The sequence below is a fragment of the Aethalodelphis obliquidens genome, unplaced genomic scaffold (genome assembly GCF_003676395.1).
Source record: "Aethalodelphis obliquidens isolate GAN/ISIS:26980383/991018 unplaced genomic scaffold, ASM367639v1 scaffold3, whole genome shotgun sequence".
In the NCBI taxonomy this organism is placed as follows: Eukaryota; Metazoa; Chordata; class Mammalia; order Artiodactyla; family Delphinidae; genus Aethalodelphis; species Aethalodelphis obliquidens.
Genome location: NW_020837947.1, coordinates 64919343 through 64991431, shown reverse-complemented (window position 1 = coordinate 64991431; position 72089 = coordinate 64919343).

The window sequence follows — 72089 nt, the reverse complement described above, 5'->3', positions numbered from 1 at the left end:
TATTTATTTACCTGAAGATTTTCGAAGAGCTTCATTTCTTACAGGAATCAACTTGCTCTTTAGGAAAATGGCTCTCAGCTCTATCTTGAGCCCTAGTAGCAGCCTGGGGAAGTGGATCCATGGGGGCAATTTTTTGTTTTTAACGATTATAGTAAGATTTTGTCCGAAGTAAGGGTTCTGAGACTATATAAAGTATTAACAAATTAGTGAACTAGAGGATTTACATTCAAATGGAGAGGGGCTGAGAGTAAACTCATTTGCGACCATGAAAAAGATGAGATAGGATTCTTTAATGTAATTTCATTCATAAACATTTTGTTCCTCTCTTTAAAAAAATCTAAAATGCATATTATACATTGGATGCTTAAGGAAATAGACCTGAAGCAGGTTTTGGTATGAGGTATAAATCAGCAACAAATTGAGATTTTAAGATTTTCAAATAGCAAAAATATATTTTAAAATGTGATTGTTTTAGTTTTTAAAAGTGTATTAGTTAGAATCTCAATTACATGAAAATGTCTAACTTGTCCAGTAAATCCTTTTATTTTTTTCAGTATATTTTCTCTCATATTCAACATCTACCTCACAATGCTGATAAGTGACTTAAGTCAGTTTCTTTCTCTCTTGCTTCCACTTTCTTCCTCATACTTAGCACATAGTAAGTGATCAATAAGTACAGTCACTCACATTGTCCTGACTCCCCCATGCATGTGAAAAACCAGAGTCACTGAGGCAAACTTGCCCCCTAAGAGTCTTCTAACAATGAAAGGGAGATATTTATGATATTTTAGTCTTTGGGCAGACCAAATTGGAAGGAACTCAAGTCTATCACAAATAAGAACTTGGCTACATTTGTTATATCAGCTAAACTTCTAACTCTCTTAGGATTCCCTTTCAAAGATAAAATATCTTAATAATAAATATTTACTGACCATTGTTGATATGCTAAGAATTGTGGTAGATGTCAGGGCTACGAAACAGAACATATTGCATGCTTTGAAGGGTCTGGTAGGAAGAGAGTCATAAAGGTAAACCTCCATACTCCACTGTGATAAGTACTATCTGTAATAGAGAAATGTACGCTGGCTCCTGGGAGCTCAGAGAGCAAGTATTCCACCTAGAGATGGGGTGGAGGGCAATTTAAGCAGGACAGTGAGAATGACATAGAAATACTCCTTAAACTCTGCTTTTAATTATTCCTTAGAAAACTGTTTTTGTATTCCATTACTATGTACAGAACAGTATGCCTTTCTGCTTCACTAGTTGTTTTTTTGTTTTTTGTTTTGTTTTGTTTTTTGTGGTACGCGGGCCTCTCACTGTTGCGGGCTCTCGCGTTGCGGATAACAGGCTCTGGACGCGCAGGCTCAGCGGCCATGGCTCACGGGCCCAACCGCTCCGCGGCACGTGGAATCTTCCTGGACCGGGGCACGAACCCGTGTTCCTTGCATCGGCAGGCGGACTCTCAACCACTGCGCCACCAGGGAAGCCCTTCGCTAATTGTTTATTGAACATGTAAGAGATCAGTGGAGATCAGGATCTAGCGAAGTATTAGACTCTTGAGGTCATGCAGGATAGGGTTCTGAACCATTATTTGGGAATATGGAATACATTTAGAGAAAATGTAATCTTTGAAGACTAGAGAACATGGGGACACATAGGCTAGGGAAAAATAAAAAACAAAACCAAAAAACCCAGGGCCCTGTAAAGGAGGTTTTAAGCTGCTGTTAATTATCCTCTTATTTAAAAAAAGCAATTGTTATTTTTGTTACTACTGTCCCAGGTCCTGAAAAATGAGAGCTCCTCTTCCTGAGAGAAAAGGCCAGATAGATTTCATTTTCTCCCTCTAAGTTGGTACTCTACAGTCATGATATCAGATCATTTATTTGGAATCCAATTAGTGAATATTTAGGGCTCTGATCTTCCCCTAGTAATCCTAAAAACATGACTGTTCTGTATAGCAAGGATTTAACGTGGATTTCGTAGCTGGCAAGGGTGACAGAAATATCAGCTTATCCATGACAACAACAGAATCTTCCTTCTTTCCCAGCTGGGATCTGCCACAACTAAAACTACCTGCTGTCCATATCTAACTTTCTAGAAGCTCTGTATTAGGGCCTTTGGCTAGATGATTCCAAACCATGAGCTAATACCCTAGTCTTGTTTCCTGAGACTTTCCGGTTGATTTATGTCAAAGATACAACTGGAAACGTCCCACCTACAACAGTTTTTTTACTTTGGATGCTTAAGTGTTTTCAGTGTTACAGGAGTGCCTGAGATATAACTAATTGTCCTCCATTTCACTTGGTAAGAAAGAAATAATCAAGGAAGTCATATCGTTGAAACATTACTTGCTTTATTTTAATTTTGCTAGCAAGTCTCAAGTTTCTATACAGTATTTACTCCCCACATGTGTATAGGAAATACAAGTAATTTAGAAACCCCTTTAAGCCCAAATTAGAGAGGATATTTTCAGCAGTTAAAAGGAACTTATCCTGTTAGTAATTCAAGTCATCAGGATGACTGGCAGGAAAAACAAGAAAAGTTCCTATCAATAACAGAGGTATTTTCTTTACCCAAGTTATGTGCTTTAAAAATTGTCAATTAGGGGGCTTCCCTGGTGGCGCAGTGGTTGAGAGCCCACCTGCCGATTCAGGGGACACGGGTTCGTGCCCCGGTCCGGGAAGATCCCACATGCCGCGGAGCGGCTGGGCCCGTGAGCCGTGGCCTCTGAGCCTGCGCGTCCGAAGCCTGTGCTCCGCAACGGGAGAGGCCACAACAGTGAGAGGCCCGCATACAGCAAAAAAAAAAAAAATTGTCAGTTAAATTTTCTGAAGTTACACAATGTTCTGATTTTAAAATGTTCTGGAGGTGTTAGTGGGTACTTCCTCTGATGTATATATAGAGGGACTCTGTAGGTAAGAAGGATATTGCCAAGTGAAATGTGGAGAAGCCAGCTTCCTGCATTTCTTTAGAGATTCATAACACAGAACGGCAGTGTCCAGAGCAACTGTGAAAAGAACAAGCATACTCCGCATTTTGACTGAACTGACACGCCACTGAACTGACACGCCAACAAAATTCATCAGGATGCTTCCATTTTTACCTTCTCTAAAAAATAGAATTCCCAAAGAGGATTTGGTGATATATGTCCTGAGGAACAAGGTCGAACCCATCACATTTTATTTCTAGTTGTGCTCTAGCAAACCACTATTTCCAAACAATTAACACTGGAATGATTTGATTCAGACATGCAAGCTGAGTAAAAAATTGAATAAGGCAAAGTCTCCATAGAGTTATATTTTTACTGTCTTATAAAGTCTTAAGGGACAGAAAACTCATAACTCTGCTTTTAAGATAGGAAAAAAAAATGCTGATAACAAGAGAAGGCTGAAAATAAATGAGAAAGTGCTAATGTAATAAAAGGGGGAAAGATACTAAGACACTCCTTTAACAAAGAAATTGGAAAATATTCCAAGGAGATAAACGAAGAAAATGAATAGGAGAAGATTTTTGTCTCTCTCATGAGTGGTCTCTTTTGTTTCTGAATCATATTGCTTAAGAGAGACGGGGAATGAAACTTCTACCTTACCTTTGGGTTTAACAAACATTTTTAATATCGTGAACACATTTTGGACTATGTAGGGCCTGGAAAGGTAGTAAAAGGAGAAAAGCTGATGTCAATAAAAGGAGATGCAGAAAGAAGAAAGAGATTTTTTGTATAAATTACATACAATTTATAAATTACAGAAAAATAATTAGTGTATAAATTTGACAAAATTTTCTAATCATAATTTACGTGGTGCCTACCCATCTTTGAAGAGGAGGGGGGAGAGACAGAGGGGACTGCGTAGGGATGGGAACACAGAGCACCAATGTGCATGAATCTGGGCGTCTGACATACGAGATTTCACATCTCCAAACTGCCACTTACCAGTTGTGGGAACTCAGCTGGGTTGTTTAACCTCCTAAGCCACATTGCCTGCACCTTTTAGAGGGAGAAGTAATCGTTCTTACCTCAAAAAGTGTTGAAGGTTCATTAATATAATTCTTGAAATGCCCTTAGCATAATGCCTCCTAAGTTCTCAACAAGAGGAAGATGTTGTTATCACCACTGTATGTACTACGATTCTGACCACAGAAAAGGGACCTGCCAAAATGAAACCTGATTCTTGTTATTCCCTTAGCTGCAAGTCTGTGGTGAAATGTTTGTAACTATTTGCTCACTGAAATACCTTTGGGATCACAGGTTGAGGTTTGAGATCTGTGGTGGCTGTGGATACATGAGAGGGAAGACAAGAAGAATTCGTGAAAAATGGAAACTCTGCTTTGCTACACTAAAGCTCTTATAACTCCTTTGCTTATGCCAGCTCTCTACTTTCGGCCATCTGCTGAAATAATTACCTGTCTTTGACACGGGCCTTTCTTTCTTCCTGGCACAGTGTATCTTCTTCCTAGCTGTCCTTAACTTTCTATGCTGGCGAAGTTGTGTCCTTGAGCTGCTTTATTGGAAGGACAGGAGGCAACAGATCCAATCCCTGCCTGAGTCAGGTTCTGCCACTTTCTAGATGGATCGTCTATTGGAGCATCAATTTCTCCAATGTACAGTGAGAATATGAACTTCTAGTGGCTCAGGTTGTTTGAGGATAAAATGTTATAATGTTTTAGAAAGTGTATGGTACAGAGTAAGTGCTCAACAAATACCAGCTCCCTGCCTGCTCTGCTCCCTCAAGAGACAAAACAACAGTAAAACCCACACAAACTCAGGTCAAGCAAATTCCCAGAGATTCATGTCATTTTCTGGTCTGTCCATACAAGTGGCTTAGAAGGGATGACATCTCCGCTGCAGGTCATTGCTGTTTTCCCTCAAAAGCTCATAATACTTAGCTAGTGGGAAGCAGCCACATAGCACAGGGAGATCAGCTCGGTGCTTTGTGACCACCCAGAGGGGTGGGATAGGGAGGGTGGGAGGGAGACGCAAGAGGGAGGGGATATGGGGATATATGTATACATATGGCTGATTCACTTTGTTACACAGCAGAAACTAACACACCATTGTAAAGCAATTATACTCCAATAAAGATGTTTTAAAAAAATAAAAATAAAAACAATTCATTATATTTATTGGGCTTATGGGTACATACCTTTGCTGATAACAAGACTTGGTTCTAAGGTTGAAAGGTGCTTAAAACTCATAATAATAGCATATTGGTTTCAGGATTCTCTCTTCTATAATGATTGAATTGGAGTAAGAACCAGATTATTTTATTAAATGCTACTTTTAGAAGGATGGGAAAATATAAATCCTGAAAGCAATTTATAGTTTTCATGGCACTGACCATTTTCTTGGTTCTTCTTAGTTCACTTCAGAGTGACAGTGAAAAACTTTTGCGGGATCAACACTGTTACTCGATTTGCAGTTGACAGGTTGGATGTTTTTAAGTGTATCTACTGCTTTGAAGGAATTCCTGACCTACTTCAAAATTAGTTTTTCCAGTAAAGTCAACCGTTAGTGATTATCTTTGCCACAAATCTTTCTTTAGACAATTCCTGAAAGATAACATGTATATTAACTGAGCTTGAGTTATCTATTTTTTCTTTTTAGAATTATATCAACTAAAGCAAAAAAAAGTAATGATTTAAAAAATTAGGTGGACTTTTTTGTGTTTGTATTTTTAAGTAAGTAGGTTATGTTATATTATTTCTCCAAAGCTCTGTTGTTTTTATCTTTTTCAGTTTGGATTTTTTTTTTTTTTTTTTTTTAATTGACGCCGAACCTTGGCAAGCTGTAATTCATAATCAAATAAATGCTTTATTTTATGCGTGTATATATATGTAAGAGCAAAACTATGTCCGTGATTAACAGAGACATTTTCCAATGTTTAACATTCGTTTTAAGGGCTTTGTTTATTATTGGGGTCCTTTTGAGGATTTTAACTTTAATACATTTGCACTTAAAAATTTAACAAAGAGAGATTTGGGCTAAACATGTAGAACTCAAGTATCTAGTTCCTGCTTTTATATTCTGTGAGCACCAAACAGCCCCATCCAAGGATAACAGAGTAGCATAGATTCTTCTGAAGATAATCTCGGAGAGTAATTGGCCAAGTTGTATACAGGAATACAGAATTTAATTGAAAATGGAGAAGTGATTATTAATGAGGGATCATTATGTGTCAGGTAATATATTCTGTATTTTCTCATATGTTAACTCAGTTAAATTCTCTTGCAAGTTTAGATTATATGATATTTGACATCTCCGGGGTCAATGAGACCAGAACAACCCTCCAAGTTCACAAAGTTAGTAAGTGGTGAACCTGTGACTTCAATCCAGATCTGTGTGACTTAACAGCTTTTTTTTTTTTTTTTTTTTTTCGGTATGTGGGCCTCTCACGGTTGTGGCCTCTCCCGTTGTGGAGTACAGGCTCCGGACGCGCAGGCTCAGCGGCCATGGCTCACGGGCCCAGCCGCTCTGTGGCATGTGGGATCCTCCCGGACCGGAGCATGAACCCGTGTCCCCTGCACTGGCAGGCGGACTCTCAACCACTGCGCCACCAGGGAAGCCCACACAGCTCATTTTTTTCCATTCAAATCATTTGTGGAAGATGAAGAAGCTACTTTTAAGTGTTTTTTGTTTTGTTTTGTTTTGTTTTGTTTTGTTAGCGGTATGCGGGCCTCTCACGGTTGTGGCCTCTCCCGTTGCGGAGTACAGGCTCCGGACGCGCAGGCTCAGCGGCCATGGCTCACGGGCCCAGCCGCTCCGCGGCATGTGGGATCTTCCCGGACCAGGGCACGAACCCGTGTCCCCTGCATCGGCAGGCGAACTCTCAACCACTGCACCACCAGGGAAGCCGTGTTTTGTTTTTTTATAATGCTGTTGCAGTCTATAAAGGAGTTTTGGTGAACCTGCACTACCATTAACACATTTTTCCTGTTTTACTACATATATATGCATTCACTGATTCTTTCTTTCAACAAATATTTATTGAACGCTTACTGTATTTCAAGAACTGTTTCACAATCTGGGTTTAAGTGAGCAACACAGACAAAAATGCCTGCTCTCATGACACACATATTTTACTGTGGGTGTTTGTATCAATGTTATATCAAAGACTTAGTTTCTTACTCCAATATGCCTACTTTCCCTCTACAAGACTTTTAGGTGACGCATAACTGCCTGGAGAAAAAACTACAAGTCCCAGCATGCCTTGCACTTGAGTATGGCCCACAGAGTAAGTGGGAGTCTAGTCTAGTGTGGTTGTTTCCAGGAAATTTCTGTCAAAGGAAGGTTTTGAGTCCCATTGCCACCTTTCTTCCTTCCTCCTTCCTACTGCTTGGGATATAGGAATATTGCCTGGGGCTCCATCCTGGAAAATAGGGACAAAGGCCACACCATAAGGATGGCAGAGCAGAAAGTTGGAGGTAGCCTGGCTCCCACATGATGGAGGAACTTCCAAGACAGTTCTGGGTTGCCTACATCTGGATTGTTTAGAAAAAGAGAAATCAGTTTCTATCTTATTTGGATCTCTGTTACTAGCACTTGAAACTAATTTGTATGAACCCATTCATGTTTGAATGGAAGTGGGTCTTGCTGTTTTTACTTGTGCAGTATCTCCTTCTGTCCCTCCCTTTCACCCAGCAGTAACCCCACCCTATACCCATGCAGAGCGTCTTCTTAGGAAAACATCCTTTGAGCTCCTAGATCCAACTGTGCCTGAATTTAGTCGCTACATTTTTCAGTTATGAGAACTAATACATGTCCTGGCTATTGTAAATAGAGCTGCAATGAATATTGTGGTACATGACTCTTTTTGAATTATGGTTTTCTCAGGGTATATGGGACCTAGAGTCTGTCATACAGAGTGAAGTAAGTCAGAAAGAGAAAAACAAATACCGTATGCTAACACGTATATATGGAATCTAAAAAAAAAAAAAAAAAAGGTTCTGAGGAACCTAGGGGCAGGACAGGAATAAAGACGCAGACGCAGATGTAGAGAATGGACTTGAGGACATGGGGAGGGGGAAGGGTAAGCTGGGACGAAGTGAGAGAGTGGCATGGACATATATACACTACCAAATGTAAAATGAATAGCTAGTGGCAAGCAGCCGCATAGCACAGGGAGGTCAGTTCCGTGCTTTGTGACCACCTAGAGGGGTGGGATAGGGGGGGTGCGTGGGAGGGAGACACAAGAGGGAGGAGATATGGGGATATATGTATAGTTGATTCACTTTGTTATAAAGCAGAATCTAACACACCATTGTAAAGCAATTGTACTCCAATAAAGATGTTAAAAAAATAAATAAATGAAAGCTTAAAAAAAAAAAAAAGAACTAATACATTCTCTCTTCCCCTTAAAATCAATTCCAGTTTGCTAGGGAAAGGGTTTCGATGGAACAGTATGCATATATTTATTATTAATGCATACATTTATTACTTATTTATGTTATAAACGTGATATGTTTATAAATATGTTATAAACATAGATCAAAGATTGATTAATATGTAAACATGCTGTATAGAGATTTACCCCTAGTCCTCCCATATTTACAGTTGAAAAGTCTGAGCTGCAAAAAAGCTAAATTATTTTCCTTGTCTCACTAAAAACTCATGATTTCTTAAGATCCAGTCAACTGAAAATTGCATCTATTTCTTTGATGTCATCTTACCCACTGTACATCTAAAACTGCAGTGTATAATACAAGTTATACTTTCACTTTTATTAGTTGTACTAGTACAGTTATATTTGAAAAAACTAAAATCATGTATATGTGAGGATAAAAAGAATTCTGAATAATTCCCCCTCCCCTATTCTTTAAAATTTTATTGAACAGTAGAAAAGTATAAGGATGAAACATATCATGGAATTCAGTTTCTTCCCGGTGCAGAACTGATTCCTTGAAAATCTTTCCTAATGTGTTACCCAGTCTGAGTCTAAAAGTCCCCAATGCTGAGGCTTTTATCAATTCCCTTTGAAGATTGTATCTCACATAGTAGATTAGAGCATGCCAAACAGTTCTGAAACCCAAAGTAAGCTCACTTATTGCTGTCACTAGTGAGATCTGGCTGCCCAAACACAGTCCCTCCTTTCTTCATTAATGTCCTCAATGGCTCTTGGTTCCTAGCCTTGTCTTTGAACATTATATTAGTTGCACATCTGTACAGATTACGTCCCTTCTCCCTTGGTAAATCCATTCAGCTTATACTGAATTCCAAATTCTTTCCAAAGAATAATGAAATAGATCATAGTGAGAATTATTTCACATTTTGGAAGTAAAAGCAGCACTTGGGTTTCTTTGCATAAGTAGAAATTTGACATAGAAGGTATAACTCAACTAATTATCATAGCCATTTACCTAATATAGTTGCTCATATATTTTTTAAAAGTGTAATTTTAAAAATCTGTGTTCAGGACTTCCCTGGTGGCGCAGTGGTTGAGAGTCCGCCTGCTGATGCAGGGGACACGGGTTCGTGCCCCGGTCCGGGAAGATCCCACATGCCGCGGAGCGGCTGGGCTCGTGAGCCATGGCCGCTGAGCCTGCGCGTCCGGAGCCTGTGCTCCTCAACAGGAGAGACCACAACTTACCGGGAGGAAAGAGGGGGAGGGATAAATTGAGAGATTGGGATTGACATATACACACTACTATATACGAAATAGATAACTAATAAGGACCTACTGTATAGCACAAGGAACTGTACTCAATACTTTGTAATGGCCTATATGGGAAAATAATCTAAAAAAGAGTCGATATATGTATAAGTATAGCTGATTCGCTTCGCTGTACATCCGAAACTAACACAACGATACTCCAATAAAAACATTTTTTTTTAAAGTTGTGTTCAAACTTGGTTAACGGAAATACTTTCTACTACTAATGCTCTGGTGGAATAAAACTATTTTTATATTCTTTTTGGAAAGGTCAACAGTGAATGTTCTAGTTAACAATTACTTATTAAAAGCCTCCAATAGTCCCTTATTCTACTTCAAATAAGACTCAAACTCCTTACTATGAACTGTGAGGTCCAGCTTGATCTAGCCTGCCAAGCTCACCTCTTCTACCAGCGAGGCTGGCTACCTTGGACTTGAATACACAACCAGTTTCTTCTAGTCTTAGCTTATCAACTACGTCCTGCTCCAAGTCTATTTTATTCTTCTTTTTTACCCTCTTCACTTCCTACTTATCTCCATTTGTCATCATTAATATCATTTTTTGTTTCCCCCAGTAGATTGTAAGCTACTTGGTATAGGAGCAAGGATCACATACTGCCTTCCATATACCTTTTTTTAAAAAAAAATAAACACTGCTGTTTACCTGGTTTACCTGCTTACCTGGCTTAGTATGTGTTCTTATAGAATGTCATCTATTATTTGATAAATGCATAAACATGTAAGTACAGATGTGAGCTTGGAATAAAAGAAAATAACTATTTTGAAAAAAATCCATGTCAGATATAATTAAATTCTGACGATTATTCAAACAGTTGATTATGGATTCAAATAATCATAAAATGTTGCTGTTGAGAAGAAATGAGAACATTATCTAGTTCACTACCTTATTTTCTAGACGAGGAAGCTAAGATCCAGAGAGAATAAATAATTGGTTAAAGGTCATGTAACTAATTACTAGCAGATGTAAGACTGAAGCTCATATCATCCTGGATCTCTGATGCCTATTATGTCCCATTATAATTGTCTTTGAATCCTTAATATTTTTTATTGTGTTCTACTTGCACTAAAAGAACTATTATGAAATTAACAAGAATCAGTGGTCCCTGTCCCTCCCCCATTCCCCAGTTTTTCCTTGCTCTGCCTTGTACATGTGTGAAAATATGACAATATTGGTATCATTTCCCCCCATTTTTATTAAATACTATTTGTTGACAATATATACTTTTCCATAATAGGGATCTGGCTGTATTTTTGAAATTGACTTTGGTGCTGAAAGAGCTCTGAATATTTACATGCTACCCCTAGACTTCTCTCTCTGTGCCTTACACTCCCCTCTCTCAGCCCTGCTGTAGCTCCATTCATCAAACTGAAGAAGGAAATGAACCAGAAAGAGGGCCAGCAAAGCTTTGTGCATCTCTAAATGAAATGAAGCATTGCAGTGAATTGTACAGCAAGTAAAAGAGGTGGCAGTGCTGTGGGCTGTATAATGTCTGGAAAATGCTTGTAAGGGATATGTAACATTTAGTGTTGTAGGCAACTTATGACACCATTTAGAGTTTAAAACCACTTTAAATGGGGATGGTAACTTGTAAAAATAAATAAAGTGATTAGATTTATTCTGTGAGATGAAGAGAGGAGAGGGCTAAGAGGGATTTAGAGGATGAGTTGGGGGTTGTAATCTTAAGGATACAGTACCCTATCCTATTTGTTGATTTAAAAGTCATGTATAAAGTGTATAAAATATTAAAAAGTCTGGAGATATTTAATGGCTGTTAAGGTAACATTTTTTTTTCCAAGGTAACTTTTAATAAGGTCCATTCTAATTTTATTTGATCACCAGTTAGGGAAATAACCCTTGCTGAACCATTAGGATATATGGACTAATAAAATAAAACACAAAGCTTCTTGGTGGAGGTAGCAATATTGTAAGGCTTGATGAGAATGAAGAGTCTAAATTAAGCAATAACAATTGGGAAGGAGGACATTTCCTGGGGATTAATGACAGGCTGGGTGGAGTTGATGGACCACGGCTATTCTATGGGTCATTAACTTCAGTCGAACATTAATTCCCAAGAAATACCTGATGGTGAGGTCATTATATAATTATCACCTTAAAGAGGGAGAAGGATGGTAGAACCCAGGGTAGTGAAGTTAAAAGAATGGTGAATATTTCATATAAATCACAGTGCCTTATAGACTAAAGGACTGTAAGATTCTTTGAGTCACTTCTCAGTTGTCACTTCAGTTCGTAGATGGAAATGAAGCAGAAAGTGTTGCTCTTTTTAGAGAGGATTGCATGGAGGAGGGGGACAGGTATGCATGTTAGAAATACACATGGTAAAAGATGTGATTTTTTTCCACACTAGCCTCTTGGAAAATGACTGGTAGAACATTGAGATGCAAGATTCTGGCCATGCAAGATTTCCAGTAATGGCAGAGTTAGGCAGTATTTGGGTTTTAATATTCATCCTGCCTCATTTGAATGGGTTTTATTTGACTCTAATATGATGGGGATGATAAAGGGAACTAGGTGAGAGGTGAAAGACCTGGCTTCACAGGAAGTGTGACCTTAGGTACTTACATTCTCTAGATTTCAGTTTCTTCATCTATAAAAATGAAGAGGCTGTTCTAGGTATCTCTAAAGACCAGTCCACCTCTGAAGATTCTCTGATATGTATTTAAGGAGCCAAAGATCTTCCTGGAATAAAGCCTACAGAACTTTGAAACAGGAATAAGGATCTTTATGTGGGTGGAAGTGAAGCTTCCTAATTCAAATTATTGATGGTATTTATTTATTGTTTGAGATTGACTCATTCCAGGTTGCAGGCTTCTAACAAAGCAAAAATTATTTAAATAGAAATTCTCTACTGTTTTAATTGAAAATAGAATTTGAAAAAATATCCTACAGGCAGCTGGCTCCCTGCTCTCCTGTTGTGCAATCCAGTAGTGCCAGAGGGCAGCTTTACCGGTGGTAATATTTCAAGGCCAAAGACTTCTATACATAATGGAATCTGAATTGGGAGATTAAAGCTCGGACACAGGGGGTGAAATAAGCCTGTATAGGTTGCCATGTGGACTCACTGCCTTGACCTTAAAATTGTGCTCATGTCCATTCTCTCATTCACTAGAACTTTCTGACGTGTTCATTAATCCAATCATCTTCTCTTTCAACATGTATTAAGCACTTTCTATGTGCCAGGCACCGTGCTATGTGTTGAGAAACTACAGGTGAATAAGATGTAGCTCCTGACCTCTAAGGAATCACAATTTCATAAAGACCGACACAGTTAAAAGAAAGGAAGAAAGACATTAAGTGGCTGTTATAAAAAAGTAAATGCACTAGAGAGAGTGGTCTGCTCTTCCCAGAGATGTCATGGTGCTCAGGCAAGGCATCACAGAAAATCTCTGATTTGAGTCTTAAAGGAAGAATGGAGATTATGTAGTGACTCTGGTGGGGATGGCTTTCTTCACAAACACACAGAAGAGGCGAGCACATGCAGAAGTAGCGAGTAGTTCAATATGACTGGAACAGAGGGAAGGTAATGCAATGAGACTAAAGGGGTAATAAGGTTCATGTCATAAAAGGCTTTTGCATATAATGGTAATGGGTTTGGGCTTTATCCTTTGGGGTACGGGTAGGGTGATTATATATAATATATGTAACATATAGTGTATATATATATATATAATACATAGTGAAAGGAGGCACTATTAATCATTATACCAGGACTACTGTAAAATGTAGTCAGTTAGTTATGGAGAAATAAAATTGTTTTATGCAGGAAAATATTGAGATTAGATTTGTATTCTAACAAGATCACTCTGGAAGCTGAGTAGAGAATGGATGGAAAGAATAAGGTGGGTGGAAGTCTTAGTAACGTGAGGAGGCACTAGAAGAGGTTAGTCTACCCTGGGTAGCAGTAAGCATAGGAGAAAGAAGGGAATATGTAAAAAACCTTTAACAGGGGGAAAATGAGGATGAAATCATTGCTTGAATATATAAGGGTGAGGGAAACGGAGGCATCTAGGACCAATCCTGGTTTGGGTCACTAGACAGCCCCATTATACAACACAGAAAATAGAGGAGAAGGAATTGAAGGTTTAAGTGATGCTATAGACAGAATGTTTGTGTTCCCCCAAACTCATATGTTGAACTATAATCCCTAATTGATGGTATTTGGAGGTGGGGCCTTTAGAAGTGATTAGGTCATGAGGGTAGAGCCCTCATGGATGGGGTTAGTGCCTTTACAAAAGAGACCCAAAGAGCTCCCTCTCCCAGTTTGCCACATGAAGACACAGCCAGAAGATGACTGTCTATGAAACAGGGAGCAGGCTCTTACCAGACAGCAACCATGCCAGAGCCTTGATCTTGGAATTCCCAGGCTCCATAACTGTGAGAAATAAATGTTTGTTGTTTAAGCCACCCTGTCATTGTTTTGACAATTAAGTGGCTACTGGCTACTGGTGACGTTAGCAAGAAAGTAGGTATAGAATAGCAGTGAGTCAAGCAAATTGCTCAATTCACACTGTTGATTAATAACAGAAATAAAATTCCAACCCAATGTTTCTGATTCCAAATCCAAAACTTTTCCTACCTTACCAATTCTTCCCTTAATTCATCTTTGCTGCCTGTATCATACAGAGGATATTCTGTGTGCCACAGATCAGTCTTCATGACCCATGAGTCATAAAATAAACTCTTACCTCTCCTGCTCTTGGATCTTCTTAGCTGTGTTTGCTGTACCAAATATCGAAGTTTCTCTTTTCCTGTACCTGCACCTGCTAGGTTAGACTCCCTGCATCCCTTGGTACCTAGATGATCCACACTTGCCCTTGCTTTTACTTTGGATACCATGCACACCTTCCAATAGGATCAATTGTGTCTCATTTTATGAATTCATTTAATAATATTTATGAGCACTTACTATATGATAGATAATGTTCTAAGTGCTGGATAATACAATAGTCAACAAAAAGCCATGGTTCTTGGCCTCAAGAAACATATATCTCATTTTCCGTTTGGGAATAACTCCCTGATCATCTTCTCTGTTGCTGTAAACCCAGAATTTCTAGTCCAAACCAACTTCTTATATGACATTTACCTTATAATGAGGAAATTAGTTAGAGATTGGAAAAACTAGGCAGTTTTATTTTTTATAGTTTTATTAGAAATCATCATATATTTTCAGTTATAAAGGTAAAAGAACAGTATTAGAGCTGGGGTATGCTAAGAATAAGTGTTGTCTAGTGTGGTATTGTCTTAAGTTTAAAATTTACTTAATTCAAGTTCCTTGGAGATGGTGGGTGATACGGCCACTGCTAGTGTATTTTTATACTCTTCATTAGAGCAGAGTTCCCTAACCAAAGTTTTCTCCATAATAATGCACATATTTTGGTGTTTCTAGGTATAATGTCCAATATTTTGCCTTTAGTGTTGATTAGGAAGTTTGAAAAAGAATTTTGGTGAGTGGCTAAAATACCGTGATCCAAAGGATTTTGTTCTATTTCTTATTACCTTTGGGAAAATCCCCAGCCTTTTCTATGTCCGTTTCCTCATTAATAAAATGATGGTGTTGAACATTATAACACTTAAAATCTCTTCTGGCTCTAAGATGCTGTGATTCCACTGCAGGCTAATGTCCACAGCAAAGAACAGGAATCAATAAATGTATTTATTCTCCTACTGATTATATACTGTTAACCTTCACTGAAGATAACTGTTTTTGTATGCTTCACAACACAGGTCTACCACATCCTAAATAAATATTTTTTTCAGTGAATGGATGGATGTGTCAGAACCGAGGAAACCATTTCAAATACACTTTAAGAAGCAACCACAGTTCTGTTCCGTCTTGACCTTTGGCTGTACTCACTGGCTAACCTCCAACTCTTGGTCAAACTAACCATTTGTTTTCTCTGAATAAAGAAAATCACATCTCTTTATTTGTTGGTTCTACAGTAATTTGTGTTTTCTAAACTTGGTTGAGCCTTCAGTATTACCTGCCAACGTTTTATTTATCTCTGGATTATCCTATAGCAACTACTTGAAATTTCTAACACTCCTTTAAAGCTCCTAGTACAACTTAGCTAATTACCTTGACCTTTTTTTTCACTGAGAGGTTAGGAGCTCTCATTATATGAACACCCCTCTTTACAAATTCTTCTTTTCCTCTGACACATTTGCCCCGGATTTCTATCCATCTCTCTTTTCTTATTTCTCCTTTCCTTTCTCTGTGGAAGACAAGGGTTTCCTCTTTTCTGAAGTGTTTCCTCTTTTCTGAAGTGTCCTGATCCATTTTTACTCTTAATTTCATAGCAACCTGCAATTTATAACCTGTGGGTTTTTTTTTTTTTTTTTCGGTACGCGGGCCTCTCACTGCCGTGGCCTCTCCCGTTGCGGAGCACAGGCTCCGGACGCACAGGCTCAGCGGCCATGGCTCACGGGCCCAGCCGCTCCGCGGCATGTGGGATCTTCCCGGACCGGGGCACGAACCCGCGTCCCCTGCATCGGCAGGTGGACTCTCAACCACTGTGCCACCAGGGAAGCCCGCAACCTGCAATTTAGAACTTTGCTTCATGTGTTCCTTTCTTCCTTTCTTAAGCCTTCCAGTTTACCTCTCCACAGGCTGCTTGCCCTCAGCTGTCAAACACACTTGAGTATCTGCATTCCAGAACACCCTCCCTGAGGCTCTACTTCCCCCTTAAAGTCCTGGACTCCCATCCCCTAATCCCTTTCCTTTCATCCCTCATCAAAATGTTCTGATCGGGCTTCCCTGGTGGCACAGTGGTTGAGAGTCTGTCTGCCGATGCAGGGGACACGGGTTCGTGCCCCGGTCCGGGAAGATCCCATGTGCCGCAGAGTGGCTGGGCCCGTGAGCCATGGCCGCTGAGCCTGCGCGTCCGGAACCTGTGCTCTGCAACGGGAGAGGCCACAACAGTGAGAGGCCCGCGTACCGCCAAAAAAAAAAAAAAAAAAAAATGTTCTGACCATGTCTCTTCTATAACCTCCATTTACGTCTTAAGGCTGACATTAACATGCCTTCACATCATTCTGATCAAACTGTGTTCCTAAAAATCACCAGGACCTGAAAAATGTCAAATGGCTTGACTTTCTTTACTATATTCCAAATGACATATCTGAGCCCTCCAACATTTTGAAAACCACTTCCTTCTAGAGTGTCTCTCCCTTCTTTTTTTTCTTTTCTTCTTTTGGTGTTGTGGGGAAAGTCAGAAACTGACTTCTACTTGCCTAACTTTGGGATGTATTTCTGATCTACATTTCCCCTTAAATTTTGAACTTACAAGACCTTCTCTCTCTTTTTAACAGCTTTGTTGAGGTATAATTGATATAAACTACGTAAAGTTTACATTTTAATAAGTTTGAGCATTTAAAATCTTATGAAGCCATCAACATGATTACATAATGAACATATTCATCATCACCAATCATTTCCTCACCTCACTCAACCCTTTCCTTGCCCCATCTTCCCAGGCAATCCCTGATCTGCTTTCCGTCACTCTAGGTTACTTTGTATTTTCTGGGATTTTATATAAATTCATGCATACACTGTATGTACATTGTTTGGTCTTCTATTACTTAGCTTAATTATTTTAAGACTGGCTTATATTGTTGGGTGTATTAATAGTTCATTACCTTTTCTTGCCGAGTAATATTCCATTTTATGGATATATTACAACCTTTTAATACATTTATCTGTTAATAGACATCTGAGTTGTTTTCAATTTGGGGCAGTTACAAATAACACAACTATAAACAGTCAGGTATGTCTTTATACAGACATTTACTTTTATTCCTTCTAGTAAATACTTAGAAGTGAAATGGCTGTGTTGTGTGATAAGTATATGTATAACTCTTTTAAAAACTACAGGATCATTTCCAAATAAATTGTTTTAAAATTTAGATTAAGGTCTATAAAGTATGAATCATCTTTTGCATATGGATATGTGATTGTTCCAGCATCATTTGTTGAATAGTGTGTTCTTTCTCCACTGAGTTGTCTTTGCTCCCTTAATGAAAATTAGTTGACAATGTTCTGTACTCTCCATTCTGTTCCACTGACCCATTAATGCCAGTATTCCACTGTCTTTTTCACTATAGCTTTATAAAGTCTTGAAGTCAGATGGTTCAGTCCTTCAAGTATGTTCTTCCTTTCAAATGTTCTTTTCTCAAATGGTTTGTCTATTCTAGGTCCTTTGCATTCCTGTATGAACATTAGGTCATTTTGTCAATCATGGATATAGTGTACCTCTCCATTTATCTAAGTCTTCTGTAATTGATTTCTGCCATATTTTATAGTTCTCAGTGTACGGATGTTGTATATTCGTTGTCAGGTTTATCGCAGTGTTTCAAATTATTTTTGCTATTATAAATGCCATTGTCTTTTTGATACCATCTACCACTTCTTGTTAGCACTATATGGAAAGAAAATTGACTTTTGTATGTTGGTCTTGTATCCTGCACCCTGTTAAACTCACTTTTCAGTTCTGTAGCTTTTTTTTTGGATTCCGTAGGATTTTCCAGGTAAATGTCATGTCATCTGTGAATAAAGCCAGTCTTATTCTTCCTTTCCAATGTGGAAGACTTTTATTTCTTTTTCTTTCCTATTCTCTAGGTATGATCTCTAGTACAATGTTAAATAGAAATGGTGATAAAGAACATTATTGTATTATTCCTGATATTAGAGGTAAAACATTGTCTTTCACAATTAACTATGCTATTAGCTGTAGTTTATTTATTTATTTTTATAGATACTCTATCAGGTGGAGGAAATTCCTTTTTATTGCCAATTTGATGAGAAATTTCATTTTCATTTAAAATCAGGAATAGATGTTAGATTTTGAATTTTGTCAAAACCTTTTTGTTGATCTACAGAGATGACAATATTGTTTTTCCTTTTTAGTGTGTCAACACAGTGGATGACATTTATCAACTTTCAAATGAGAAAACAACCTTGCATTACTGAGGTAAACCCCACTTGGTCATTATATATTATCCTTTTTATAAATTCTTGCATCTGATTTGCTTAATTTTGATAAAGAATTTTTTCATCTATGTATAGAGGTACGTAGTTTTCTTTTCCTGTATTATCTTTGTCTGGTTTTGGTATCAGAGTAATGTTAGCCAGATAGAATGAGTTAGAATATTCCCTCCTTTTCAATTTTTTGTAAGAGTATAGAATTGGTATTGTTTTTTCTTAAATATTTGGCATAATTCACCAGCAATATCATGTGTACCTGGACTTTTTTTTGTGGGAAGATTTTTCATGAAAAATACAACTCATTTAATAGATGTTGAGATATACACCTTATTTATTTCTTCTTGAGTGAGCTTTGGTAGTTGTATTTTTCAAGGATTAAGTACATTAATGAAACAAGTCAAATTTATTGATGTAAAGTTGTTTATAACATTACATTGTTATATTTTAATAACTGTTTAATTAGTATTAATTTTACCTCTCATTCCTGATATTGGTAAATTGTGTCCTCATTTTTTTCCCTTATCACTATGGTTAGAAGTTCATCAATTCTACTGATCTCAAAAAGAAGCTTTTGTTTTATATTTTTTTTTCTATTCCTTTTCTGTTTTCTTGATTTCTACTGTTTATTATTTCCTTTCTTCTGCTCACTTTAAGTTTAATTTCTCTTTGTTTTCTAGTTTCTTAAGATACAATGCTAAAGAGGATCTTGTGCTATAAATTTTTTTCTAAGTACTATTTTAGCACAGATTTTGATATGTTGTGTTTTCATTTTCACTCAGTACAAAATACTTTTCCTTTTGATATCTCTTTGATTCCAAGAAGTATGTTATATGGTCTCCAAATACTTGGAGATTTTCCAGATATTTTTCTGTTATTGATTTCTAATTTAATAACATTACTGTCAGAGAACCTATTTTTCAATGACTTGAATCTTTTTAAATTATTAAGATTTTTTGTGTGGCCCAGTATGTTTCAGGTTCACCTAAAACAATGTGTTTCAGGTTCACCTAAAACAATGTGTTCTAATAAGAACCTGTTGTATAAAAAAATAAATTAAAAAAAACTTGAAGTATAAAATTCAGAACACTGTATCAATATACTTCTGTGTCTTCTAGAGTCCCTGTATACCAGAGATTGTATTTTAATAAAGGGAAACGAGAAAGAAAAGAACTCCTTAAACTTCAGTTTAGCACACACACACACACACACACACACACACACAAATAAAATAAAACAAGTTGTTTTCTGCTGGGGTTTTTCTTTTGGGGGGTGGTGTAGTTCATTCTATACTTTTAATTATATCAGATTGGTTGATGTCGTTATTATAGTATTCTATACCTTTACAGATTTTCTATTTGTTCCTGCTGTTATTGATTTAGGGGTGTCAGAACTGCTGACTGTAATTGTGGATTTGTCTATTTTTACTTGCGGCTTCATATTTTGCTTCAGGTATTTTGAAACTCTGTTACTAGAAGTGTAAGTGTTAAGATTTGTTATGGTTTCTTGATGATTTTTTTTAAATCATTATAATCTGACTCTCTTTGTTCCTGCCATCGTTTGTTTTTATGTTGCCTAGTATCAAGATGGCTACTAGTGCTTTCCTTTGATTTGAATGGGACATTCCCCTGCCCATCTTTTTACTTTTAACTTATTTCTGTCTTTATATTTAACATGAGTTTCTTGTTAAACAGCATATAGTTGTTTTACCCTTTTATCCAAATTTGCAGTCTTTGCCTTTTAATTGGAGTGTGTAGACTATTTACATTTAATGTTATTACTGATATGATTTAGTTTAAATATTCCATCTTGCTATGTGTTTTCTATTTGTCTCATGTATTCTTGTTCACTTTTCCCTCTTTTTTTGGACTGAGTATATTTTATGATTCCATTTTGCCTCTTTTGTTGATTTATTAACTATAACTCTTTGTTTTGACAATGAAGAGCTTCCTTTAGTACTTACAGTATATAGCTTGTGCTAGTAACATGATATGTTTTACTTTATATATATTATAAATCCAACACATTATTATTTTTGCTTTAAGCAGTCAATTATCTTTTGGGGATATTTAAGTAATAAGAACAAAAGCCTTTATATTTGCCCATGTATTTATCGTTTCCATTGCTTTTTATTTCTTTGTGTAGATCCAGGTTTCTATATGGTATCACTTTCCTTCTGCTTGAAGGGCTTCCTTCAGCACTTACTGTAGTCTAGCTTTGCTCGTAGTGAATTCTTTCAGCTTTTGCATGTCTGAAAAAGTCCTAAGCAGTAAAAAGATCAGTAGTTGCCAGGGGTTGGAAGTAGGAGGGGAGGGATGAATGGGCAGAATGTAGAGGATTCTTAGTGCAGTGAAAATACTCTGTGTGATACCATAATGATGGATACAAGCCATTATTCATTTGTTTAAATCTATAGAATGTCCAACACCAAGAGTGAATGGTAATGTAAACCATGGACTTTGAGTGATTATGATGTGTCAGTGTAGGTTCATCAATTGTAATGAATGTGCCACTCTGGTGGGGGCTATTGATAACAGGGGAGGCTGTGCATGTGTTGGGGCAGGAAGTGTATGGGAAATCACTGTACCTTTCTCTCAATTTTACTGGGAGCCTAAAACCACTCTAAAAACTAAACTCTTAATTTTTAAAAAAGTCCTTAACTTACTTTTATTTTTGAAAAATATCTTTGTAGGATAGAGAATTCTAATACTTTAAAGATGTTGCTTTATTGTCTACTTGCTTTCATTATTTCCAGCATATCGGCTTGCATCCATATATCTGTTCTTCTGCATGTAATTATTTTCTTCTAGCTGCTTCTAACATTTCCTTCTTATCACTGGTTTTAAGTAATTGGCTTATGTGTGCCAGGCTTTAATTTTAATTATATATACTTTGTGCTTAGATTGTTAAGCTTCTTTGATATGTGTGTTTAATAGTTTTCATCAAGTATGCAAAAATTTAAGCCACTGTATTTTCAAATATTTTTTTCTGTCCTTTCCCTTTCAGGAACTTCAATTGCTCATACACTCGGTCACCTAAAATTGTCTATTTCATTAATCCTTTGTTCATTTTTTGTCAGTCTTTTTCCTTTGTGTGTTTCATTTTGAATAATTTCTATTACTGTATCTTCAAGTTTACTATCTTTTCTTCTGAAATGTCACCTGTCATATTTCCATCCTGTGTATTTTACAAAGCAGACATGGTAATTTTTACTTCTAGAAATTCAAATTGGGTCTTTTTTATATCTTCTATTTAAATCTTCAGTCTTTCCTTTAGCCTTTTGAATACATAGAATCCGGCTATAATAACTTTTTAGTGTCATTTGTATCATATTTGGACTAGTTTTGATTGGTTTTCCTTCTCATTATAGATTGTATTTTCCTTCTTCTTCACATACTTGACAATTTTTTGTGGGTGCCAGGCATTGTGATCGCCGGGTATTGTTGTATTTCTAAAAAAATATTCTCAAACTTTGTACTCAAGTGCTGTTAAAGTACTTGACAATAGTTTAAACCTTTGGGGTCTTTTTAAAGCTCTGTTGTGTGAGGTTATAGCAATGTTTATTTGCCCCCACTCTTGAGGCAACCGTCTTCTTAGTTCTCTAACCAATGCCAAGGAATTATAAAATTTTCCATTTCGGTCACTGGGGACAAGCCTGATTCCTGGTTTTAAATGATTCCTTGGTCCTATTGACTTTAATCCATCTGGGTGGTTCTTTCCCTGGCCTCAGGTAGTTCCCTCACATGAATGTGTCATTGGCAAAGCCCATTAACAATTCCTAGGTAGTAAAAATAGGATCTGGGTAATAAAGTCTAATCTTTTATTTTTCCTTTGTGCTTAGTCTAGTTTCACTTGCTCATAGGGTGCTGTGTGCAGAGGCCTCGCACCTGGCACTTCAGACCAGAGCTCCTAGTGCAAAATAGCTGCATAGGCTGTGTACAGAAATGCTGTGCACGACACCACAATTCAAGGCGGTGGCAGTGGGCCATGTGCAGAGACGATGCTCACAGCCGGCGCTGTGAGCGGCACAGCTGCACCCAAACTGCAAGAACTCTGTCTCCCTCCCTGCTGAGGAGAATCCTGCAACGCAGCCCCGAAGATGGCCTTGCAGGAAGAGTGTCTGCTCTAGAGCATGAGCTTGCACTTCTCCATTCTTTGATCAAAGAATAAAGCTGTCTTTTGCTTCTGAACCAAACTTGGTCTCCTACTGGTGAGAGCGACACTGGAAGGAAGGACCCTTGTTGCTGTCCAACATGGGAGGGTCGGTAACAAATGGACTACTTGCTATGGTAGGGACCATTGCAGATCTTTGGAGCTCTCTTCTGTGCATTTCTCTCCTCTTCTGTATCCGGCCGTGCAAACACCAGTCATCTTGACTTTCCTAAACTCCTAGCTCTGTCTCTTTAACTCAGAGTGTTCGATGGGCTTTGCCTGAATTTCCTCTCCCTGTGTCACAACCTGGGAACTTTCTCTCAGAAGTAAGCTGGAGCAATGATAAGGCTCCCCTCATTTGTTTCATGTCTTTTGGAGGTCACTTCCTTTTATTTCTAATGTGTTGACAACCACGTTTTTACATATTTTGTCTGGTGTTTTAGTTCTTTCAAACAGGATGGTAAATTTGCTCCCTGTTACTACATTTTGTCCAGCAATCTTGCTCTTCTTCTTAATTTTTTTTATGCCAACAACTTCTTTGTGTGTTGAGCAGTTCTCAGGTAATTATAGTTATTGATATTTATTTAAGTCTGCCTTCCCTCCTCAATCATAACCTCTAAAGGGCACAAAACTTTATATGTTTATCTTTATATTCTCAGTACTAACATAATGCCTAATGCAGAGTAGAGGTTTAATAAATGCTTGTTGAATTAATTAAAGTAAAATAAGAGTAAGCACATGTTTCTTTAATGGTCTGTTACATGTTTTACATATAAGTATATAATACATATTTTATATTACATACGTGCAAGTGTGTATGTATGAATATGTGAAGGTGTGAGTGTATATTCCTTCCATTGCACTTACAGTTCTGGAATTCTCTTTTTTACACAGCTGAGAGATGCTTAGTAAAAGCTTTTTTTGCACCAAAGAAAGGTTGATTAGGTTTTACTTCAGCAAAATGAACAACAAGATTGATGCTCAAAATATAAAGGTGTTACCTTCCCAGCCTTTACTCACTCTGAATATTAATAAGCATATAAGTATGACTGTTGAATATTAACAAATACTACTTCCAAGACCCAGAAAGGAAAAATCTATAATAAATGTTAAATATCTTATGTGTGTCTCTTTATAATTTTGTTGTAAAAATAAAATAACTTGCAATTACTTTGCAAAATAAATATGTGGAAATGTGTTCTTGTGTCTGTTACCATCACAGTTGGAAAGAAGTCTTTAGAACAGTTGTGTCTGCTCCTAGCCTAGCTTCCTTCAGAGTTCCAAGGGAGTAAGGCCTGAGAGAGAGCAGATCCTTCTTTAGTAAGCATGAAATTTGGTAACCTTAGCCCTGACCTTTAATCTGCGAAAACGGTGAGACCGAGGCATTTCTCTGGGACGGCTGAGAGGATACAGACCATTAAAGTTAACAGTGGATGAACTCGTTCCATTACTTTTAATAACGTTATATCTGTTTGTCTGCTTGATGTAATGATAACTAAGTAAAGGAGAATTAATTCCACATATTATCTACATAAAGGATAATGAGGGAAATCAGTTTCCTCTAAGGAAGTTTCATTAAATTTGGGTATAAGCCAATCTACTTTAGATTAGTCCCTGGCTTTTGGATGACTTTCAAGCCTTGAGGCTCAGAGAGAGCGTACAAGGCCATTTTTGAATCTCAGGGAAGCAGACGCAGAAGGTTGCAGAAGACACTTGTCACTGAAGTTCCCTTCCCTTCTGGAAAGCAAACTGCTAGTTTGTTGACCATCAGGTGCAAAATATAATTTTTTTCCCACATAACAACATCGTGTCTGCTGAGATAGTTTTAATTCATATGATTTGTGTCTGAATTATTTGATCTGTGGGTCTGATGGCTCCTTGAGGCATTTCAAGTAATGAAAACAACAAACAAGCCAATAAATAGTGAATTAATAAATATTCAGTGTCAATAAGGAGAAATATTTTGCAATTTTTTTTAAACACAAGAAGGTTAAAGCAATGTCTTCCAAGTTAGTTACCAGTTTTGAAAGTCTGTTGAAACTCAGTTGAACTCACACAGAGTATTGACTTTGATATATAGCTAATGATTCTTGCAGTGAAATATAACATTTGCAACTTTCATGTAGGTATAGAATATAATTAATTTTGTATTAACAAAGTTAACTGAGCAAGCAATTTGATGTCTCAAAGACAAAAAAGCAAATTCACAAAGATATCCTTACTTTCAATTGAAAGCAAAATTTCATCGAAGGTAAATTGCACCTAAATTGTCTTGTTCAAAAAATGTTAGCGATCCTTAAAATGTTTCCTGTCACATACAGCATTCTTATGTACTAAAACAAAACTAACTCAGACTAGATGGGGAAGAACAAGTGTAAAATAGCAAGTATGTTGAATTTCAGGATTTATTTTAATGGTGATTCAGTTTATTACTTTTAAACTACTACTACAACTCATATAATAATTATAACTCAGTGTAGGCTACAGGGTTAGTGCTAAATGGATGTACTTATAGCCTAAAATAATAAAATCAGAGAGTTGAGGGAACCATTGAATCAGACTTGAAAGGATCCTACTTTACTAAATGAAATTTAAGTAACTGAATGAACATTTAAGTACTTTTAACTTAAAAAAAAACAAAGTAAAACAAAAATCTTATTCCTGGGACTTCCCTGGTGGTCCAGTGGTTAAGACTTCACCTTCCAATGCAGGGGGTGAGGGTTTGATCCCTGGTTGGGGAAGTAAGATCCCACATGCCTTGCGGCCAAAAAACCAAAACATAAAACAATAGCAATATTGTAACAAATTCAATAAAGACTTTAAAATGGTCTGCATCAAAAAAAAAAAAAATCTTAAAAAAAAAAACAATCTTATTCCCATTTCCAAGAACTCTGCAAGATTGTTTATTCTCAAGTGTTTTTCCCATGTATATTTTGCTACAAAATTAATTTATTCATCCGTATTAAGAAGAACATCCTAATCAAAGATAACCTTCAGTGTTCACCTTGTCTGAATTTCTTCAAATTCCAAATTGGTGGAGCCCACATGAATCAAGTCCTGCTGTATTTACAATTCCAGAGTAAATAACACAGCAATGGAATGCGAGTTTCTTTGGGGAATTGAATTATTCACTAAATGAGTAATTGAGCTAATCCCATATGTAGATTTTCAATTTACAATTATTATGTACTTAATCGTTATGGTTACTTGGGATCCTGAAGGATTTACTAATAGGACTTTATGAAAATGAAACAAAAGTGGAGGATGACATAATATGGCTAGAAAAGAGTTGCGGCCCAGTAGATCCTGAGTGAAATAACTGTTGAATGACGGTGAAAAGTTTGTATTATCTCTCACATTGGGCTCTTAGGGCAGGAAGCAGTCAAATGGGAGCCAGAACAGAGAGGACATTAACTATTTTTTATACGCGTTATTTTTTGTTGTTGTTAAGAACAATATAAAAATGATGCTGTTGGGGGCTTCCCTGGTGGCGCAGTGGTTGAGAGTCCGCCTGCCAATGCAGGGGACATGGGTTCGTGCCCCGGTCCAGGAAGATCCCACATGCCGCGGAGCGGCTGGGCCCGTGAGCCATGGCCGCTGAGCCTGCACGTCTGGAGCCTGTGCTCTGCAACGGGAGAGGCCACAACTGTGAGAGGCCCTAGTACTGAGGGAAAAAAAAAAAAAAATGATGCTGTTATATTAGACAACTATATTTTAGGGTCCAAAATTTTAGTTTCACCATTTTTAGGCCAAGTAACTGTTACAGAGTATCTAAAGAATGAGAAAACCATTTTTTCCCACGTGTTGTTCAGAGTGTAGTACTGTTCTGTTTGCCTTAAAAATCATCAAAATCATCCTCCTCCTCAATAATGGTTAAGTGGGTAGAAGGAGGTCTCTCACAGCTAAAAAACAGACTCTGGACTGACTTCTGTGTAAATCATGGGTTTATAGATCTATGGACACCTAGAAGGAAGAAGAGATTTATGCTTATCACTGTGTATACTGACACGTATGCTGTCATCAATGAACCACCATGTACTTCTCTGGGAAAGTTGGTCTAGCTTTGAGGGACAATGGAAATGATGACGGTGGCAACAATGAAAGTTATGGAATAGTTGCTACTCATTCATTCAATAAACATTTATTAAGCACCTACTATGTACCAGCGATACTGAGGAGAAACCCCATAAGGTTCATAGTCTAATGAGGAGAAATAGAAACCATAAGTGAGTAAGTATATCCTATGTCGGATGCTGATAAAGGCTTTGGAGAAACAGGGGAGGGGACTGTGGAATGTTGAGAAGTTTTTATACAGTAGAATTAGTGAAGGCCTCTGTGGTCATGTGATGAATAAAATGAACATCATTAACAAAGTGAGGAGGAAAGCCAAGAGGAAATGTGGGAGAAGACATTTTCAGGCAGAGAGAAGAGCTGGCACAAAGGTACTGAGGGAAGAGTGTGCTGGGCTTGTCAGAACAGCAAAAGGGACAATGCAATATGAGAGAGGTGAAGGAGGGGAGATGAGGTCCAAGAAACTGGGCAGAGGGGTGGTGGGGTCAGATTATAGGCCCTCATGGATTACTGAGAATTTTGGCTTTCTGAGAAGAGCCATGACAATGTCGGATTTAGCTTTTAACAGGATCACCTTTCCTCCTGTGTAGAGAGATGAGTCTATGGAGGCCAAGGAAGAAGCAGAGAAACCAGTCAAAAGACTTCACGATAACCTAGGATAGAGTTAATGACAGGATGATAATGATCCAGATCAGGAAAAGCAGGATTCTGAAGTAAAAGTCCATAGAACTGGTTGATGGATTGGGTACAGGTTATGAGAGAAGGAGAAATGTCAAGGATGACTGCAAGGTCTTTTGCCCTGTGCAGTTGGGAGGATGGAGTTGCTTGTACTGACATAAGGATAGGAGAGATGATGATGAGTTTGACTTTTACACATGTTAAGTTTAAGACACTTACTAGGCATCCAAGAGATGTCAAGGCAGATGGAAAAAATGAGCCTGGATTCAAGGGAGAAATCCTGCCTGGAGAAGTAAGTTAGGGAGACTTCTCAGCATATCAATGTCTATTTGAAGAAAGGAGATAGGATGAGATTACCTAGGGAGTGAGTGAAGGTAGGGGAGAGTTGTGAGGCCTGAATCTGGGCTATTCTAACATATGACAGTCAAGGAAGAGGAAGAATCAGCCAACAATCGAAAAGAAGTGACCAGCGATGTAGAAGGACAGTCTTAAATGTGTGGTGACTCAAACCAAGTGAAATAAAGCACCTCAAGAAAAAGCAAGTGGAGTTGAGCCCCCTAGAAGGAGAGAGTAGGATGGTAGTTACCAGGGGCTGGGAAGTGGGGGAAATGGGGAAATGTTGGTCAAAAGGTACAACGTTTCACTTATACGAGATGAATAAGTTCTGGAGATCTAATGTACAGTGTGGTGACTATAGTTATTAATACTGACTTGTATACTAGAAATGTGCTAAGAGAGTAGATCCTAGTTGTTCCCCCGACCAAAAAAAAAAAGCAACTATGTGAAGTGATGGATACATTAATTAGTTTGATAAGTAAATATATCTAACCATCACCTTGTACACATTAAGTGTATACAATTTTTATTGTCATTTATACCTCAATAAACTGGAAAAAAAAGAAAATAGCAAGTGACCAACTGTATCATATGTTTTTAATAATTCTAATCCTTGATAATTAGACTGACAATTAATTATTTAACATTGAGGACACCATAGAAGACCTTGAGGAGAGCCATTTGCTAGAGATAAAAGCCTGATTGAATGGCCTCCAGATGAGGAGATAAGGTATTGGACACAGAAGTATGGATAAGTCTTTCTAGTATTTTTGTCGTAGATGAGAACATGAAATGGAGCTGTCGCTGGAGTTGGTAGGATCTAGTAAGGGATTTTAAAATGATTATTCATTGGAATCAAAGCTACAGCATGGGAAATTTTGGCACTTTTACCGTTGATGAGAATGATCCTCTAAGGAGGGGAAAAAACCTGATGATTAAGGAGAGAGAAGGGTGGTGGTTGCAGGGATGAGATTGTGTAGATGGAAGTGGGTGGGATCCGGAGAACACGTGAAAGTCTGGCATTAGCTGGGAGCACGGACCCATCACCAAAGTAACAAGATGGAATCCAGATTCCGGGTGTTCAGATGCAACCTGGGGCATTAGATGTGGCAGCTGTGTGAGCAGAAGTTGGTTTGTGCTGCTTCCACTTTCTTAGTGGACAGGGAAGCAAGTTCATCAGCCGATAGTGAAGCGAGAGAGAAGATGCTGGAGATTTAGGGAAAGGTGGAAAGGTGTAACATAGTTGTCTAGTAGAAAGAGAGTGAATGAACTCTACAGAATGAGATGCTAATTGTTTAAACTTAATATATCGGTAGCATCCACACAATGCCTCTGAAAGGCAAGTGTTCTTACCATTATTTACAGACAAGAAAATGAGGCAAAACGACCTAAGGCTACATGCCTATGCTAAACATTGAGGTTCTTTTGGTGGGTAATGGCGCAAGATTAGCATGTAAACTAGCAAGAGGTCTGCCGTGGCTGAAGATCTTAATAGGAAAAGGAAATACAGCAGCCACGTCTGGAATGTGGCTCTCTGGGTTAGAACAGTACCTGACCACATTCTTGAGAGCATGTTAGCTGCCCATGCCTTGAACTAAAACTTAAACTATTGGGCACTTACATATTATCATGCTGATAACCGGAGATGCTTTAGTGAAAATGGGAGACATTATGCTATCAAGCAGCCTCAGAGAGGTACAAGGAAGGCTCCACAGCTGTGAAAGACTCTGGGATTTGCATGGCTGACTCCAGAGTCCATGACTTGCACAGGAGGCTATGTTGTTCCCCCCATAAGATAACAGTTCCTGCACTTCAGAGCCTTCACGAGAAATAGTCGGGCTAGTCATGCATATGCGTAACAGTCACACAAGGTGTATGTCATGATCCATGTCTAATATTCCTGCCATCTAAATTTGAAGGAAAGAACATTCACTTCTGTCTGGTATGCAAGGAAGGCTTCAAGAAGTAGGAAGGACTTAACATTGGATTCTGAGCAATGAATAGGACTTGAAAGTCTAGAGAGAGGAGTTGCATTTTAAGATAAGGGAATAAAACTCTTCACAGTGATATTACTCTAGGAAATGACCCTGCATGAAGGCTTGAATTCTTTATTTATCACTTGCCTCTCTACACTTTTCTGTAAAATTTGAATTTCTCCTGGTGGGATTAGGGAGAGACTGTTGACATATCTGCTTCTTAATCTTAATTAAGTATAGTGTTGACCTCTCTCTATCGAGGAAACACAGAGTCTCTTTCACCTGTTACCCGTGAGAGCTGAGCAGAGCTCTGGGAAATGAGTTCCTTCATCTATAACACAGAGATGTTAACATATTTCTCACAGAGATGCTCTAAGTATTAAAAGAGTATGTGACGGTGCTTTGTAAAGCGTAAACATCATAAAGCTGTATCTTAGATGTTGTTATTCAATTTCATCAAGTAAAACAATGCTAGAGGAAAAGACAAAAAACAACAAAAAACATTTCTCTGGGGGTTTTTGCTTATGGCCCTATGACCTAGTTTGGCTGAAGGATCTTTGGTATGTTAATATAATAGCTTTGAAAAGATTTGAGCACTATCATTCATGTTAGACATTTCTATCCATTTATGAAAGCACCGTGCTGAATCCAGCTCGGCTGCCAGCTGGCCTAATGGAACGCAACATAGTGATAGAACCCCAGAGCTGTTGTGGATTGACCCAAGGACATCAAAAATAAAATAGTTCAGTTCTATTATTTTTCATTTCCTGCAAAACATGAAAGCTGAAAAGTTTGGGCTCTCTTTTGCTGTCACAAGGAAAGAGTCAAGTTGAATCGTCCCTTTAGCAAACAACAGAACAGTCCAGTAGTTTCTGTTCCAGAAACCTGCCACTTGGAGGTTAAAGACTCCTTCCTCAGTAAAGCCTTCTCTCTTTGGGGGAGCTTTCTGGAAACACCTGGCTGCATGGTGCTGTCCAATTTGATCTCCAGCATTCTGCACGTGGCACTTTCACCTTGGTTTTTAGGAGAAACGGTTAGTCAGCATGCTATTTACACTGGTTATTGATCTTTTAAAGTTGTCTAAAGAAGTCCCTTTGGCAGCTCAAAACCTTAATGTTCAGTTCAATCAGCTAAGAGCCTATCCAAGTCATGATTAATCTCTAAAGACGGTGCACATGACAACTGATCTCAAATTCTTTATAACCAGAAACTTCACAAGTGCATCAGAAGTCAGTGTCCAAATAATATATTCCTTTTTCTCTTTTTTGTTCTTTCTCTTTGCTTTAGGTATGTCCTGTTAGCCTTTTGTGTGTCATAACTCATTCTTTTGGTTGTATATTCTCTAAGGACTAGTGAAGCCTATTAGGAATGGAATGAATCATGGTAGATCAAAGTTATGAACATAGGTAAGGTACACCTGAGAAGCTGATAAATTTCAGGGGATGTAGGGTTCTGCTCTGTACACTCCACACTCATTAAACTGCTCTGAAATGATAAGAATTTTCAGTCTAAACCATGGATATTCTTTTATCAGGTTCTCTAGAAGTGCCTTCTCTTCCTTTTTTGCACAACCCTCCCATGTGTTTACTACTTCACATGTAATCCATGACCCACTGGAGCCATTTAAGTTGCAGGCTAAGACTGCTAGTCACTGCCAAACTTCCTTGGAAAGGATGCTAGAGGGAAGAGATGTGAAAGCACCTGGTTTCATGGTGTCCACATCCTTTTCCTTTCTATTATTTATTGGCTCCAGCCTGTGGCTGCAACTTGCTCTAAGGTGTAATAGACAAGTACTTCTCAAACTTCAGTGTGCGTAGGGACACTCAGGGATCTGGTTAATGTTCAGATTCTGCTTCAGTAAGTGTGGGGTGGGACCTGAGATTCTGCATTTCCAACAAGCTCCCTGGGGTGCTGATGCTGGGGTCAACTCGCCACACTTTGAGCAGCAAGGAATTCGGTGGAAGATGTATTGGTCAAGGAGGTTCTTAAACATTCAGACTCAAGCTCCAGTAACAGGACAGACCTAATATGATGCATAACAAAGAAATATTGTCTTTTAACATCATTTCCTGGGTCTTTGTCCTGGGATCTAGCATAAAATGATTTCATTATATTTATCAAATACTCTCCGCAAAACACTGTTATAAAAATCAGCTAAGCGTTTGTGACCAAATAAAATGACTGAAGTGCTGTAATTGTCTAGAGAGTGATATACGAGAAATTCACCAGCACTATCTGGGTGCACAGAATCTCACAGCCTCTTTCATCCATCAAAGGTTTTCCTCAGTAGATGTCAGCCAGGAGGTTATCTGTATCATAAACACTATGCAAAGCTTTTTGGATCCTTTCTCTGGGACAGGTTGCCTCCATCGACTATGTTATCAATCGGGGCATAAACCACAGCCGTAATGTTATCTGAGACTCAGACGTTCACCCTGGCACACTAACTGCTGGGGAATTATGAGTCGTGGGATTACTCTAACATAGAGAGTATTGTGCTGTGAAGATTATGAAATCTTATTAGAAAAGGCTCTGCCCCAGATCTGTAGCCATTAGAATCAGAGCCTTTCTTTCAGATACCTTAGGGAAGATAAAAAATTTTGGAACCTGTTTATATTTACTCATATGTATTCCCAGGATGCAGAGCTGGCAGCAGGAGCTGCCTCAGCCCTCACTTATTAGTACGAATTTCCCCTTTGGGGGGTTATTTTAAAATATTTGTGTATATTTCAAATCCCTCAATCTGGTTTGTGGCAAATGGTTGCTTAAGCAGCTCCTTAATTATTTTGTTCGAGTTTTTGCAGGAGGACTGTTGCAGAGATTTGGCACAAAGCTGAGGTTTTGGAGGCCTTTACTGCCTCCTGAATAGATTTCAGGAAAAGGAAAAAAAATCAAGGGGTGTTAAATTATTACTCCCTTTGTGTAGTATGCACAAATAGAATTGATTGTGGACCTCAGTGCAGGAAAGAAATACTTGCACAGATGCATGGTAGTAATTTTTATGTGTGCTAAAACTATGTTCTTGCTATTTTGTCATAATATTCCTGAGTGAAGCTTTGGAAGAATGACATGGTTATAATAATAGTAAATGGAGTCACTTTGTAGATATCAGGTAATAAATTATCTCATGAACTTGGGGATGAAATGTAAGGAAAATCATTTAAACTCTAAGGTAGAAAACTAGAAACAAATACAATCAAATGTTATTTTACGGTAATGTCAGTTGGAATCATTCACTGGAGGAGACATATGATTCAGGTGCCAAACTTGGACTGAAGCCAGTTTCGATTAGCAAATATATGCCCAGTCTTTTTTCCTGCCCTTCTCTTGGAGCACCATGAACAGCTGGAAATGTGTGCATTGAATGTGGAGGGATGCAGGCTAGTGGAATTTATGGACTGAGGATGTGTGAGACCCTGGGCCATCCTGAATCGTCACATGGCCGATTTATCCCTTGCGGCCAAGGGGAAGATGCAATGGTGTCACACCCTCATTGATCCTATGGTGGCCAAAGTGAAACAGCTGGGCTGGGCACCCAGAGAAAACCTCCACACTGTCTCCCTGCTTTTCTAGTGATATAACTATGTAGGTTGTTGTATTTCATTCTGTGTATTTATGCATATCTATATGTTTTAAAAGCACAGGAAAGACCAGAAATAGGTGGTGAGAACAACATTCCACATTGTGGGGCTGCCCTCTTACATCAGATTGTGCAGGAGACAACCAATTAAGATATATAAGAATGAGCTTCTGGACTTCCCTGGTGGTGCAGTGGTTAAGAATCAGCCTGCCAATGCAAGGGACACAGGTTCGAGCCCTGGTCCGGGAAGATCCCACATGCCGTGGACCCACTAAGTCCATGCACCAAAACTACTGAGCCTGTGCGCCACAACTACTGAAGCCTGCACGCTCTAGGGCCCACGTGCTGCAACTACTGAGCCCACGTGCTGCAACTACTGAAGCCCGCACGGCTAGAGCCTGAGCTCAGCAACAAGAGAATCCACCGCAAGGAGAAGCCCACGCACTGCAACGAAGAGTAGCCCCCGCTCGCCACAAGTAGAGAAAGCTGCACGCAGCAAACGGAGACCCAATGCAGCCAAAGTAAATAAAATTGAAAAAAAGAAAAAAGAATGAGCTTCACTCACACTTTTCTGTCTTCTTTCACTTCATGCTGTGGATTTTGAGTAGATGTGGCTGGTCGTGAAGGCACTCTGAGTGTTAAAATTTAGGAAGAAATTGAAGTCTGAGTGATTGTAATGTCAGAATATGCATCCTTCTGATTATGACGAGGCTGAGCAGTGCCCTCAACAGATAGTTGGTGCGTTCTGGTAAATAAAATTATCAGGGTGAAGTAACGTAAGATTACACATATATGCATGTGTGTGTGTGAGTGTGCATACGCTCGTGTACGTGTATGTGTGTGTGTGTGTGTGTGTGTGTGGTGTATGTATCTCACACCCTATGAGCACTTTGGATACTGTCCCACTGAGACTGATGGATCCAAGTTCCTGAGTTTGTGGCAGAAAAGGAACATCGTGAAAGGAAAGATAGACAAGATGACTCCAAAATAATTTTTTACAAAAAAAATCCATAATCTCTACTCTGTGAAGAATCATATTGTGATCACAGCTTTGGCAATGAAAATAGTACTTATATTGCAAAACGTTGACGAGGACCTCAATCCATAGACATCAGCCTTATACAGAGCATTGGATCATCACTGAAAGCATAGCGCTCCCCTACACTTAATTTAAAGGAATGAAATGAAATCCCACAGTCCAAACCGTGGACAGAGAACCCTGTCTGGCCTGGTAAGAGTTACAGGTTTGCAAGGCCTCAGGTAGCCTACCATCTGGTTGAAAGCTTAAAAATAAACCCCCAACTGAAAACAAATAGCAGAGCTCGGAGGTTACATAGTACAAAGAGTTCATTTTTACAAAGGAGGAATCTGAAAGAGAGAGGTTATGCAAATTTCCTCAGGTCACAGATTTGACAAGTGGCAGAGCTGAGACGGCAAAGTCCAGGCAGTCTGACTGCAGAGTTTGCGTTCTTGGTTCTATGAGGTATTGCCTCTCTGTAGGAGCTGCGACCAAAGGGAGGTTTCTTTCAAATTTGTTTGAAAGCCCTGTAGTTCCTTCCTTCATTTCTCAATTTGGGTGCCTCTATCTGCAATTCTTTCTGCTAGTGGGGTGGGGTGGGGCGGGCATGAGTCAGCCAACTATCCAATAAATTACTCACTTTTCATTATGAAAAGTACTGGGAAGCAAAGAGCACTGTGAAAGTACACGGCAAGGGTTCGGGGTGCGGGAGCCCAACTGAGGTTGCGGTTGGGGAAGGAGTTGCTGAAGAGGAGACATTTGAGCTGAGCACTGATGGGTGAGGGGGGCTATGGACGAGTTTTGGAGGAATAAGTGAATTCCAGGCAGAGGGTATAGTTGTGCAAAGACCTGGTAGCAGGAAGTAGCCTGGCACCTGGGAGGGTCTGAAAAAGGACCAGCCGAGCTGGTGTGGGGAGTGATATGACCGAGGCTTCGGAGGCCAGTAGGAAGTATGAGGTCTTCCAGGGCCTTGAAGACCATGTTAAAGAATGTAGTAGCTATTCTTAAGAACAATGAACTCTTGACACTCGTTGAAGGGTGTTTTATCTCTGTCCACGTAGTTGGTAGGAGAGAAAAAAAACAACTGAGATGTAAGTGTCTAATTTTCCCTTGGAATTTAGATTGGTTCCCTCCGGATGGTCTAAGGCAGGAGTCAGTATCCTTTCAAAGCAAGGTGTGAAGCTGGTACTTCCTATTATCCAGACATGGAGAAGGACCAAGCCTTGCAAGGGACAAGATGGGAGCTGGTAGATAGGATGTCAGAGGTCAGCTTTCTGTGCCCTCTGGCATGGTGCAGTCTGCCCCCTATCTCCTGGGAACTGTAGTTTGCCTCTCCTGCCCCCATCTCACATTTGCAGTCTTGTATAACAAAGTTTACTTTCTGACAGCCCTCAATCTTTTATTTTCACTGGATCATTTGGTCAATGCCTAAATGAAAGAAGTCCCCAACTCATAAACTTCCAATTTGAAAGTTTATATATCAGAAGGCAGAGTGACCCTTAGACTTATCCCTTCAATCATCGAATAGAGGTCTTTCCCCAGGTGCCTGAATCTGTGCTCGAGGCACAGCCACTTCCCCAGAAGTGAGGTTACAGATGGCAGTTCTGTTCCTGCGCAAGCCCACGATTGCATTAACAACCTGGTCTTCTGAGCCCAGGGAAAACAGATGATGCCGCTCAGAAGAGAGGAGAGGAAGAATAGAATTTCTTTCCTTCTCTCCGGGGTGTGATCTTGAAAGAAGCACATTTTTGCCATATTAGAGTGATAAAAGGGAATGCTGCTGTCTGGGTGCTGGGCGGGGGGGAGAAAGATTGCTGCGAGGATAAATATGAACTCTGGTATTGAAAGGGGGTCTCCAGGGGAGGACCTCCCTGTTGGCTGGCTGAACTGAGTGTGCAAAAGTTGTGAGGCCACTGCCTCAGGCTATAGTTAGGATGGTCCCACATCTTTGCGAGCCTGTTCAGAGTGACTGGGCGAACAGCTTCTTTGTGTCCTGGCTTTACAGAACTGAAGAGATAACTGATAGCATGCAGGTGACTGGGGCCTCTGTCTCTCTGTCTCTGTCCCTTTCTAAGAGAGAGCACCTATGACGTGGAGAGGTAATGCAAAACACAAGCAAAGATCTCCAAGAGCAGTTCCAACAGTGGCTCAAGCCCTGATCAGGGAAAAAGTAGTGGCAGAGATGACTGTTGCAGGTGTGCTGGGAAACCACGGGAAGATCCAGGGCGGGACCCCTTGGGTGCTGCCGCAGGGGGCAGGCGAACCATCTAACATCTTCAGTCCTTAGAATCAGAGAACAGAGCCAGCAGCTGAGCAGATAAGAAGCAATCCCAGAGATAAGAATCTAGGCTCCTGGAGAGCAGAGACTGTGCCTTAGGTCTCCTTGAATTCTCAGAATCTCTGTCCACCAGGCCACCAAATGCATCCTTAATTGCTAATGGGAAGAATCAGACCCTGGAGACCGGAGGGGCTTCCTGAAGTCTGGAGGGGGCAGAGGGCAGGACACTCAGACTTAGAGACGTGTGCTGAGGAGGAGATAGAGCAGGAGATGGTTCTTTCTTGTCTACAGAGGCTGGGTAGAGAGCTCATTTCCCAGGGCTGGTGGAGCTAGCCAAGAAGAGGAAAATACTTGTAACTACATTGCAGAGTGGCAAGGGGTGTTTAGCCTTCCTCACAGACACGCTGCTTAGGAGATCTTAAATCCTGGTTTCCGAAGTTACCGCACCGACCCCAACAGCCTGTTTGGGTGCCTCATTTTCAGCCGTGCACTAAGAGAGCAGGGTTTGTGATAAGTACGCGTTAGGTTAGGGTGTGCCGTGTGTGTTCCACCCCACTGGGTGCTCTGCCAGAAAAAGAAAGAAAGAGCCAGAGACGTGAGGAAGTGGAGGGGACCATACCTTTCACTTGGAGATTATCATCTAAACAGTGTAGAAAGCTCTGAATTCAGTCAACAGGCTTTGGTTTTGTTGCTCTTGTTGTTTGTTTTTTTAAGCCGCTGTCTCCTAAGCTTGAATAAGCATAGAGCCCCGTTGCCCTATACAAATATTTCCTGCACTTTGGAAAATGCTGCTGCTGTGGGTGGCTTGGAAAAACAGATTGGAATTTTATCTATTTGGAGCAGATCACGAAATCGTAGGAAGTTGAAATTTTCCCTGAACTCTCTGGACAACCTCTGGGGCATATGCCAGTGGCAATGCTCCTATTCTTGATGCATCTGGATGGAGAGGCAGATTAAGCCTGGTAAAACCTGTCATTTTGATCTTCCTGTCACTAAAGGAACTAAGATAAATTGCGTCACTGTCCTGTGTCCCATTTCGCCTAATGGGGTCCGTGTGGTTACGTGGAATTAGCATTTCCGTTTTACAGGCATAATCCTTCTTCCCGATTCCTACAGCAAGACCCAGAGAAGTCAGGCGGCATTCTCTGCGCCTAGAGATTCAGAAAGCAGTGCACAGAGATGGGGGGAGAACAGGGTTCCTAGCTGGGCGTGTCCTTTCTTGTGTTCCTCCAAAATGGGCTGTGGCACAGACAGCCCACAGGAAGAGGTCATGACCGGAGAGGAATACAGCTGAGCCCGCTTCTTGAACCGAGACTCCGCTTCTAGCTGGGCTTGCTCTCTTTGTAGCGATTTGTCAGGAGTAGCTTCTATTTTCATTACAGGGCTCTTTGCACAACCGAAAGACTTTTTGAGATAAATGGAGACATTCATCCACTAGGTGGCGCTACATCCTTTGTTCTCTGGTAGATGCTTTTTCCCTACATGAAACTAAAAAGTATTTGGTTTGGGTAGGAAGTCAGCAAAGAGAGCATACATCCTTCTTTCCTCTCACCTTGTTGTGGGCGCTACAGTATTTTGAGCAAAAAATGTATGGATAAATGGGCATATTTTCATACTGGGAATGAGAGCTGTGATACCTGAGGATGTCCTGTGAAATATACCAGATAGCTGAGTGCAGTCAGGCTGCCTCACTTGCAGTTAGGTCCATGGCTTGCTAGATGCACAGGAAAATGGGAAGTTATTTAACCTACCAATATTTCACTTCTCATGGATTTCTAGCATTTCTCTATCTGTAAATACATGCTCTATGATAAGGTTGTTTTGGGGACTAAATGAAACCTTTGTGAAGTACTTAGCCAAGATCCTGGGACCTAAGAAGCGCTCAGTGAGTGTTAGTTGTTGCTTTATTTGTATTTTTATTTTTCATTGACTAAATGCTCACTGACAGACTGTTTATGTTTTCATATGAAAATGGGAAATTCAGCAGGATTTGTATTTCTGACTGGATGGACTGCATTCTTATGTTGCCCTGTGGGGTCCTGCACTGTCTTCACCTTCTTACCCCCTGGCAGGATCTCTCATTTTCCCTAAAACAGAGTTCCTCAACCCTTTGTGTCTGCAAGTCCCCCGGAAGGCTTGTTAAAACTCAGATTGCTGGGCCCCAGCAATGTCTGGTTCGGAAGGTCTGGGGTGAGGCCTGGGAGTGTGTATTTTTAATCTGCAGGTATTTTTAGCAGCAGGTGATGCTGCTGCAGGTCCAAGGCCCACATCCCACAGCCCTGGAAAGGACTGTTTCCACCCTTGCATTACGGTCCCCTGACATGACTTTTTTGGTTGAGAAAGCTATGACTACAAGGCAGGACTAGGTGGGTTTCTTTAAAGCTGTGTCTGCCCAGACTGCCTTCCCGTCTCTGCTTGTCATGGGGTCTAAACTGCACACTTGTTTCCTTGAACAAAGCAGATAAATCTCATCATCAGGTCTGCAACGTCTCTTTGTCATCTCTTATCACCACTCATTCCCTCCTGCAATTTTGATCTGACTCATACTGGCCAAACTCAGGGCTTCCCAGACTGCTCTTGGGGGCCAGCAGTTGGGTAAGAATTAGCAGGTGATTCCTCCACATTGAAAAATGACCTTCAGCGCCATGCATGGCACATGGTAAATGTTCAAATATATTTGTTGAATGGATAAATGCTCTAGGGAAGGCACTTACAGTCTATTAAAAGGGAGACTTTGCCAGTCAGAAAGCTTTCCATCTGCCAGCTGTGTGACCGTTGGAAAGTCACTTTATAACAAACACAACTTAAAAATATTAGGTATCACTGTGATTTACAGCCCCCTACTGATTAATATGACATACTCTTTTAGGTCGAACCAGAGAAATAGAAACAGAAATTGCCTCTATTTGACCATTTTTGGTTTACAGAAATGTCAGCTTTATATGGTTCAACCTAATAAAACTTCTGTATTTGAAATTAGGCACATGCTTAATGGCACTATTTTTCCAATATGCTTTTAATTCTGAGGAACCGCATTCCTGATTCTCTTTCTCTTTCTCCCGGTGCACATACAAATGTTGAGGGAAGATTTTAGAAATAAGCCTGATGTTGGCACTGTAAAAATTCAGTTTTATTCTCAGTCCAAGATGATCCTTCATCACTATTTTCTCATTGGAAGAATGATTCTCCTTCATTTGAAAGCAGCTGGCAGATGTTCCCCCTGAGCTGTCTTTTGGTTTTTGTGGAACACCTAGGTGTTGAAATTCCAGGGTTTAGAATTGACTTTTCTCATACTTTCCACCCCTTGCCCCAGACACTGCCTCCACTCCCCCGACTCCCATCACAGCATACACTAACCTTTGTTTTAATCTTTGGCAATACCATCCATTCTTTCTCTCTCTCTGTCCTCCTCCCTCATTGAAACTGACTTGAGCATAGACAAGTGAGATTAGCTTTGCAAAACTGTACTACATAACTCTGAAGTTATTATTTCAGTTATGCAAAGACCGATGTGAAGGTTTTAAGCCCATCAGCTGCTGAGTCCTAGAACTTTTGGTGCTAGGAAGTCATTAAGATATTTTGGGGAGAGGCAATGCCTTACCATTCAATAGTCATTCAATAGCTACTTATTGGGCACTGACTATTTACTAGGAGCCTCTGGTCACTTGCCGTTCATTGGAATATGTTTATTACATCATTTTTACAACTGTCAGCAGGTTTTCTTTTTCTTTTAAATACATTCAGATTTTAGAGAATTGGAAGGAACATGAGGAAATTTGGGGGTGATGGTAATGTATATCTATTTTTAAAATTATTTTTACTTTTGGCTGCATTGGGTCTTCATTGCTGCATGCAGGCTTTCTCTAGTTGTGGTGAGCGGGGACTACTCTTTGTTGCGGTGCGCGAGCTTCTCATTGCAGAGGCTTCTCTTTGTTGCGGAGCACGGGCTCTAGGCGGGTAGGCTTCAGTAGTTGTGGCACGTGGGCTCAATAGTTGTGACACATGGGCTTAGTTGCTCCGCAGCATGTGGGACCTTCCCGGACCAGGGATCGAACCTGTGTCCCCTGCATTGGCAGGAGGATTCTTAACCACTGTGCCATCATGGAAGTCCCTGTCAGCAGGTTTTGTTACGAGAAAAGGTTAAAAAAAAAAAAAGAGGATCCTAGTTGCCAGGGACTGTAGGAAGAATTCTCTAAGGGGGGACAGGACTCAGAAAAAGGACATAGAAAGGTACAAAGTATACAGGTTTCACCTATTTCATAGTTTTGCCTCATTTGACCATGTAAAATGATAACAATTGCTGAAAGATGAATTAGCTATATAATAACTTGACATTTTAAACCAAGATATTTTTATGCAAATCTCTACACAAGAGATGTTGGAGCCATACCCCCAGTTTGAATCTTTCTACTGATCAATCAGTGTGACTTTGGGCAAGTTACTGAGATTCTTGGTGCCTCAGTTTCCTATTAAAATAGGCTTAGTGGTAGTAATTACTTCATAGGATTATTGTGAGGATAACATAAGTTAATGTATCTAAAGTGCTTAGAGCAAAGACTGGCAAATTACAAGAACGATCTAAATATTAGGTATTTTGAGTGTCAATATCCTAGAAAATGCTAAATTATAAAAATATGTGTATAATCTAGATATATTCTCCTCTAGGAGCTAATGGAGACTTTAAAAGAATCTTTTGTATTGTTTTTGTAGATATCTAGTTTTAAATGGGTTTAAAATTGTTATGTCTTTTAAAAATCATTCTATACTTCAGTGAGTTTATTATCAGGAAATTCTTTTTCCCCTTGATATTTAGGCTAAAACTTCTCTCTTCTTAATTCCAGTCTATTTTTCCTCATTAACATCCTTTTACTATGCTGGTGACTTTTTTTCTTTCTTCATATTTACCTCTTCCTGATATTTACAGAAGTACATGAGAGAATTTGTGAACTTAGGCAAACTCTTCCGAGGGAACTCCCCAGGGATCCTTTACAGACATCACACTTCTCCCTGTTACACAGGCTGCAGGCAGCACCAGAAGAGTGCCATGCGTTTTCTTGGGAAATTTCTCATGACTAAAAGCAGAGAAAAGGCCAAAGCCACCCATTTGTGAGTTAAAGAACGGGTTTCTAACTTTTCTTTTGAATTTCCTCAAGGGCTTTAAATTATGAGGTAAACTCACGAAGCACCACATGAATCTTCAGTATTTATATCGTTGTGTTCAGAATTGGGGTCGGGGGTGATTATAGCCACGGTTCACCAGGAAATTCATAACATTGTAGCATCATGGCGGACTCGGAGATCCTATCCTTGATTAGATTATTTGTACATGCTGGAACCACATTTTGTGCTTTGACATTTCATGATTATTGCATTTAGTCCTTGTATCAGTCGTATTAAAAAAAAAAAAACCCAAAATCTTTTCAGAGGTTTATTTGTACTTTCCTTGCATTTTATACCATAGTTTAATTCTGGAGTTTTTAAACCCAAAAAAGATATCCAGACCTCAGCATTGAGCTTTATGAGACAAGATATTTTTATATCTACTGAGTTTTCATAATTTTTCCATGTATTATATTGTTTTATTTATTTATTTTTTATTTTTTTTGCGGTACACGGGCCTCTCACCGTTGTGGCCTCTCCCGTTGCGGAGCACAGGCTCCGGACGCGCAGGCTCAGCAGCCATGGCTCACGGGCCCAGCCGCTCCGCGGCATGGGGGATCCTCCCGGACCGGGGCACGAACCCGTGTCCCCTGCATCGGCAGGCAGACTCTCAACCACTGCGCCACCAGGGAATCCCATCATATTGTATTTTTTGTCAGAATATTTATTTCAAGATGTTATGTTCAGAGTCTAGTTAGATGAAGTTTAGCATCTGTTAAGAAGTTATGTTTTGGTTACTTTTCTTAAAAGTAAAAACGATTTTCTTTTCTTTGATACCTTCAATGGAGGGGAAAAGTACAACCACTTTTATTCTATTACAAAATTGATCAATTTGATAATAAGATTTTGGAAGAAATTTAATCTCTCGGAATCTGATAGATTATGCAAGCACTGTGCAACTGGATACAAAAACTACATGCTGATTTATTCAAGCAAAAAGAATAAGCAAAGGAATGCACTTTGATGGTTCACAGTTTTTATGCTAGCTTCTCAATATGGTTTTATCCTTCATATCCATCTGAGGTAGCAGCTAAAACATGACACCAAAATACTTCAATTTGAAAGTATAAGTTCTCATTTTCTGCTCCTTCTTTCCTAATTTTCTTTGTCCTGTGTTTAAGGCTTGTGTGGACATAGCAGTAAATGAGTTAAAATTAGTGCAAAGAGGACACAAGCTGAGTATCATTTTGGTCCAGCCCACACTTCTGAGTCCAGGGTTACCAGCCTCTCTGCTCTTGATCTGAAGCCCTGTGACACTAGACTCTTTAAAGAGATGACCAGGAGGATAATGGGGGATGGGATTAGGGGGAGGTGGTGATGTGGGCATAGTGGCAGGGTAATGAAATGGACACAGGGCGCGAGGACACAATGCCCGCTGGGATTACTAATGAGGTGGTAGCTTATGGCGATCTCCTCCTCCGGGAGAGTGTGTGCCCAACAGACTCCAGCTGTTCATCCTCGTCTATCCATATCCACAGCTGGCAGGGCATTTGGAAAGCAGGTGGGTAGGTCACCTTTCTATTGTTCTGCCCTCCATTTGCTCCTGGCCAGGGCCTGAGGTCAAGGATGGTTCAATGAGGTACCAGATCAACTGACAAATCGTATCAGATGGGATGTTTTCAGGGTTCTGATAAACATGGAAACAAGCAAAGAAATGTTTGGTCTTGCTTAACTACCTCCAGGAACTTCTGGCCTAAAAAGTGGGATTAGGGCATCAGGCAAAGGTAGGCAGATGGTTGTAGAGGGTATTGTGGCCTTGACCTAGCAAGATGGTTTGTTCATTTTACTGCTTTTGGAAAATATTGAACAACTTCTAGTCAAAATTTTAACATGATGAAACAAAATAGCCTCATGATTATTCCTATACAAAGAAAACCTGAAGCCCAGAGAGCTTCAGCATTTTTCTCAATGTCACAGACATTAGAAAGGACAAGATCAAACTTGGAAAACCCTCTTCCCTTGTTTTCTAATCTAGTTTTTCAGGCTATCTATATCCCTTTTATTGTACAGTAAAAAGAATAAACCATTGTCAGAATTTACCATGAGACTGAAATAGACTTGGTTGTCAAAAGTATTTTTTCCTAGAAGATTTGCAACGTTAGGATGAATGCTGAACATTTCTGAACTCTAACTGTGAAACGCTAACGTTGGGCATTAGTGCTTAGCCTTGGGACATTCTTACTTTGGGTGCCAAATTAAACTAATTTATACTTACTAACTAACTAAACATTTTCTTAGCATGGCACAGTGCTCACATTTCTACCATAATATTATACTTTATACTTTTCCTACTATTTTACAAAATTGCGTGAGGACTGCAATATTTCAAGCTTTGAACCATGATTCTTCGTGGCCTCCTGGAGGAATGTGATGCAAAGACCCTAAAGATACTAATGTTCACTGTCAGATGATACTACAAACTCTCCCCCTGGATGGAATAACCTGCTGAGTAGAATGTCATTACCATGAGGCACGTTCTGAACCATGATGATACAGTGACAATTTTTCCTGAGCATTTTCCTGGGTCTATTATCACTAATCCTTCAACCCAGCTAGATGCTCTACCCAATGTTCTTTAAACAAAAATGTGAAAGAAAAAATAATCAAGTTATATAAAATATGGGGAGAAGTCCTATATGAGCTGGTTTGGGAAGACCACCCGAAGTCCATATTTAATCAGATTCTCGTTTAAGTCCAATATTGTACCCTATAACCTTATCCATTCTCAGAATGAACCACAGTCAGACTGCTTCTATTTGAATTTGAGTCTGAGGTGCATCTATATACCTTAGGGGGCTATCCAGGTGAACATCTAGATGGTGCCTGGCCATTGTCCTGGAGAGCCCAAGTCTTGATCATGAGTCAGGAAAGAGAAGAGGATGACGATTTACCTGGCTGGGCATTAATCATTCTGTGCTGGACTTGGAACAGAGGATGGTTCGTTAGCTGTAGGGAGTATAGCATGCTTTCTGACAAATATCCCCTGGAAATCAGATTTCAAAGTCCTCTTTATCCTTGGGTGGTTTAACGTGCCACACATTCTCTGCCTTGCCTTGTTAGAGCCTGGACCCCTGCCATTCCTGCGATAAAGGCAGTGGGGAATGTCTCACCTATCTTGGTAATTTGAGCTTTTGTCCCATTTTCCAGGCAGGATCTCAAACTTTTAATTACCCACTTAGTAAAACCCAGATGTCCCATTTCAAAGACCTATTCCCATTGGGGAATTTTCATTTCCAAGCAATAGTTGGATGAAATCCTAGAGTTTTACTGCTTCCCATTTCCACTACTTCAGATTTTTTTTTTTTCTTGAGTAAATAGGACCCTAAACTTTAAATTCTGAAAATCTATTTTAGATAGAATTGGGAGTATACTGCAATCCACTGTGTTTACGTTTTCCATCTAAATCCTAACTGGTTCTTTTCAAAATATTTCTTAGCATGCATTTGGTTCATAAACCTTCTTGGGGTGCTAAGAGGATAAGTGACTTTCAATTTAGAAAATACATTACAAAGTGTTCCATCTCTTAAAGTTTAAGGAATACCCTGGTCAAGGTCTTACAACATTTACCTGGCAGTGATTTTGATAAACGGATTCATCACTGGGTTGGAAAAGGGCCAGAGTGAGATGGCTCTTAGACCTATTTGCTGTGGCCCTGAGTATTGGCAGAGGAGCGTGGGTCCCGTGTGACCTTGTTTACACAGGATATTTCCACAGCTGTGCTAGATGAAAGTCTCAACTCAATTGCTTATCTCCATCGACCAAATTGGCTGGTCTAATCACCTGTTGATGGCGTTCCACATCAAATAGCCATTTTCCAATTTCAAGAGAAGATACTCACGAATTTAAATAGGTTATATTGATGTGCAGGTAAAATAACAATGAGAGGATTTCACATTGATAATCACATGAATATTTAAATTAAAGCACAGATGATTAAAACTGTGACTTCAAGGTGGCCTTAATATAACTTGGGGATGAGGTACTATGCTTGATAAGGCATTTTCAGGCTAGGATATAAATTGTGACCCTTTCAGAGTTAGACGTGATATTTTATTTACATTTTACACTCTTCAAACCGCTGCCATAGTCGTACAAGATCTCAATAACTAATTCCAACTACTGGAAAATGCACAAATATGAAGCCCTTACAATGGCTGGCAGGACGACCGGTTTGTAAAGTTCAGGGTCATAATTCACGCTGAATTGTGTATGAGTGGTGTCCTGGGGAGCACAAATGTGTATATGGCTAGAGTGACAATACAGAGGCTTACACGGCTCCGGAAGATTTGTTCTCTACTCCCAACCCTGCCCCGTTTCAGACTTCATCTTCTTCCCTCCCCTCACTCAGCCCCAGTCACTTGGGGCTTCTTGCTGATATCTGAACACACCAACATGTTCCGACCTCAGGGACTTTGCGCTTACTATTTCCCTGGCCATCCTATTTAACATTGCAACTCTTCCCACATTTTCTGTTCTTTTCCATCATCTATCACTATTTCATAAATTAGCCATGTAAGTTTATCTTGTATATTCTTTTGTGTCTCCCTTTGCTCTCCCAATGTTTATTATAATTTGAGTGTTATGATAATATGATATAATATAATAGTATAATATGATAACATCAGTGTTATGATAATTTCAATAATGTTTATGTTATGAGTGCAACGACTTTAGTCTGCTTTATTGTTTCCCCAATGCTGGGGCTCCAGCATCTGGACTAGTGTCTGGTACATAGTAGGTGCTTCATAAATATTTTGTGGATAAATTCATGAAATAAAAACTTTTCAATACATTGTTAAAGATAGGTCAGGGTTACTAGCACAGTAACGGAGTCTTGACCTTCTTTATATATACCATGTTTTAAAAAGCCAGAAAATGTGATGATTTTGCTCATTCCAATGATGAGACATGTAACATGTTCCATGTGTGGCTAGGTAGGGCTCTGATTTGGAGACCCTTACAAAATCCTGCAAGTCCTTCTGCTGTTTCTCAAAGGACAAGAATTTGGCTGTGAAGGCGTGAAACAAAAGTAAGCTTAGTTGGTGTGGCAGCTTAAGAGTCAACAGTTTAATATCATGACTTTTATGAAAAATAAGATTTCACATTAGAGAGACAATATCAATTTCTCATTTACGTCCCTGATCTAGCCATCTTGATTCCTCTGATCCCAGGCTTTGCCTGCCTTCCTGCTACTGAACATGGATTTATACCAACTCACTTTATGGAATTCGTTTGCTATCTCCTAGAATATTGCTTTTGTGAAAACAATGTCAGTCTTGCCATGTAGTTCATTTGATAATTTAGCATCGTTTGGCCAGATTTTAAGGGAATTCATGATTTGTAAAACAAATGTAGTTATTCAGGAAACATGTTTGCTTTCATGGCATTTTGTTTACAGTATATTTTCTGTTAAGTGTATTTCAAATAATTGGTAACATGTGTGTGAAGTTACACATAACATTATATGAATCTTCTGTGTGTCTTAGTTTGTGAATATCCAAATGTTCTTTCCAAAAGAGTGGCTTTTATTGATAGTTAAGTGTCAGGGACATATATGGCCTGAAATTGGTAAGTACGTATGTATATAGAAAAATGCAAATAATGTTAACAGTCATTTTTGTAGGCTACAGCAGTTTCTGAAGCAGATCCCTGGCACTGTTTCTTTTATCCTGCTATAGAAATTGAATACTACTTGGATGATTAGGTCGTGTGATGATGGATGCTAATAAAGGACATGGTGTTTGCTTCTCTCTGGCAGATTCCCCAACACACTGGCAGAGGGGGTGGGCCATCTTTCAGTAGCACGTGCTCTGTTCTTAATGCCTATGAGTTTTTAGCATTTCTTTAATTGTCCAATTTGTTTTATATTACCAGGTGGCTTTGATTAATGAGCCAAAACAAGTGAATTTGTGTACAGAAGACAGAAAGAATTATAACCCCGATGGTTGCTTTTAGGTCCGTACAAGTTACAATAGAAATACATAATCTTGTAACTGATGCAACATTATTAATTCCTTCCATATTGAGGGGGATGAAGTATCTAATTAAAATTCCAACATTTCCTTCCCCCGTTTTAATCTTCCTACACACTAGTAAAAATCTACAGAACCATGAATGAAATATTTTAGCTTTCCAGACAGTGTGGCTATTCAACCAAAACAGCTTCGATGCTACCAAGTCCCGGGAGGTACAAGGGTTGGGCTTTAACTCCACTGGTTCTTCTCCTGCCTCTTCAGGAGGGGAAAGTAACTAGCCCCCCCGCCACCCCCGACGCTGAAGTACAGGAGCCTAAAATATGTGTCCCTATTTTTGTTTTAAAAATATTTCACTTACGGGCTTCCCTGGTGGCGCAGTGGTTGCGAGTCCGCCTGCTGATGCAGGGGACACGGGTTCGTGCCCCGGTCCGGGAAGATCCCACATGCCGCGGAGCGGCTGGGCCTGTGAGCCATGGCTGCTGAGCCTGCGCGTCCGGAGCCTGTGCTCCGCGACGGGAGAGGCCACAGCAGTGAGAGGCCCGCGTACCGCAAAAAAAAAAAAAAAAAAAAAAGTAAAAGAAAAAAAATTTCACTTAAACAGCTTTTCTTTCCTTATTTAATAAGCACAAATATAGTGCTTACTGGGTGAGCAGAGTGTTCTTACTGCTTTACAAATATTTACTCATTTCCTTCTCATTTCTCTTACGTGTCCTTTTGTCCCTTTCTATCTCTCTGTTTCAATTACATTTACATATTACCAATTTCTGAACAAAAATCTTTCTCTCAGCATTGGGTAAAAAATAATATATTGGTAAGGGTACCTGGATGGTGTCCTCTTATACTGAGTCATTTTCTGTCTTGGGAGGGAGGCTTTTTTTTTTTTTTTTCATTTTGAGAAATTCAGTTTAAAGAATACATTTTAAGGGCTTTAATTGCATCTGTTATAAAAGCAGTCAGAGAAATGAGGACGATGATTTTAAAAAGAATTCCTTTCTGACTTTCTGTTCCCTCATAAAGAGAGCTACGCCAAACAGTTTGTCTTCATACCTTAGGAGTAAAGAATGCAGCAGTTCATAGTCAGACAAGAGAACAAAAGACATCTCAAACTGGAGTCAAATATATCTGGAGTCAAATATTCCAAATGGCCTAGCCTTGCACCAAATGAATTAAAATGGTCTAGCTTTCATTCACAATTTGAGATACAATACTTGCTACCTGAAGACATTATCAAGTTTTCAGCAAAGGAAAAATGATATTCATGCTGAGCCTATTACTAGGAGCGATATGGCAGACAACTGTGGACTTTGAATAGTGTAAATGAGGGTAGGTGACAGGTTTACGTCCCTTAGGTTCAGCGCTTAGCACAATGCTGAGTACACAGTAGGTGCTCAAAAAATATTTGTTCAACAAATGGATCAATGATTGAATTGGTTTCTGAAGGTTAAGAACTGTTATCATCAAAGAGCTGAGCTGCAATGAAATGTGTATCTTGAGTGCACTTTAATATTTTCACTGACATCTAAGAGTTAGGGGAGGAATCACAGGGTGTAAAGAGTGTTAGCACTCAGGAGAGAAAGGAATGGTTTATTGTACTTCCCACAAAGGTCAGTCCTGGGGAGTTTTAATTGTGAGTGAGACTAAAGAACTTTTGGGCTGAATGTCAGGGGAAGTTTTTGAAGAGTAAAATGTGTTAGACTACATAACAGAGCCAGAGGTGGAGACCCAAGGGAGCCAATGGAAGTTTCAAGGGCTGGACAACTTATAAGGAGACTGGACCAAGTCCTGGAGAAGTGGTAGGGGAATTATGCACCTCAAAGAGGCATGCACTAGCAGAGCTTTCAGGTTCTTATCTTGTTTCTTTGTCGTGTACAACTGCACTTGACTCTTCTGAAACACGAAGAAAAATATGCATATGTGTGGTTTGGTAGAGGGACCTTTCAATTTGGACTGTATCACAGTGATACAATAATACTAAAAGGAGTTTGTGTGTTTGGAGAAACGATGCTATGGTAAGGTAAGATTCTGGGAGAGCAAGGGAGAAATAAATGATTCATTCTGCAGTGCTTTGAAATGGTGTGTTTATCAACTGTTCATATAATTAAATATAAATGTCTACAACAAAGGAATGGAGTCCAGCTCTAATTAGAAAAAGTGAATTAGTGAATTCTTTTCAGGTCAATAACTTTTGGAAAATTAAATTTGAGGGCAGTGATGCCACATAGCTTAAATGTACTCAAAATCTCTAACGTCCCCTAGAGCTAAAATCCTCTAAAATCAGCCTACATAATGAAGCCTTTGTTACAGTTCAAATTTGCTTATATTATATAGAGAGAGTGATCTGTGCTGCATATTTTGTGTGTTAATTTAAAAAGTTGAGCTATTCTCATCTAGGAAGTGAAATTATAGGTCATTCCATGGAACCCCATAAGGAATTTTGTTACAAAATAAAAATAGTTTTAGCAAGACAGTTGAATTCAACCCCGGTACAAATCTGCTGCCTTCAACTTCCTAGTGTTACTATCTAAATTCACCTGTAATTTTAAGAAGGTCTGCTTTAAAAGAAACTATATATCTTCCTAACTTCATATTTTTAAAAATTTAATAAATAAGACACAAAGCATGTGATTGATTTCATAGAGTAATATTATTTGTGAAAATAAATTTGGATGTCATCAATTATTTATAGGTAGATAAATATATAGATAGATATAGATGCATAGGTGAGAGGAAGAGGGGGCAGAGAGCCAGAGGAAGAGGGAGAGAGAGAGAGAGAGAAACAACTAGGATCCTCTAATGTTTGTATTTTAAACAATTGTCATTTTGAATACAATAGAACATTTTGCTCATTTTGCTGGTGATTCATGATTTGACTGTTGGCTTTTCCATTAGTTGATGAATATATCACATGGAGAATCTTTTTGAAATACCAATTTTGCAGTGATAATAGTTTGAATAAGATTAAGTTTCTTATTTTTAAGTGGATCATATAAAAAAAGATTTTTCAGTAATTGTAGGTTATGTTTTAAGTGGTCTGACTTGAAGTATAGGTTACAAGGAATGCTCACAATTAATGGTACGGAATGTGTACATTTCTGGGGTGGGTCATTAGCGGGGGGCAAGCAAGTGGGCTTCAGAAGGGAAATTATAGTGGTCAGAGGAGAGTCTGGATGGCTAGCCCTCTTGCAGTTGCAGCTGTGTGCTGGACCTCTCCCCATGGATGTCTCAAGGGCAACTCAAAATCAGTCATAACTTCTCTTCCAAATGTGCTGCTCCTCTTCTAGTCCTGTTGTACTTAATGGTAATCCTACCTACCAGGTGTCCAACTAAAAGCTTAAAAGCTAAAGTAGATGTGCTCTGAGGGGCCTCTGTCCCTGACCGCTGGGAGGGAACTGCCACGCCCTCTGCAAGATGCCAGAGGGAGGACCTTGATTTCCAACACAGCCCGGTGCACAGGCACTTCAGTTTGTAGGTATAGATTCGAAGACAAACTGCTTTGAACAGAAATGCAGATGGTGTTTACAAAATATCTAAAGCATGACAATAGCCATTTTTTTCCTGAACAAGTACCTTATGTCGGGCATTTTAAGAATTGTGATTATGAAAAGGCAATAGTCAATGATATCAATTTTTACTAATTTTCACTCTCCTTTTCTTTCTCTGCTGTATCACCTTCAGTGAGCAGTAACATTTCATGAATTGAGTCTTGTTGATCTGTGACAGTCCCTTATTTCTTGACTGGCTTTGACCTTGTGTACCAAGCAATCTTCTTGAGGATGCAAGTGACAGTTGTTTCTCTGTTGAGGTTCCCCACAGGCCTGGCTGTGGCAGAGCCCTGGCTCCTGAAATTTAATCATGCTCATTCTTAATTTCATCAACAGTTCCATCAATAATTCTTTAAGTCATCAGACTAGAGACAATCTGCTGTTTCCAAGATTGCTCAAACTGTCCCATTTCAAAGAATAAGGTGACCTGGATTATTTTCTGAGTCAGGCTTCACAGTTTAGATATTTTTTTTATACTCAGAGATTGCCAAGTTCCCCTTTGACATTATTTTGTATAGGATAAGATGGGGAGACTTAGGAGTAGAGATATCTAAGAAGATTGATTACATTAGGAACATAAATTAGAACTAACTCCTAAAATACTCCCTTAATATACAATGGTAATAATCATCATAATACTTCCTGTAAGTTTTCTTGTAACATAACTGCAGAAAAGAGATAGGTCTCAGGGTAAAGTTCTCTTTGTAGCTTTCTCCAGAGTATAATATCAGAGCAGGCTATTGGAATCTCCAATATCCAGTGAAATGAATGATCTTTTGTGAACAAGAGAGAAACATGCCTTTGACTTATAGCAAATATTTGGACCTTAAAACAAACAAAGCCTGTAAAGATGGCTCTCAGAAGCATCGTCTTACCCCAAGAGCAATGAGATAGAAAGAACAAAAATGCAACAGAGGGCTTCCCTGGTGGTGCAGTGGTTGAGAGTCCGCCTGCCAATGCAGGGAACACGGGTTCGTGCCCCGGTCTGGGAGGGTCCCACATGCCGCAGAGCGGCTGGGCCCGTGAGCCATGGCCCCTGAGCCTGCGCATCCGGAGCCTGTGCTCCACAACGGGAGAGGCCACAAGAGTGAGAGGCCCGTGTACCATAAAAAAAAAAAAAAAATGCAACAGAAATGTGAAATACAGAGTGACTTTTTATTGCCTAGTTGTTGGACTAGATAACACGTTTATGTATAACCTGGGAAGTTTATGTATAACCTGGTCCAGAACATAAGCATTTTCCACATCTGCGGAACATGTTCAGGGACCAGTCCTCCCCACCCCCCCCTGCCCCCTGGGCAGCCTGCTCCCCCATTGTTGATTGGTGCCTATGTAAGTGGGGGACAACCATTTGGTCTTCCTTTCAAGTCAACACCGATCATTAAATTCAAATGGAATAAACCAGTTCACGACATCTGACGTTCACAAAAGGCTTTCTTCCTCCTTCCATGCTCCTGGGAAGCCCTGGCTTCCAGTACTGCGTGGTTCCCCGTCATACAGAGCTCACAAAAAGATGGTTAGGCTTGAGACCGGTGCTGACAGATCTGCCTGATGGCTGTTACTCCAGGCCCATCTTCGTTCAATGCCCTGCGCTCCACTGACCATCTGCAATTAGCACTCAGCAACATTATGGAACTTATCTCTCTCAATTTTCTAGCTGTAACTCTAGTTTCTCATTTCCAATGAAACATTATTACAGTCTTTTCGGAGCTACTTCATATACTTGGCAGCTGACTTAGGTGATCATATGTCCTGTTTTCTTTCTTTCCATCTTTCTTTTAAAACTGGGACAGGTCTTTGTTTTTGCTGAAGTTTACCGTTTCTCCTTGTTACTGATGTGCAACCTCCTTTGTGCTGATGGCCAAGAAAATTCTGGACTGCTGCCCTGTTTGCCTCCAGAGACTGACGCAAAGTCTTCAAAGTAAAGTCAGTGGGTTTTTTTTTTTTTTCAAAATAGAGTTTACGAGAAACAAGACATCTTCATGCTTACGAGGACCTTGTGTACTACAAACCTTCAAAGACTGCCAGCCTGGAGCCAACTTCTCTGAGGTTTGCAAACGTACTTGAAACTACTTGAAAAAAATGGTTTCTGCAAGGGGAACGATGAAGTTAATCCTCAATTTTATTTTATTATTTTATTTTTTCATCTGGCACTGATAGAAAATGTTTAAAAGTGTTTTCAGTTGGATGTTTTTCGGGCAGATCCTGAAGAGGACTTTCTGTCAACTCCCAGTAAAAGTATGATCATGAAATGATTTGCTTAACCCACTTCCCCCAAACCTATGTATTTTGCTGCTGTAGTGGAAAAGGCTATCAGATTCTGTGTGATAGGCTTTAGTGAAATGAAACATTACAGCATCTTCTCCTCTACACACTGCAAAGAACGTGTGCTGTTGTTTCCTGAAGCCGGCACATACGATAGCTGTCTTGTTTACCTAAGACCTGATCAGCCTAATTATTGAGATGGAAGCAAACATATCATCCATTCCTCTCCTCCAGCCCACTTGAATATAATATCCATTTGTTTGGTATTTGGCTCAGGTTTAAATGAGTCATTTAACAACCCCTGTTCACAGCAAGTTAAGTTGCAACCAGCTGGCAGCCACAACTCACAAGGCTGTTAACCGTTCCAACCAGGATCAGACCCTGAGCTCCAGCCTTCCTGAAGGGCATTAGGCAGCTTTGCTCCAGCTATCATGGCAGGATTTTCAAGCAAATCTATGCCTCAGGTAATGAACTGGCCGTGAGAACCATAAGGGTTTCAGAAAATAGATGTCATTGTCTGTTCTAATTTCTGGAAGGGCTATTGATAAAGCTGTTTGAGGCCGATTATCATCATAGAGTGAAAGGCTCCATTTGATGCGTGAGGTCTTCAGGAGCTGGACAAAAAGCACAACGGCCAGAATCCGCAAAAAGGTCATTTTGTATGAAAGGTCAGTGGCACTCAGGAATGGAAATTAGATGACAGGGTGGTCGTGAAGGAGGACAGAATGCTTCCACATCAACTTGGCTATTTGTGTTTTTAAGAATGACTTTCATTTAGGGGTATCGCCTCTTCATTCACTTTTTAAAAATGGAATTTATCACTTTTTTTGTTTGTTTGTTTGTTTGTTTGTTTTTTGCGGTACGCGGGCCTCTCACAGCTGTGGCCTCTCCCGTTGCGGAGCACAGGCTCTGGACGCGCAGGCTCAGCGGCCATGGCTCATGGGCCCAGCCGCTCCGCGGCATGTGGGATCCTCCCGGACCGGGGCACGAACCCGTGTCCCCTGCATCGGCAGGCAGACTCTCAACCACTGCGCCACCAGGGAAGCCCTCAACTTTTTTATTTGAAGTATAGTTGATTTACAATGTTGTGTTAGTTTCAGGTGTATAGCACAGTAATTCAGTTATACATATATATGTATACATATATATATTCTTTTTCAGATTCATTTCCCTTATAGGTTATTACAAAATAATGAGTAGACTTCCCTGTGCTATACAGTAGGTCCTTGCTGATTGTCTATTTCATATATAGTAGTGTGCATCTATTAATTCCATCCTCCTAATTTATCCCTCCCCACTTCCCCTTTGGTGACCATAAATTTGTTTTCTATGTCTGTGGGTCTATTTCTGTCTTGTAAATAAGTTCATTTGTATTTTTTTTTTCAGATTCCACATAGAAGTGCTATTATATGATATTTGTCTTTCTCTGTCTGGCTTACCTCACTTAGTATGATAATCTCTAGGTCCAAACATGTTGCTGCAAATGGCATTATTTCATTCTTTTTCTATGACTGAGTAATATTCCATTGTATATATGTACCACATCTTCTTTATTCATTCATCTGTAGATGGATATTTAGATTGCTTCCATGTCTTGGCTATTGTAAATAGTGCTGCAATGAACATTGGGGTGCATGTATCTTTTCAAAGTATGGTTTTCTCTGGATATATCCCCAGCAGTGGGATTACTAGATCATATAGTAGCCCTATTTTTAGTTTTTTAAGGAACCTCCATATTGCTCTCAATGGGTGTACTAATTTACATTCCACCAACAGTGTAGTGCATGTTCATTTTTGAAAACTGAAAAATGTATAAAAATAATATAAAGAAATGTATAAGATAATAAAGTCACCCATTTATCCTAACCCACAACGTTGTTAGCATTCTGGGCAGGCATATACACTCGCCCATTGCTATGTGGATCTAGGCATAAATGTGTATGCATCAAAATGAGTATTTATCAAAGCCTCTGTCTCATTTATTTCTGAGAGTCCCCCCAAAGGGTACACACCTGTCTAAATGTTTCCGTCTGGTTCCTAATCAATCTGCATCAGTGGTTCTTAGATGGGTTAGTTCTGCAGCATCCCCCCGCCAGCCCCAGCCTCCTGGGACACTTGGTGATGTCTGGAGACACTCTTGGTTGTCATTATTGGGATGAGAGTGCTACCACCATCTAATGTGTAGAGGCCAGGGTTGTTGTTCAGTTTCTGACAGTGCACAACAGTCCCTGCTGCCCACTGCCCCCAACAAAGAATTATCCAACCCAAAATGTCAATGGTGTTGAGGTCAGAAACCCTAATCTACATCCTTCCTTTCCTGCTCTGTCTTCTTCTGGTCACGTTCCCAAGTCTGTGAAGCCTCAAAGTGAAGTCTCCTTCCACTGCTTCTCTACTCATGATGGCAAGACCAATGCTCTTGCCAAAGGTGCCAAGTCCACATCCTTCCACCCGTCACTAGCCACAGCTGGTAAAGCTACTCAGAGAGATCTCCTCCATTGCTGTCTCTACTCAATGTAGGAGTAGCAGCTCTTGCCAAGGATGCCATCTCCATTCGTCTCAGCATTTCCAGATAGCTGGTGCCGGGCAGGCACCCAGGCAGTGAGAGGTGTCTCCTCACCCCATCAGTGCCCTGCATATAGTCCCCATGACTTATAGGCAGCTGTGCTTGTGCCAGAGACTCAAAGAGATTAACTTCTTGACCATCATTTATTGCTCAGATGTTCACGAAGTTGGTCTTGAAAAAAATAGTTTTGGTTCTCATTTCTCTAAATTTAGTCGTTCAGATTGAGTTCAAGAGGCCAGCTGAGAAACCATTATCTTCATCATTTTTCTTCCCTTGGCCCTGCTCAAACCTGAAACTTCTCCCCTTCCCCAGATCCCATTTGTAACCATGGGTGTCAGGAGAGGAGAAGGAGATGGAGAGTAACATTTGGCCTTGGTCTTTCAAAAATGCCCTTTGTGTTTTATTTTATTTTTGTTGTCATTTCGCATTAAATTTTTCTAATGCTTTATCAGGTACATAGAAAGTTATTTTTTATTCACTCGAAACCTGTTTCGTATTTTCAGTAGTCTTATACGATTTAATATACCTAAGTCCCTCATGTTCTTTACTAAATATGTTCCTGGGAATTTTGTGTTTAAGGTTGCTATTGTGAATGATTTTTTAAAAAGTGATATATTTGAACATTTTGCTAACTGTAATAAATATATAAATAGCTATATAGCATGTTTCCAGTGACTTTTAAACATATTTGATCAATGGAAATACTTTTTCAGTTAATTCTCTTGGATCTTATATCATCGGAAAATGATAATTTGCTTTCTCATTTCCAGGACTATATTAGCTTTTTTTAAAAAAAAATGTATATTTCTTTTTTCACTTCATTTATTTGTTTCAAAGCAAACAACTTTTTATTGAAGTATAGTTGATTTGCAATGTTGTATTAATTTCAGGTGAACAGCAAAGTGATTCAGATGTATATATTTATATGCATATATATATATATATATATATATATTCTTTTTCAGATTCTTTTCCATCACAGGTTATTATAAGATAGTGAATATATTTCCCTGTGCCATACAGTAGGTCCTTGTTGTTTATCTATTTTGTATACGGTAGTGTGTATCTGTAATCCCAGACTCTTAATTTATAACTGCCCCCTCAACCACTTTCGCTTTGGTAACCATGTTTGTTTTCTACGTCTGTGAGTCTATTTCTGTTTTGTAAATCAGTTCACTTGTATCATTTTTTTAGATTTCACATATAAGTGATATCAGATGATATTTGTCTTTCTCTGTCTGATTTACTTCACTTAGTATGATAATCTCCAGGCCCACCCATGTTTCTGCAAATGGCATTATTAAGTCACTTTTGTGCAAAAATAAAAGAAAAAAATACCTTATCTAGGCAGATGTCTCTACATGGGTGGCTGGCTTGGTTCCTGGAAAGATCCTCTATGGAAAGTAGAACCAAGAATTTCTTTAGGGCAGATGCAACCTCACCCCAGAGGACACAATGCGTTGAGCAGAACGATGGCTGCATTTCAGCGCCCCCTCACCTTTGGCTTGGAGTCCTAGACAAGGGACGACCTGCTCACGTGTGGGAGGAGATTTCACCCAGATCCCTTCATTGGAATTTTCCTTTTGTTCTTCCTATTTCATGCTTTATTGCTTTGCTTAGAGCTTGTAGAACAAGGTGAAATAGCAATGGTGATAGTGGTTGGTCAGCCAGTTGTTTCTTTACTATTACTGAAACTGTGTCTAGCATTTCACTATTAAGTATGCTGACTTAAGATTAATATTCACTGATTGGAGATAGATATGGGTTAGTATTCACCTGCATAAATAAATCATTTTTTTGAATTTTCCAAGAGTGACCAATTCGAAAATGAAAAATAGATCCCATTAATGACAGCAAAAAAAATACTAACTAGAAATAAATTTAACAAGAAATGTGCATGATATATATGAAGAACATTGCAAAACTTTAGTCCAGGGCATTAAAAACAGCTTAAATTATTGGTAAGACTTACTAATTCATAGTTGAAAGGACTCAGGTTTCCAAAGATAATTGATTCCTCATAAATTGATATATAAATTCAATGCATTAGAAATAAAAACCCCAGGAGGACTTTAATGTAAACTGATAAGCTGATTCTGAAGTTCATCTGGCAGAGTAAGTGCTCGAGTATAATTTATAGTTGAGACACTTCAAAAGGGGGTATTTGCCTTATGAAGAGCCAATGTGTATAAACTATAATAATTTTGAAAGTGTAGCACTGGTGCAAGAAAAGCACATATATCAGTGTTACTGAAATGAGTGTCTAGAAATATAAGTGTGTGGGTGTTTATAAAAACATACATATGTATATGGTTATATATATGTATGTAACCATACATATGTGTATATATATATAGAGAGAGAGAGAGAGAAAGAGAGAGAAACAACGTTAGCTTTCCAAATCAATGGGAAAACAGAGGCTACCAAATAAATGAATAAGCAATGTTGAAATAATAGTCTATCAATCTAACATAAAACAGGCACTTCTCTACCTTATATAAAATACCAAATGGATTTAAGACCTAAACATAACAAACTGAATTATAAAAGAATTAGAATAAATCATGAGCGCTTTATATCTACGTGTATTTTAGGATATGCTGTCTTCTCAAAAAAGACATGAAATCCAGAAGCAATGTAGGAGTAAACAGAACTTTCTAAAAAAATATTAAAATAAGTACTAAGAATATGACCTAAAAAATGAAAATAAATGACAAATTATAGATAGGGATTAAAAAATAGAGCATACGTAATAGGCCAAGGGTTAACATCCTATATATATGAAGCTCTCCCACAAAATAATTAAATTTAAGATGAAGATAAGAACTTTTTATCAATAATCTCAATCATTATAACAGATGATGAACTGAGGCTCAGAGAGGTTAAGTAACTTGTTCAGGTTCACACAGCTCAAAGGTAATGAAGTCTGGATTTCAACCCAGGACATCTCTCTATAGCTGTACTCCGTCTGAACACAGAAGCTAATCAGTATTGGCGAACTTGGAAAAAAAATTTTTTCTTACACACTGCATGTGGGAGTTTAAATCAACACAAACTTTTTGAAAGGAGATTTGGTAATCGCTAGAAACATTTAACACCTAAAGTGTGTTTACCCTTCACGTTACCGGTTTTTGTTCTCGTCAGTGCATAAGGACACTTCTACACTGTGGCATTGTTTGTAATGTATTTGGTGTGTAATTTGATAATATTCTGTCTCTATTTGGAACTGGGTGTATAGAAAGTTTTATTTACAAAAATAATACATATTATAGACATACGTATGTGTATCTCCAGAGCTCATTATTTATTTCATTAAGGAGCTCCAGAAAGATACACACAATCTGCTGCTAGTGTTCATCTCCGGGGAGGTGACAAATGGAAGATGCAGGTGTGGTTAGGGATGGGAACTTTCACTTCTTATATATAGATTTCTGTGTTGTTAAGTTTTTATAGTGAGGCTGTGATAATTAAAAAATAATTAAAAGAAACTCTTCTTCTAGTCATAGGTTTTTTTGTTGTTTTGGGGGGATTTTTTTTGCGATACACGATGTTGTGGCCTCTCCCGTTGCGGAGCACAGGCTCCGGACGCGCAGGCTCAGCGGCCATGGCTCACGGGCCCAGCCGCTCCGCGGCATGTGGGATCTTCCCGGACCGGGGCACGAACCCGTGTCTCCTGCATCGGCAGGCGGACTCTCAACCACTGCGCCACCAGGGAAGCCCCATAGTTTTTATTAAAGAGGGCTTTTTAAAAATTGAGGAATGAAGTTTGCACATTATCCATGTATTTTCCCTCATTGAGATGATATGATTTTACTTATTTGGCTGATTGATTTGAAATGGTATATTAATAAACTTTTCTAATATTAAATGATCCTCACATTCATAAGATAAAATTCTTTTCATGCTTAAATTTTATGGCTAGTATTTATTTAGAACTTTCATATCTATTTTTACATACAAGAGGGGTCTATAATTATCTTTTCTGTGATATTTTTGTTAGGTTGTTACAGCATTATGCTGGCTTTATAAAATGAACTTGAGAGTTTTCCATTTTTTTTCAGACACTCTGCCAAAATTCGTGTGGTGATGAAATTAGATGTTACTTAAAACTTTAAGGGAACTTACCAGTACAGTTAATTTTTATAATTAGTCTTTGTTAAGAAAAAAATAATTTCTAGTTTCTGGTTCTGCACATAAGGAGGTTGGAAGTCACCACTCTGTCCTAACAATAAGTAAAAACCTGAACAGACTGAAAAATTAATAACTCTTCTTGGATCCCTATGAGAGGGAAGGACACAGGGCAAACTGCTGCCCCTAAGACTGGGGAGACCCACGGGTAAGTACAGGGGGTCATGGCTTACCAAAGACTCATAGGGAGAAACTTGTGGGAACTAGTGCTGAGGTAGGAAAACCTGAAATGTAATTGATGAATTACTGAAGTCTCAGTAATGAATTACTGAAGTTTCCCTCCAGGGCATCCCAGTTGTAGGGGAGCCCCTTGCAACACTGTGAGTTTTAGAGAAAAATACCCTCAGGTTTCTGGCAGGGGGAGGGGAAAAGGAATCATTTTGAAATACGCCGAAGCATTCTGTTCTTTTTTATTTATTTATTTATTTTTTGGCAGTGCTGTGGATCTTAGTTCCCTGACCAGGGATCAGCAGTGGAAGTGCCAAGTCCTACCCACTGGACCATCAGGGAATTCCCTCAGAGCATTCTGTTCTTGAAAAGCCTGCCCTCCTTGTAAACTAGTTACCAAGAGCCTAACCCACTGGTGTACTAGTAGATCCTAACTGACCTAGGGAAGGGAAATACCCAACTCAAGCCCACTCTAGCCATCCTGCCCCACCTAAGGGAAGAGGAAAACCCTAGAAGCACTTGTGAAGTTCACAGTCCACAGACATAGGCTCACTAAAAGACTGGTAACTAATCATAGAATTACAGAATGCTTCCCCTCCTCCCATACCTCACCACCACATTACTAAAGGCCTATTTACAGTACTTTCTTTCACCCAGTGCATTATGTCCAGCAGTCAAGAAAGAAATTATAATACATACCAAAATGCAAACAAAAAACACCCCGCAATTAGAAGAGACAGGGAATCAGAACCAGACATGGCAGGGATGTTGGAATTATCAGACTGGGAATTTAAACCAGCTATGATGGATATGCTAAGGGTTCTAGCAGACAACAATTTGTTCAAAATAATAATAACAGGGCTTTCCTGGTGGCGCAGTGGTTGAGAGTCCGCCTGCCGATGCAGGAGACATGGGTTCGTGTCCCGGTCCGGGAAGATCCCACATGCCGCGGAACAGCTGGGCCCGTGAGCCATGGCCGCTGAGCCTGCGCGTCCGGAGCCTGTATTCTGCAACGGGAGAGACCACAACAGTGAGAGACCCGCGTACTGGGAAAAAAAAAAAAAAAAAATCCCAGCAGGTTATTTTATGTATATTGACAGACTAATCTAAGCTTATATGAAGAAACAAAAGACCCAGAAGAGCCAACACAATATTGAAGAAGAACAGAGGTGGAGGACTGACACTACCTGAGCTTCAAGACTCACCATAAAGCTCCTAATCTAGCCTGTGGTATTGGTGAAAGAATAGACAAATAGATCAATTGAACAGGATAGAGAAACTAGAAACAGATCACCACAAATATAGTCAACTGATTTTGACAAAGGAGCGAAGGCAATAAAATGGAGTAAAAATGATCTCTTTAACAAATGGGCTGGAACAACTGACATCTACAAGCAAAACTATGAATCTAGATACAGATTTTATACCTTCACAGACATTAACTCAAAATGGATCATAGACCTAAATTTAAAAGGCAAAACTATAAAACTCCTAGAAGATAACATAGGAAAAAACCTAGATGACCTTGGGTGTGGTGATGCCTTTTTATATACACCACTAAAGACACAATCCATAAAATAAATACTTCATCAGCTATACTTCATTAAAATTAAAAACTCTGTAAACAACAATGTCAAGAATTTTAGAAGATAAGGCCTAGACTGGAAAACATATTTGCAATATACATATCTGATAAAGGACTATTATGCAAAATATACAAAGAATTCTGAAAACTCAACCATAAGAAAACAAAGAACTGATTAAAAAGTGGGCCAAAGGCCTTAAAAGACGCCTCACCAAAGAAGATATACAGATGGCAAATAAATACAGGAAAAGATGCTCCATATTATACATCATCAGAGAAATGCAAATTAAAATAACAATGAGATACCACTGCACGCAAATTAGAATGGCCAAAAATCCAGAACACTGACAACACCAAATGATGGCCAGGATGTGGAGCAACAGGAACTCTCATATAATACTGGTGGAAATGCAAAATGGTACGGCCACTTGAAAAGAGAGTTTAGAGGGTTTTTAGAAAACTAAACATACTTTTTTTCTTTTTTTTTCTGTGGTACACGGGCCTCTCACTGTTGTGGCCTCTCCCGTTGCGGAGCACAGGCTCCAGACGCACAGGCTCAGCAGCCATGGCTCAGGGGCCCAGCCGCTCTGCGGCATGTGGGATCCTCCCGGACCGGGGCACGAACCCGTGTCCCCTGCATCGGCAGGCAGACTCTCAACCACTGCGCCACCAGAGAATCCCTAAACATACTTTTATCATACAATCCAGCAGTCATGCCCCTTGGTATTTACCCAAATGAGTTGAAGACTTAGGTACACACAGAAACCTGTAAATGGATGAATATAGCAGCTTTATTCATAATTGCTAAAACTTGGAAACCACCAAAATGTCTTTCAGTGGGTTAATGCATAAATAAACTGTGGTACAACAAGACAATAAAATATTATTCAGCACTAAAAAGAAATGAGCTATCAAACCAGGAAAAGACATGTAGGAACCTTAAATTCATATTACTAAGTTCACATTATTAATTAATTGATAATATTAAGTGAAAGAAGAGAATCTGAAAAGCCTACATACTGTATGATTCCAACTATGTGACATTCTAGAAAAGACAAAACTAAGGAGACAGTTAAAATATCGATGGTTTCCAAGGGTGGTAAGTAGAGAGATGAATAGGAAGAGCAGAGAGTACTTTTAGGACAGTGAAAACATTCTATATGATATTATAATGATGGTTATACTTTTGTCCAAACCCATGGAGTGTAAAATACCAAGACAGAACCCTAAGGTAAGCTATGGGTGATTATGATGTGGCAGTGTAGACTCATCCTTGGTGAAAAGTGGTGAGTGATGTTGATAAAGAGGGAGGCTATACATGTGTGTAAATTGGCGCAGGGCTGTGGGAAGGTTCTCAGCTTGGGAGTCAGTCAGGGTTTTGCTTAATCCTGGCTCTAGGACTGTACCCGTGGGCACCATGGTTAACCAGAATTTCAGCACTTTTAAAAACACTGTTGAATAAGTGGTGAATCTATTTTTAGTAGGATGATGGGACTTATTTTTCAAAAAGAGATCCAGTGTCTTTTGTGATTTCCAACTGAAGGCATCCCTGACATTCCTCTGACTGAGGCATATCCTTGGCACGTTTCTGTCATTCAGCACTGTAATTACTTTTACGACACAGGCACTTCAGTTCCACAAACATTTACCAAGTGCCTCTTCTGCTCCAGACTAGAGACTAGGTGATGGAGACACAAGAAGGAGAAAAACGAGGCTCCTCCCTTAACAAATGTAGATCCTTCGCCATAGATTCACAGCACTATTCCTTGACCCAAACGATTCTGATTAGCAAACACCATATGTCCGACACTCTCCTCTAAGTGCAATTTGCCTGAGGCATTATTCCTCTGAGTACCCTGGAATTTTACTGCTCTCATCCATTTAACTTGTCTAATTTTTATGTGAAATCAGATGTGAAAACAGGGAGAACCTGGGAAGAACTTTTGGCCCCTCAGTGGTCCAAAGTGGAAACAGTTACATTTTATTAAAAATGAAGGAGTTTAAGCAAAGCGTTTAAAAATAGAATGATATGGGAGCTCAGCCGGTCATGGAAATGCTTTCAGAGGAATTTGCAGAAGGACTCTCTTAGGGGGTAAAGATCAAAAGATCAGCCATCCATAGCATAAAGGGGGCAGTGTTTTTCATCGTAGCCTGTTCAGTATCATAAATAAATAGGGATATTGTGTGCATGGGTTGGTTATGGCCCTCCGGACTTGAGAGGTAAAGGAAACAATTTCTGCATGTGAAAGGAATGTGAGGGGAATGCAATAAACTTTCAAATTTCAGGGGTGTAGGAACTGGGCTTCCATTTAATATTTATGTGTAATCTTCCAGGATTCTGTGAAGTAGCCTTTTCTTTCTATTGTGATGTTTGCTTTAAAAGGAATTCTCGTTCATGTTTGAATCAAAAGTTACCTTCACTATGTTCTTCTTTTCTCTGTCAGAAAATATTAAGAGAACCAGCCTTTAAAGTGAGTTTATAAAATCACAATTTCCACACATTCATTTAACAGCCCCACACGATACAACATACTGTGATAATCCAAAATAAATATGTAAAGGCAATTTAGGTCAGAAAATTTCGATTTTCTTCTGTGAATGAGTAAGGAAGGAAATACTAGATAAGGCATATAAAATCTTCCGTTCTCTTTATGAACTGTGCTATACAAGATATCTTCCTGATAAGTAAGGAGAATCTGGATTACACTATTTTCATTGATCTATAGACTTGTATCTGTTTGGGTGGTAGGATCTTAAATAAATAAAAGCAATAAATGGGTGGGTGGAAAGTTTAGAATATCTATTCCCTCTGTCTATATTAACGCTGGTATTGAGTGCACCAGTGTTGTGCACAGTTTTCTGTGGAAGAATATTCCTGAGATACTAATTGGCATTGAATACCTCGAATGGGTCTCACTGTCAAATGAGTTTTAACTAAGTTAAACAGGCTTGCTCAATGCATTTAATATTCAGTGAAACTTCTGAGTTTCCAAGAAATAAGTACAATATATGCTATTTCCTAAATTTCTTAGTGGAAGTGTGTGTATACGTTTTCTAGATCTTTTTTTCTGGGAATATGCCACTTTGCGACACAATATTATAGACACAATTCTCAATTTATTGACTTACTACTTCTTTTTTTTCCCTAAATGTTGGCCTTCTAAATGTTGTCCTTGACGAAACTGTGGAGTGGAGTCATGGAGCATCTGCTAGCATTACTTCATACGACTGCTGGAGTAAATGTTAATGTGGACTCGCCCAGCAATATTTGAAGTGTAGCCTTACTCAGAGAGCATGTATGAGAATTCACAACTCTATGCTAGTCAGACAGCTACAGACATTTACATCTGTCCTGAGGAATGGATTTTAAGAGGTTTATGTCAAACAGGAATAAGTCCATAGAAAACAATATGATGATGAAGAAGCCTTCCAAGCCTTCTAGTATGAGAAATATGGAAGGAATTGGAAGCATTTAACCTGAATACAAGAGGTTTACTTAAAAACTACTACTGTCTTTAAACATTTAAAAGAATGACAGTTGGAAGAGTAATTACATATGTGTCACTTGATCTAATGTGTAGACACAACCAGGTTGCAGGGCTTTGACTCACTATAAGGAGACACTTTCTTGCAGTCAGAATTGTCCAGGAATGGCTGTGTGACCTGGGCAGGCAGCGGTGCTCAGACCTAAACTGGATGAGAGCTCATCAGGGACATTGTAAAGGTGCATGGAGGTAGCCTTAGTTAAATAAGGGCAGGATGAGATGACAAGATCCTTGTAACCCGGAGATTTTGTGACTTCTACTACAAATTTTCATATTAAAATGAGAATCAGGGCTTCCCTGGTGGCGCAGTGGTTGCGAGTCCGCCTGCCGACGCGGGGGGTGCGGGTTCGTGCCCCAGTCCGGGAGGGTCCCACATGCCGCGGAGCAGCTGGGCCCGTGAGCCATGGCCGCTGAGCCTGCGCGTCTGGAGCCTGTGCCCCGCAGCGGGAGAGGCCAAAAAAGGGAGAGGGCCCCGCCCCAAAAAAAAAAAAAAAAAAAAAAAAGTGGGTACTGGAGGTCCTAGAGGTTGACTGCCAACCTCATCATTCTGCATAGGCCCCGGGTTCTGCAAGGGTGCTTTTACCAACTCTGAAACATAATTAGGTGTTATTGGTGAGTAAAGTTGAAAAGTTAAATTGCTCATGTTTAACAATAGCTGAAGAGTCAATGCAGCGGAAAGTAGCTATTTCATTAGTGCTTTTTGCAAGACCAGAAAGCGGTTCATTATCATTTATGCAGCACTTATGCAGATTTGCTTTAAACTTACACCTCCAAGGCCACACTTCCCGCATTCCTTAACTTTCTCCTGGATTTCAATGGCTGGTCTTCAAGTCTAGGCATCTGATGTGTTCTCATTCCAACAAGGTGGGTCAGTTCAGAAGGGAAAGAGAATTTCTGCCCCTAAAGCTATTTTTTTTAATGGAATGCATTTTAACTTCTTACCTGCTAGGTTGCAAAGCTGGTTCACTCTTTTGAAGAATGAGGAGAAAGATAGATAAGTTTTTTAATGCCTGAGGTAGAGGTCATAGGAGCTTTTCATCAGAGAATAATGGTTGCCTCAGAACTGGCCTGGTATCCCCAAGAAACGTGGCAGAATGTTCTCTGCATGTATGTCGGGAACAGAAAAGAGTTTGGGCAGCTCTTATTTGTTCTGGGACTGTTCTATATTCAGAAACTTAATCCACTTTCTCGTCTTTAGTTCACCAAAGCATGGGGAGGACCATTTTTTCTTACAGAGTTGTTGTAAAACAGTCACTTAAATATAACAAGACAGAGGAGAAGGCTAATTGTTCCACAGAACAAGTTCATTCCTGAAAGAAACTGGAGTAATGTGAATAGAAAAGTTCAGTTGGAAAGATAGTGCATGATTAAGTAAAGAATTAATCAGTTCCATTCAAACTCTCACCTCCCACATTCCCGGTGTAGACTGTGAAGTGACCTGTGTTAATGGAGCTAGTTAACAAAGACAAGATCGCAGGGAAAGTCGGAGAATCAGTGAGTAGGGCTATATCTGAGTTATTTTGAGAATTACAACCCTCACCTGAATAGGCTTTGGTGATGCATGTATGTACTTGACCCTGACTCAAAGGGCATTTTGTCTAGAACACCACACTTGAGCTGTTCACATTGCAGGGAACCCCCGCTTTCTGTCTTCTCTGAGCATATGGAGTTTCCACGCTGGGGCATCCATGTATGGTCTCCCTTTTCTAGGCTGGATCTACAGACATCGCATAACCTGAGTATAGGCCGTAGACAAGCCTGTGTTGAATGAAAGAGCGGTTCAGTTCATCCTTTTTGGGCAATCACTTTTGTGAGAACCTTGAACAAATAAAAACATTCTGCTGATGATCTGACAGAACAGAATGTTAGAACTGGAAAGGAAATCTTATGTTCCTGGGACCATTTACAGATGAGAAACCCGAGGCCTGAGAGGTTAAGATAAAAATGCAGACACAGAAACTTAATGTACAACGTAAAACAGGATATACACTTTGCTAGATAGTTACCTGTGTGATCATCTACTCACAACAACTTCCTGAATGGGGTAGAATGATTATTGCCATTTATAAATTAATAACTGGGACACAGAGAGGTTAAGCAACTCTTTAAAAGCAGCTCGGATGTGGCCATGCCAGAATGGAGATCTGAGCATACATGGAGAACTGACTCATTCTCTCTGAGGTTTGTTTTTTTACTGAATTCATTCCCAATCAGTATTATGGTTTCCATATGCCCCCCTCTTCCTGGGTTCTTTGTAGTTTGTGTTCTTTCTCTTTTTAAAATTTCTATTTCACATATTTTCTACTAAAAATCCCAACACATTCCTCTGCTTGGACACTTCCTTCTCATTAGTTCATGTATTTCTCTGGATAAATGATTACTTTAGATTTTAACTCCCCATTCAGTGATCCCAGTGGATTGTCCCCCAGATCTTTTGTTGTGTAAATGGGCAATGCTCTACTTATTCTTAAACCAACCTGTAGGGAGGAAAAAAGGATAAGTTTGTGATTATTGGTCTCCTGAGATGCACTGGAATCATGCTATAGAACTGTGGGAAAATAGACTTTTGGGGTTTTTCTTCTATTTCTAGGTGTAGTTATTATTTATGAGACTCAGTTACTGAGGTGTGAGTTGGTTCTGCCTTTACTTATTAGTCAACATATTAGCATTTTAGCTACAGTCCAAGAGGTGAAGATGCTGTGTGTGTGTGTGTGTGTGCGTGTACGTGTGTGTGCGTGTGTGTTTGGGAGTGAAGGCGGGGCTGGGGAGAGGACTCCATGGCTGACAACTGCAGTATCTGACCTGTACTTCCTCAGGTCGCCAGCTTTAGCAGCCCAAAGAGGCAACGTCAGCAGTATTAGTAACTATGCTGGAGAGACCCTTTGAAATGTTACACTTAAACAGTTTCAACCTACTTGGTCCAGACTTAAGAAGTCCACTTATAGCTATAAATTTTAGAAATTCCATTATTGAGGAAAATATGTTTTTTTCCTGCTTCTGTTTCATATATGTTCCCACAACTGAGCTAAATCTAAACTAAAAGAATATGAATAAAGTAGAACAACTTGAACTAAATCAAACCAACCAAAAGAAAGCATTATCTCCACTAACAAGTTTTCTATTCCATAAGGAACAGGAATATGTAAATAGAGATAGTTAGAGAGAAAGTTCCGGTGAAATGTTTTCTCTTCTCTTGTTACACAATGAAATTTGCCAACAACAGCCCTCTCAGGGTCTTTCTTGTACCCTTTATATTGAGACAATATTTCATAGTCAAGGAAATGGGAGACAGGCAAAAGATAATTCATACTCCTTAACACGTCTTTTTGTCTCCTTCGGGTAAAGTCATTCCCATGAGATTTTCCCCTTTTAATTTCTGCGTGTCAAAGGGTCTTTCTTCATTGTAGAGCTATGTGCTCTTTTGGCTCTTTTTATTTATTTATTTAAATTAATTAATTTTTGGCTGCGTTGGGTCTTTGTTGCCGCGTGCGGGCTTTCTCTAGTTGCGGTGAGCAGGGGCTTCTCTTGTGGAGCACGGACTCTAGGCGCATGGGCTTCCGTAGTTGTGGCACACGGGCTTAGTTTCTCTGCGGCATGTGGGATCTTCCTGGACCAGGGCTCGAACCAGTGTCCCCTGCATTGGCAGGCGGATTCTTAACCACTGCGCCTCCAGGGAAGTCCTTGGCTCTTGTATAAGCTTGCCAATTTACTCCCACTGTCTGTTAGCATTTAATTATCCAGCTACCTCAGAATTAAAACTCATTCCAACTGCTGAAGAATTGCTGTCTGGCACTTACTTAGCTCTTACGCATATATTACACATGATTGACCTCTAGGCTTTCTTGATAGATATTTTTTATTTTCTAGATTCCCAAGATTAACTGATGACAGTAGAAAAATGTAGCTAAATTATTAGTGAATGGTTTTTCAAAGGTTGAAAATAATTGGGAAATAAGAAAGAGATTAATGAAACTGAAACTCAGTGGTCTGGTAACCATTCAGGGAGAACCAACTCTTAATTGTTATACTAATAAAAGTTTAACTGTCTCATTATTACACAATGGAAGAATGAACTCTGAGGTGATAATGGTTTAATATATTAGGAACTTTCAGTTATCCTGCTTTTTTCCTGACAATATGTGCTTGAGCAATTGAAGTTTGGAGACACTCTGCCCTTGAACAAGATCCTCAGCATCTCCAAGATGTCACAGTGATAGCCGTCATCCATCCATCCAAAAGCTTGATGATATTTTCTCCAGAGCCCATCTGTGAACCATTGTATCAGAAGGAAAGTTCACAACTGAGCAATGTGTTAAAATAAATTTGCATAAAACATTCCATCTTCTTCAGATTGAGCTTGCTGCCTTTACATTTTTTCATCCTCTCTGTCCTGGTTCCAGCATCATTTCTACAGAATATTATTTGGTCACATCTGAACATATGGGACACCTTCAGATCTGCTGTTCCTCCCAACGACTGTACTATTCCCTCACAGCATTGCTGAGGCAGAGTTCTCTGCCTCTCACATTCTTCCCTAGAAAAAAAAGTCCTCCTATTTCAAGAAAAAGTCTTGCTTCTCCAAGATATTGAAGAAGTCTGATCCTGGCTGGCATTTAGCAGACTAGCAAGAGAAATTAGCCACCAGACTGTGTTCTTCCCCAGGGGTTTGTGGAGAAATCAGTTCCCCATTTCCCAGTGAGTCCCCCGGGGGTGAGACCCTTCAGTGGTTTTCTCCAAATTAAGATTCTTTACCTTAGACTAATTCTTGTTTCGAGAAAAGGATCTACTGCTCTCCAAGTGGAAGACAAACTAAGTACTCTAAATTGTGAGGCTGAAACCAAAGCTCTGGTTTCCTTATTTAGTGGTGAAAAAGAGCGAGATTTAAATACTTCTCTAAATGGTGTGCAGATGAGAGACTACTTGAATTATTTCTAGGACCATCATTTGCCCTGTTTTAGTGACAGTTTCTAATGATGCCACATTTTCAGTTTGCAAAAGTTGGATAAATGTGCCTTTGGACATTTACTGCGTGAAAACAATTTCCACTTTGTAGGAGATAAAATGGAGTGCCCTTCATGGACACTTCCATACTTTTTTTCTTGTGGAAATTTTTTGTGGTGCAAAGTCAATGCTTTTAAATTAGACGAGGCATTCTAGAAATGAGGAAGAATGAAGGACAGTTAAGTGAAATGATATCAAGTTGTTATAAATGAAATTTTTACAATTCCAGAGTCAACTTAAATTATTCCTCTTGGACTATGACATAAAACACAATTAGATACTTTTCTTTAAGGATTGACATTTTAAAAGATGGAATCTGAAAAAGACATTTGTTGCATTTCTAGAGGAATTTATAGTTTAAGACCAAATTTCAGACAAATTATTATATTTATTATACTTAATATTTATTTCTGGATATATATAATTTAAATCTGAATGAAAGATTATTTTATATACATTATTTTATAGAAGTACATTTTTACAGAAATATATACAACACAACACAAGAATACACTCAATGTGTATATCTAGGTAGTTTTATTCACAATATATGTAAATATATTCTTGATTCTTTGGCTTGATCTGGCATTTTTCCAGAAATACGTGTATTTCTAAATTGTCTTATTCTATGTTCACTTGATTGTCCCCTTGAAAATTTACCCAGATGTAATTTTAAAATACAGTTTTTTAAAATCATAGTAAACAAGGTGTAGCAGGAACACATCTTTTCCATTAAGTTAAACTATTTGCTATTTTATCCTTTCGGGAGCTGTCTTCTTAAAGAATATAATGACTAATAAATGAGCAAATGGTGATCATTTGGTTGTAGCAACTTTATTAGTTATTCAGTTGGAAATAATAAAAGGAGTAACTATCTTAAAAGATTAGGTACATAGACCTCTATAATCCACACATTCTGCTTTCCCGCCAGAGATACTGACCCATTGTATGATGTTAAATATTACCAAAAAAAAAGGAAGTATTTCTAGTGTAATCTTGAATGAAAAAGAAATAGAAAGGGAAACTGGCAGCTGGCTTTTAGATTTAGAAAAAGAAGTATCCTCTGTAACCTTTCAAGGACATTTTCTTTTGCTCTAAATATTTTGATAAATAAAAATAAAAACAGTATTTACTTACTCATGAAATAAATCAACTTTCTACCTTGAGAAGTGAATCACTAAACTGGCAGGTGACTTAACTCCCATAGAGGGGCCTGCCTTTTAGGAACCTTCAGTGTTCTCTGCTCCCTGAGGACACTCAGGCTGGAAGAGGGGCTCTTCTAGCAGCTTTATTTGAGAAATACAGCCAACGATTTGTGTGCCGAAACCTCCAGCTTGCTCTGGGAGC